This window comes from Trichoplusia ni, chromosome 15, assembly GCF_003590095.1.
Source record: "Trichoplusia ni isolate ovarian cell line Hi5 chromosome 15, tn1, whole genome shotgun sequence".
NCBI classification, from domain to species: Eukaryota; Metazoa; Arthropoda; class Insecta; order Lepidoptera; family Noctuidae; genus Trichoplusia; species Trichoplusia ni.
This window is the reverse complement of record NC_039492.1, coordinates 3,894,607-3,966,695: the sequence shown is the minus strand read 5'-3', so window position 1 is coordinate 3,966,695 and position 72,089 is coordinate 3,894,607. Positions and strand designations below refer to the sequence as shown.

General features: G+C 34.8%; 2 protein-coding genes and 1 long non-coding RNA gene across 4 annotated transcripts; 2 read left to right on the top strand and 1 right to left on the bottom strand.

The window, feature by feature from the left end:
• The first annotated feature begins 18,969 nt into the window (after nt 1-18,969).
• LOC113501032 (sodium-driven chloride bicarbonate exchanger) lies at nt 18,970-55,594 on the top strand. Of its 2 annotated transcripts, XM_026882007.1 has the most exons (11): nt 18,970-19,234; nt 31,080-31,180; nt 50,074-50,184; nt 50,702-50,758; nt 51,052-51,534; nt 52,479-53,554; nt 53,627-53,779; nt 53,874-54,023; nt 54,099-54,764; nt 54,831-55,073; nt 55,399-55,594. In XM_026882007.1, exons 1-11 carry the CDS (start codon nt 19,200-19,202, stop codon nt 55,591-55,593), a joined length of 3,270 nt encoding a protein of 1,089 aa, XP_026737808.1. In that variant the 5' UTR covers nt 18,970-19,199; the 3' UTR covers nt 55,594. The 2 variants fall into 2 exon arrangements, with proteins under 2 accessions (XP_026737808.1, XP_026737809.1); XM_026882008.1 differs by lacking the exons at nt 18,970-19,234; nt 31,080-31,180; nt 50,074-50,184; nt 50,702-50,758; nt 51,052-51,534 and adding exons at nt 51,554-51,757; nt 51,974-52,048.
• Nucleotides 55,595-56,208: 614 nt separating this feature from the next.
• Nucleotides 56,209-59,741, top strand: LOC113501034. Its single transcript, XR_003401253.1, has 2 exons — nt 56,209-56,390; nt 57,650-59,741. It is a non-coding gene; the product is annotated as an uncharacterized LOC113501034 (long non-coding RNA).
• Nucleotides 59,742-60,044: 303 nt separating this feature from the next.
• Nucleotides 60,045-68,327, bottom strand: LOC113501033 (elongation factor G, mitochondrial). Its single transcript, XM_026882009.1, has 11 exons — nt 68,135-68,327; nt 67,852-67,998; nt 67,229-67,548; nt 64,252-64,490; nt 63,561-63,940; nt 63,067-63,305; nt 62,484-62,645; nt 61,981-62,099; nt 61,424-61,636; nt 60,769-60,970; nt 60,045-60,275 (listed from the first exon to the last, which is right to left on the bottom strand). The coding sequence occupies exons 1-11, from the start codon at nt 68,207-68,209 to the stop codon at nt 60,131-60,133; spliced, it is 2,241 nt and encodes a 746-aa protein (XP_026737810.1). The 5' UTR covers nt 68,210-68,327; the 3' UTR covers nt 60,045-60,130.
• Nucleotides 68,328-72,089: the final 3,762 nt, after the last annotated feature.

The following is a 72,089-nucleotide window of genomic DNA, read 5'->3' as shown; positions in this document are numbered from 1 at the left end:
AACATCTTTCATACCCCTAAGTGATAAGGGTTGCTCACACTAAAAAAAAGTATTTTATTTTTAGGACGATTTTTTTTATAATTTGGCACTAAAAATACATACAACTAGAAATAATTTATTAGGCAAAACAACGTTTGCTGGGTCAGCTAGTAATTAATAGATTTAAAACATTTACTCTATTAAAATTTTATCCAAATCGGTTCAACCGTCTTTTTAGTTCTAAATTGTATTAACGTCGGTTTTGAAGCTACCTTGAAAATTTCAGCCTACTAACTTATCGGGTAGTGCCTCAAAATTGAGTTGCAAAAATCCAAGCGGAACGACAAACAAACAAACGAGCAAGAAAAGTGAGAGTATCAAAATGTGGGAAAAACAAACATCAAATTTATGACTGTACCGGCCCTGCTGTCTGTCCATCTATCTGTCTGTCCATCTGTCAACAGGCTGTATTTCACGAACCGTGATAACTGGGCAGTTGAAGTTCTCACTGATCTTGTTGTTTATTTTTGTTACTGCAATATCAAGGTATTATTTGATAAACCAAAAACAATATGATTCTATCAAAAATTGTTGATACAATCATATATTTTAGGGTTACCTATCAAATGGGCAAAATTGAACGTTTTAATATGGTTGAGAGAATCTCGCACGTCTTTCTCCAGATTGTACCTCAAATAACATAACAGCTAGACAATTAAAATTTACACAAATGGTTTATTTCCTTAATTTTTTTCTGTAACTTATTTGTACTGATCCCTCAGGGATCGCGATTTCTCCTACCAATATTTCTAATCCAGGTTCCCTTATACTTTGCCTGGGCTAAGATCGAACCTGCATCTCATAGATTAAAAATTCATGTATGTTACAAGAAAACCACGACATTCATAATGCATTGTACAGCATAAATACGTTTCCATTCGTTTGTATGAACTTGGTAACGGTTATTTTATTACCTATTTCAGATTCCAGCCTATTGCCCTTTTACCGTAAAAGCGTAACGATGTTTTGCCACTTAAAAATGACTTTTATTACAACTGTGTTGAGTTACTTTTTGAAGAGACCCTCGCTGTTAACTAGGCTTTCAGTTCGTTTAGTATTATTACTGAAAGTTATTTTTAACTAATTACAAATTTATATCGGGAACTCTGTTCAACTCGAAATTGAGAAATATCCAATGGAAATCGCTACACTGAAAAGTGCCCACTACTTAAAAGATGATAATACAAAAACAAGATCTGCTAACAAAATCAAAAGTTTTTATTTGAAGTAGGCCGTTTTCCAGGCACTTTTAGAATGTTTCAGAAGTGACTCTAGGTACTCTAAATCCTACTAGGTTTTTCACGGAATTTTAAACGTTTTAGAAGCTAAGAACTGTTATATAAACATAGCTCAGCTCACTAGTAGTGAAAACAAATATTATAAGGTTTTTGAGGTTTAAAGACAAATTCGTTAAATACTTTTCCTTTATTGTCTATGGATTTTGCTATAATGTCCTTATTATCTTGGCCGGTCCATGTCATTTCTAAACGCTTTTAATGCTTCACATTAAAAGAAAAACACACTAGACACTAAGACATTCAAATCATATTTCAAAAACACACTCATGCCCTTAAATACACTCATACACAAAACACAAACTAATTAATTCGATTCGATTTGAAACATAAGCAGATTGTCACACTTACCCAAGGAACACACATGCACAATTCTATTCCATAATTCAAAATACATTTCATTTAAAAAGAGAACATGTACAATTAAACACACTCAAATATCTGTGTGTAATTGAGCGAGCAGCGCTCGTGGACGCTGTTTAATCGCGAACGATCATTTTAAAATTAATGTAAATATAAATTTAAAATTTGATTCTCCGATACCGTTGCGAATTCAATCGTTCGTATCTTTTTCGTTATTATTCAGAGCATTTATGAACAAGGGTTTATCGAATTGCATTTGTTTTTATTGCTTTTATTTTGACGTTTAACTTCAATTTAAAAAATGGAGTAATTATTTATCATTGTTTAGGATTGAACACGAATGTATGTTTTTATTTTCTCTAGGTTGTATTAAATATTTTTTGTTGTATGTTTTAACTGAGTAAAAATTAATGTCACCTAGATTATAAACTTAACTTCAAAAATAAAGCGAAAAAATCCTTGCTACGCCAGCACGCCTAAGCTAATTACAATTAACCTTGCAGCTAAAACGAAGCTCAAATATTAAACCATCACATCTGCACTGCAAGAAACAAGAAGTAATTACAAAAATAGACTCAAAATTGATGGAGGTAAGGTTCCAAATGCCTTGACCATACCTTATTTACGCAACCGCTTTTCCAGGCGACAAAACCAAGCACTTTAAATGTTCACGCATTAACACCCTTATAAGGCTAAACTAATTAAAATCTCAACGTGGAGATTATGAGCTTCAATTTGATATCATTTACTTTCAAGGTAAAGGGAGTAAAAAGGTTTTAATGAGGTGCGGAATAACAAAGACTAACATTATGAAAGAGCAGATTGTGAATAGGTATGTTTGTTAGCTGTTTATGTCTAAACGGCTTGGTCAATTTTGATGAGATTTGGTATGGAGTTAGGTGATACTCTGTATAAAAAATAAGGATACTTCTTCAAGACAGCAGTTGGAAATAATGTGTTTGTGTTTGTGTGTGTGTACTAAAAGGTACAGTACCGAGGATACCGCGCTGTCCTACCGTCCGGACTTGTCGCCTCTATCTGGCATTCGATATTCTTCTGGAACTTATGAACCGTAATAGCTAGACTGCTGTAGCTGCTGCTTTACATTTCTACTGTCTATTTATCTCGCATTATGAGACATAACCTGTTAACAGACGGACGGATAGAGAGCATAGTATAAGAAATATTGTTCTGGTTTTACACTTTGGACGCAAAACCCCCAAAAAAAATGTGTTTTCCCATTCTTTTTTCTCCATCTTCTAAGGTATCTTTTCGAAAAATTGTACGGTCGAAGTCACTTAAAAAACATAAAAAAATACATAACATTTTCTAGACATTTCTTCGTATCTTTCTAAATTCTTACTCTACTGTCGGCCAACTATTGAATCTCTGGACACACCTCATTAGCTGATTGCTACTTACATTTAGCACGTTAAAGAAATCGAATGGGTTTTTCTCTTAATGAATGAACGATTTTTCACTCAACGTTAATTCATTTGTTCAATTACCTTAATTAGGTGTCAAAAGCATTAGAAAGGTTATTACAAATTGTTATTTGACTTGTATATTACTTGTACTTGATATGACAATAATAGAGGCCCACCCGCTCACTACAAATCAAAAATAATTCCACGGGATCATAAAATCTATCCTTTATGTTAATCCTGGTTATAGACTCTGTCTACCAAGTTTCGTCTAAATCCGTTCAGTGGTTTCTTCTATGCAATTTAAGAAATCAATGAATTATAATCATAACATTTTGGTAGCAGAAACATCTGCAAATACTTAGGAAAACTACTTTTTAATATTATCTTATAAAGTCACGAGAAAAACCGGAACAGTTGAAGTGGGACCGTTGTCCTATCTGGTCGGAACTCGTTAACGGTTAAAAGGGAAGCTCTGTGAGTGCTCGTTGGGACAAGTTAATGTAGTTTTGTAAATGTCCTTCAGGCACGATACTGTAGTCTAAATGTTTTGTGTTATAAAGTAATATTTGGTTTTATCTTATAACGTATTACAATCCTTGTAAAGCACTGGTACTTAGCTGAATCCGGTTAGACTGGAAGCCGACCCCAACATAGTTGGGAAAAGGCTAGGCCGATGATGTATTTCAGCTGTTTCGGTGGTCTGATATGAGCGGGCTCAAGTGGTTCCAATAACAGTCTATAGGAGTCCAGAATGTACTATATGTGTTGTATAATATTGAAAATGTTTATTTACGACTACCGGTTATCGTAGTCTTTACATAGTGTTTCTGGGGTCTCTAAAGTAAACAGTTTGTAATACCTCCTGGCTTTTCGACAACTAGAGAAATTCCATAAATATTTTCCAGGAAAAATACGTACATTACAAACTTAATAACTTCGCCAAAAAAGACTATGTGCCAAATAATAAAACGAGATTTCATGAAAAATAACGTATTTTTAAATAATCAAAACTGTTAGCATAGACAAAACAAACATGGCGAAATAATCCACGTCAACGCTGTCGAAATGTCGTTTCGATGTTTTTTGTCGAGTTAACCGCAGTTTCATCGAGGAATTCATTTTGCTAGTCTCATTCACATTGCTTTAATTTTCGAACTTTCAAACGTTGCACTAACTAAGAAAAATGCCATTTTTGTTCTGTTTCATACACATTCATATGTTTGGACTGAATGAAGCGATTTTGTAGTTTCCTTATTTATCGGCAAATGGCTGTCACTTCCATCCCATAAAAATCCCATTCATCAAGTTTTAACCCGGTAGTTCTTATTTGAAGTCGGTGGCACGTTTTTGTTAAAAAAGGACCAAGTAACGTTACTATCACAGAAACTGTGAAACAAAAATTGCACTCCAAAATTTACGCAAAATGGAACAAAAATATCTGTATACATGACTACATCCGCGTCCCAGGGCACTTGACAACAACACCGAACCCACGAATAACAAGTTTTCCACAAACAGATTGTGTACACGCAATAACTCCGGTTAATTTGTTCAAGCCACACCGCCCAAGTTAGATCAAACTCCAGTCTAAAAACAAAAGAAATACCGTTTTCCATTTCATTTCAATAAATTGTTTTCCAGAATAAACTTCGACGGAACGTTTTAAAAAACGAAATCGTTTTATAAAAAGGTTTCTATTTTTATTTAACCTTTTTGGTTGCTGTTAAAATTCGATTTTCTGTAATCTAAATTTAAAAATGTTGTATATAAATACGGCGGCGTTCTTGTATGTTTTTATTTGTTATTTTGGTATGAGAACATGGCTATCAATTTGGAAGCTTTTCACACTTTTTTTAAAAAGAAACGACTTTTTTAAACGTTCCATATTTAATTTATCTTTCTTTCATAGTTGGACAGTTGAAACCTCAAACAACATTAGATTTTCCTGCCATTTTTTTGCTCTGAATTAATGTATGAAAGAAAATCCGTCCTAAAACACAGGTACGTTTTCATTGAAACAAATCCGGCTTTCGGCGTTTTCATTACGAATTTTGGTAAATCTTTTTGTACCTATTACGCTGAGTGAAATATATGTTTGTGTTTTTATTACATTTTGTTGGCTCAGCAAAAACTGTACGTAATAATTTTGAGTTGGAAAAGAGTGGAAGTGATTTGAGCACGGTAGTGCCCCCGCCAAGACGAGCCCAGCGAAGCGCACGGGCACTACCTACCTTTTCAGGAGATCGTTGTGATGTAGATAAATACACATTCATAGATTTTAAAGTAATTTCATTTTGTATATTTCGGTTGCGAAATGTGATTGCCACTTTCTAAAAAATTTAATTCGCATGAAAGCTTATTTCATCTTGCGAATTTCACAATGGGAGTCGACTCTATTATTAAGAGCCACTGAACTAAAATCGAAACTACTAAAACGTCCTTGTGATAATCATTAAGTGTAACACGGGCTTAAGTACGATCTTAATAGGACATTAAGCTCGCTAATAGCACACAAGCAGGTATCCGAACTCATTACATCGATACTATAAACAATTTAGCTTTATTTCTCTCCAGCTAGTTACTGTTCGTTCAATAACGTCAGGCGTTCCCATTTCAAAGACACTCGGATTTAATAAAAGAAACAAAAAATATATTGGCATTCCAATTCTAAATGTAGATTAAAATCATGAAAGTAAAAGGGGTATTTTAGTAGGTATACTGAATCTGAGTCGACTGCACGTATAGCCAGGTTGATTTCACCAGGCCAAACCTATTGTGCGCGACGTGTCGTGGGGCCTGAGTCTGTGTAGGACAAACATTTGTGTGATCATGAATGCTTGCTTTATGAGGAGCTCGTGGCTAAGCTATAACCACATAAGTGATTCAATCACAGGTTAACCTATGCTTGACGCGGTTGGTCCGTGGATGGGTGACCATCCTTGTCATAACGAATTCCTCCGTGTTTCGGAAGGCACGTTAAATTGTGGGTCGCGGCTGTTATTCCTACATCTTTGACAGTCGTTACAGATAGTCAGAAGCTGAAAAAAGTTTGACAGCCACTCTAACCAAGGGGTATCGTGTTGCCCAGGTAACTGGGTTGAGGAGGTCAGATAGGCAGTCGCTCCTTGTAAAACACTGGTACTTAGCTGAAACCGGTTGGACTGGTAGCCAACCCCAACATAGTTGGGAAAAGGCTAGGCCGATGCTGATGAATGCTTGCTTTATGCTTTAAACGAGAAAACACATTAAAACGTACATCGTCTCTTTCACAACAGCGTTAGTTCGACTCCATTAGTTCACCTAATGAACTTTTATATGCGATTCTACTTTTGCACGTGTACACCCTATATCCGTATTAACGGTTAAAATGGCGGGAATAAAGCTATGCTTGTTAGTCGGCTTCCAATCGGTTTCCAATAATACCGGTTTTTACAAACACGGTTCGTTAAAACTGCTTGTGTAGGTTTAGGGGAATAGGTAAATGGACTTTTATGAATAGTATTTTGAGAGATGTGAGAGAGATTAGATTGTCGTTCCTCATTTTTGGGATGATTAAAAGATATTTAAAAATTGTTAATTATTGTATTTTTCTCTGCTAGTGGTTTGTGTTTAGCTTTTGAGAAGGAAAAAATTCTTTAACCGTATCTTTATCATTGGGTTCTATATGTCAAGTTGATCAGTACTTATAAAAAAAAAATCAGGCGTATTCTATGTGAAGGCAATTTTATCAAGATACTCACGAGTTTTTCGTACAGATTACTCGACTAGTTTCGGATTGGCCTTAATTCGAACAGAAAACTAACCACAACAATAACACCAGCCAATAATTATCTACGCTACTTTTCGGAATTCCTAATCCATAAAGAGAAGGAATTATAATATTGTTGATCTCCATGATACTTATTTACGAATCGACTGTTTCAAATGTAATTATATCTATAATATGTATCAACCTGAGAATTTTTTTCCAAGTGCCTGTATGTGAAACTCGCAGTTCAGCTCTTTATCTCTTTACCAAGTAAAATAATCCCTTGTCTAAAATAATATTCAAAATGTGCACACTTAAAATACTAAATGTGAATTCTAATAATCAAAATACATGTTTAAAACCAAGTGAATTTTATCATTCGAACCAAACCGCAAAGTTAACAAACATCTATTAGATTTAACCACAACTGTAACTCCACTGAAATTTAAATCTTACAACTCCAAATTTAAAGCTCAAAATTGTGAACCCAAACTAATTTAACGGGCAGCTTATTGCTAAAATACGTTATCAAAATTTTGACTTTACTGCCCAAAAATAAAGTCACTTTTCTATTGGTATTTGAATGAATATTGGAAAATGAAAATTACAAGCTTGGCAACGAATCTATCTCATTTCGGTAATACCATTGCTTTAATTTTAAAGTGGATTATAATTTAAATTAGGGTTTCGTAACTCAATTACGACCGTGAAAATCCACGCATGCGTACTGAGCATTATGTTATGGGGCTGCCCCGTTTCTGCAGTGCATCAAGTATGTTTGCAGAAGCACACGTCGATGGCTTCCAAGCCATCGTCAGGCAGAAGTCTGCTTCTTTGCTCTGCAGAGTGCGGAATAGCTCCAACTCCATCCTGAAGATCATAGCGGAGAGATATGATTGTCCCTTGTTAGGTGTTGTTGTTCAAAGATGCTTTTTGAACAACCACTTGGTTTCCAAATAGATAGCTTTGTAAGTGTACTAATATAGGTATAAGTTTTTTTCTATTGTTTACTAACCCATATGGATGCTGCTTATCCGAAATAAAGATTATTATTATTATTTTTTTTTTTCGGGTGATCGGGAAACTACTTCAAAAAAGCTAATTAATCCAAAACGTTAAACAAACCAGAAAAGTGTTTTTAAACAACACAATTCGAAATTTTACTATATCCTACTTAGTGCCCCACATAACATACTGCAGAAAATCTCAACATTCTCCAAACCATATATCACTGCAGTGCACTTACATTTGTCACCCACAAATCATTTATCTAAAGTGTTTGGCGGAATTCCAATCTATTACCTACGCGCACATAAACTAGTCTTGGACATAAAATATCTTGTTTTGAACAACTGATCATTTAGATATGGATCTTGATCAAATGTTGACCGTTCGTTTATGAATGAGTCAGCTTACGACTGTCTTTTGTTTTACGATTGTAGGCGCCCATAACATTTTTTTTATTTATTTACTGGCTGTCGTGGCACACGTTTTTAAATAGAGAAGAGCTCTAGGGGACCAGGAGTTCTAGTGTAGAAAAAACATAGCATACGAAGAAAAATTTAAAAAATAGGGTAAGAATAATCTCAGACCTACTCAAAGTACACAAAATTTCAGGACAATCGGTCGAGCCGTTTCGGAGGAGTTCAATTTCGTGCACTGTGATACAATTTTTTTATATATTAGAAGGCTATGCTCGTCTGATACAAAAAAGGCGCAAAAAGTGTCCGAAATAAAATTTTCCCAAACTCAATTAGTCTAGTTCCCTATGCCTTTAATCTTCACTTTCCATCTTTCTAACTGATACAAGTCTTAATAAAATTAATAAAAGATTTCTTTTTTCAGGTGAAACGGACCGCCTGCCAGCAAAAGGTTGGTTAACTTTGATTAAACTGGTGAAACGAACTTTTACCGGTTTTTTTATGGTAAAATGGACTTTATTCCATTATTTTAGAGGTGTTAATGGCTTTATTACCAAACAATGGTGAGATAATGTAAAGTGCGCTAAAATTATAACAGTTTTCGTTACCAAAATATTTTATTAAGAAAATCAGTTGAAAAATCTTTCAAATCTGCTTAAACGATCACACGATCTTTTAGAACATAAAATATCCTGAATTAGAAAGTCGCGCAAGTGGTTTTCATTTTTCAAAACTCTTAACACAGCGCTAGTAATTTTGCGCGGACGTAACATGCATGTCATTGTCAAATAATTAACGCTTATTCTTTTTTGCATTGAATACACTAGCGAGAATTTGCTCTTAACATAAATTCGCCCTTAGCAAATCCATGAGTGCAAAAACAATTGCACCCCAATTCGGCTACAGCGACGCACAATAAATAAAACCGTTTAGGTTCGAGACTATGATGGTTCTGTACAAATAGGTTAAAGAGTAATAAATCTATTGGCTGACCAATTTATGATCGTTCCAACTTTTGCTTAACATTATTAGTACTTCTTGTTATAGCGTCAAATATTTCAAGTCTCAGATACACACGGTGATTTTTAGTTGTCTTACAAAAGCAGCCCAGTTCATGTATCCGACGTAAAATACCCCTAGGCGCGATTATTATTTTTTTAACATCAACTAAGATAATAAGTACGAAGAAAATTAAACAAGAGAAATCTGTAATATACTCTTAAAAATGATAAAATTGCCGCCGCCCGCGCCCCACACCATTGTTACAAGGCTCGGACCGCGCTCGCAATAGAGCTGTGTTTCTAAAAAACTACGAATTTCATCATAATATTGAATAAAATTGCATTTAATTTTTATTCAAATCTCATAAATACCTATTTTTTATCATGAACGTGTTCTAGTCATTGGATACATGAACTGGGCGGCTTTTATAAGACGACTAAAAAATCACGGGCGGGAGCGGTCCGAGCCTAGTAACAATGGTGAGGGGCGCGGGCGGAGGCGTTTTTATCATTTTTAAGAGTATATTTCAGATTTCTCTTGTTTAATTTCCTTCGTACTTATTATCTTAGTTGATGATAAAAAAATAATAATCGCGCCTAGGGGTATTTTACGTCGGATACATGAACTGGGCTACTTTTGTAAGAGGACTAAAAAATCACCGTGCATAAACGAGTAACACCATCTCTTTCTAACACGAATCTATTTACCTGCATAATACTGGCCTTAATTATCATCAATTTTTAAGAGCACTTTAGCGCACTTTTTCATTCATAATATAATTAACGATAAAATGCCATAGTTATGGCCGTATGCCGTAACTACATTACCGCCTCGTAAAATGAGTAAAGAGGAAAAACACAATAGCTATGATGGAAAAATTTATGGCTTTATGAGATAACATAGATGAGGTTAAAGTTAGTTAAAAGCAGAATATATTTAGGTTTCAGCAACTGAACTGATTAACCAACTAACCAATTGTGGGGATCCCCACAAATTTTGTGACCGTAACAACCCCTGCTTAGCTTTGATCTTTATGTTTAGTATCTCTTCTTATAGTGCAGTAGAACTATATATTTGTGACGATTTCAACTGTCTTGTTAACACGGTTCATGAGATACAGAAATTACTTAGAAATTCTAAAAACAGTCGGATGCACTAAATACTCTCTCACAAACGTTGACGTCTCTCTTTCAACCTTACTACTTCTACAACATTTGAAGTCCAACCTTTTTTAATCTCATTTCTTTTTTCTGAAACTTTCGATCAGATATATTTATTATTCAAATATAGTTGCCATTTCGCCTCCGTGCCTCGATTCTCTACAAGATGTTTTGGGCCTATCGACCAATCGTTTTCATGTAGATTAGGCAATCAAATTCTATTGTTATTTGAAAGGCAAATTGACATTTTGCATAAATGCTTTAAATATATAATTAATCAATACGCTTATTGAGCATTGAAAGCTTTTAAGTTTGTCTTTAGTTAATTGTTATAATTCTAGTTTAGACAGGTATACAATTTGACAATGCTCTGAAAAATTGTTGATTTAAATTAATAAAATTTAAATTGATTAAAGATGAGCATGGATTTCCGCGCTTGTTATTTTGCGGGATCAGGTGGCGAGTTTTACTCATACGGTAAAAACAAAATAAGACAAAATTTTCATCGTCTTCCGCTGATGATACCGATTGTTAATTATTACGCAAATACGCTGAAAGCTCCGTAAATTTGATAATAATTTCAATAAAATAAAAATACTTTAAAATTCTGACAGGACCCGAACCGACCGAGTTATCGACGGTCGCCGAGCAATGATAGAAATTACGCTTGACTAAAGAGACATACTAATCACTCGGTTACAACAATTATATCAATATCAACGCTTAATTAAAACCACATATTTATCTTTCACCACTTAACACAGTAAACAAACACGCTAATGACTCCAACACTTGTGTTGTAACAGTACCGTATGATAGTAACAACTGTCTGGGGAATATTAACGTTTGCCTATTGTACAGTCACCAGCAGAAATCCATTCACACAATACTATTTAAAAAAAGGATTTTTTTGGCGATATATAGAAATTCGTGTTTAGTAAGGTTAAGCAGTACGTGCTGGGTGTGATGAATTGCTATGCATCGACCAAAAGCAGAGAATATTGTACGGCGGTTCAGGTTCAATCAGGAAAAAACACAATTTCGCAAAAACAAAAAAACCTTCAGGAAAAATTTCAACTGTCAAGCCATTACGGTTCCTGAGAAACAGCCTGGTGACATACGGCTATAATAAAAGGGTTCCGTTTATACCCCTTCGGGTACGGAATCCTAAACAGGTATCAAGTCTATTTAATTTAGTCCACCTAATAACCTACTGGCAGCTCATAAAAATTATCTTGTTTTCAGAATCTAAATATTGTAATCAACTTTTGCCGCTAACTGTACGTTATAACTAGTAATATGAACGACAGAATGATATATCGTATTCCCTAGTGTACTGTGGGCCCAGATATGGGATTATCGTGTTCCGTACCTGATTAATGTGCTAGGTCACATGGATAGATTATGTTTGAACACTATCTCGTCATTAAGGGAAGTTTACCTAGTTCTTAATGCAGTGTTGGAAGTGAGATGGGGATACAAGGTCTCTTTTGCTCAACTAGAACATTGTTACTGTGAGTGCTGGTAGTCTATGAGTTCTCGCCATCTGGTGCCGTGTTTCATTTTCAAAGTTTGACAATTTGCGTCAGATAGACGAACGCGGTAGATGCGTTTGCACTATTAGATCGCGGTCGATTTGTGACCTTAAGTGCTTGAGGGGTAATAAATGATGATGACCTTGTGTTGTTTTACTTTAAAAATTAATCATATATTTAGGTACCATATTCTTGTTACACATCAAGCTAGGATTAAGTAGAGAATGTCTTAGCTTTAGAACAATATTTTCATGTAGATATAAAAAGTTGCTATGAGTATATGAATAAATATGAAGGCCATTAAAATCTTAACTTACAATAAACCAACAGGGAGCTACTTCAAAAAAGAAGCAACCGGAGGCCTATTGTAGAGTCAGTGTACTTTTTACCACTGCGCGCCGCTACTTTTCAATGTCACAGTCTTGCTTTTAGGGTCAATCGACCCTAAGAGCAGCTTTGAAAAAGAGACGCCGCTATTCGCCGGGTAGTGCCCCGTCCCAATTTTACAACCACTAAAATCTTACTTAACAAATACGATAGGCCCAATGTTTTAAAATTTACAGGTCATGTGAGTTATAAAATAGCATAGGGTTTCGCAGCAACTAAAAATAAATTTGTTTTGACCAGCCCTCTTAAAATGAGTTCAGTATTCAACATGTTAACAGGATTCGTGTCTAAGTTACCTAAAACAGATCTTAACGTATGAATGCTAATGAAACACTCATTCACAAAACTCCTTTCCTTGTCAACACTAAGAATTCTATTCAAATAAGATTTTCTAGAAAATATAAGAACTAATTTTAACTCATCTAAAATCTCATGAATTTGTTAGACAAGTTTATAAATCTTGTTAACTTTATCTGAAAGTTTAAAAGCATTTTCCAGCAAACGTCTTGTCCTGGAGACCGCTGTCAAAATATCATATTTAAAAAAACCCGAGTTTTTCTTTTGTTCCCTCTCTCTGCGAAATTGAAGAATGTTGTTGACAATACAAACATTTATATCAATTTTGTTTGTTTGTTTCAGTAGGGTTCGCCATCTTAACTAGATAAGTGTTATCTGGTATCCCCTTTCCCGTATCTTATTATACGGAGAAACAGAATTGTGTGTAAACCGACCATAAATTAATTCGTTTGGAGAGTTATTTTTTTAACAAGCAACCAAGCCGTTTTCCCTTAAACCAGGTTTTATCATTTAATCAAATGATTTTTATGCCCTTTTGGTTATCATTCAGTGGAATATTTTAAGAATAGTGTACGTACAGTTAAATTTTCTGCAACGTATCCAAATCTGCTAAATAACGCAACAAATTTTCATGCGGTATTCATCAATAAATAAAATGACTTAGGAGAAAGTTTCTAATTTTGGGAGAAAGCTTAAATATATTGAAAAAAAACGGATTTAACGTAGGTGAAACCTAAAGGCCCAACTGGAATACAATAAAGAAAACCAACTTAATATTGAGATAACAATCTTACAAAAGAATATTGAGACTGAAAACAATCCAATAAGTTTATCAGTTTATGACCTAACTAAGATTAGGACTATTAGTTTAAGAAACTATTCCAACTTTTCAAATAAAACTTTGTTATTAGTTAGCGTGTCTGTAAGTGTGGCTCTTTCAACCTTTTTTCTATTACGTAAACTATGACTATTCCCTTCACCAAGTGATACTTTTACAATAATTAAAGTTAATAGTAAACGTCATTTATTAGGTACGATTCCAAAAATGTTGCTTGTCTAATGGACTGTCTGCCGTCGCTTGTCTAACTGGAAATGTTGAATGTGTTAAAATATATCTAAAACCTTTGCAAACAACCTACAAATTTATTTTTCCACGAAACTTATTCATGGCCGTAACAACCTCGATATTTTGGTTGAGCATTTTTTAGCATATGTTGTTGTAAAGGGATTAAAAATACAGTATCTGCAAAAAATAAACAAAAAATCTAACTCTCACGGTTTAAAAGATACAACCGCTGACGGAGTCAGAAAGCGGTGCCTCAGTAATTCCAGGTTCCGCCTTTACCTTTTTAGTTTTAAAAAGACACAAAAGGAAAATGAGAACGAACTGCTTTTACCAGGTACTACATAATACCTATACTGCAGTCATCTTTGTATTGACTTTCCTCCGGGCACCGATTGTAAAGCCGAGCAAACAATTGACTATTCAGAGGCGTCACAATGAGCAACGGCTGTTTCGCTGCCTTACTATTAAAATAGTCATAGCTTGGAATAAGACGTTATATTATTAGTTGTCGATGAGAAACGAAGGTCTAAGGCTGCATTTCCACCAGAGATGTAAGAGGACGCGTAGCGAGGGATGAGTGCACGGATAGCCGAGTGATTTAAGTCACCACACCAAAACCCACAGACCGCGACGTGTCGCGGACTCAATCCCCGTAGGACAAGCAATTGTGTGATTACCTAAATCTGGGTGTCTTTGTGCATGTGAATATAATAATGGATACTTATTTTTAATTTTGTCGTTCAAACATAAAGTCCGATTAGATTACAAAGAATGAAACTTACGCGTGATTGTGTCAAAATTTTACGAAATCGTTACTTCACAAGGTCTCTTCAGCAACTCTACTAAACCTTAAAGCAGTTTATCTTTGCCAATTTTAGTTTTTCAGAAGACGAAAAAATACGTGCCTAATATTTTTATATTGACTCTCTTTAACTGCGGAGGACTAAATATATTTTTTCTTTTTATACCCCGTCGTCGTCCCAATTACAACAAATTGTTCAATTTCGCTAGACGGTGTAAATCACGGTCCTTTTTAAAGATGATATTTTGACAGCGGTCTCTAGGACATGACGTTTGCTGGAAAATGCTTTTAAACTTTCAGAGTAAAGTTAACAAGATTTATAAACGTGTCTAACAAATTCATGAGATTTTGGATGAGTTTAAATTAGCCCTTATATTTTCTAGAAAATCCTCTTTGAATAAAATTAGTATTGTAAAAGGCTAGAAGTTTTGTAAATTATAATTTTTGATTAATATTCAAATGTTAATATCTGTTTATGGTAATATATGTATTAGGCTTAATACCTAACTCTGTTCCTATCCTGTTATGAACTATCTGACTACCAAGTTTCGTCTAAATTCGTTCTATGGATTTTGCGTCAAAGAGGAACAAAAACAAAACTTTCGCGTTTATAATATTATAATAAAATGTAACTATAATATTTTACGAACTTGACAATGCAAAACTCGACTCGCACTTGACCAGTTTTGATACCTACTAGCTATCCAGATTGTTGACAACAGTATCATAAAATCCAATCTATAAAAGCTTTCGAGTTGCCTTGCAGTACCTAAGCTAATTATAGTTGGTGAATATAATAAAACTCCTTGTTGCTATACAAAGTAAGAGGTAAATTGAATTGTTCCCGATATGGGGCACACGTGTAGACTCACATATATTGTTTGTATGTGTATGTGTGGGTGTTTACCTCGCATTCATTGATACAACGGTTTCATAGCACTCGTTCGTGATTCATGGAGTAATTAGATTCTGGACTGCATAGAAATTTGATGATTTTAATTATGTTGACAACATTGGACTTAAATTAAAGAGGTGTTAACGTGATTTAGGGGTGTTATCAACCCAAGTCTTCCATACTTGACGAATTAAAGATCTAAACTTATAGAATTTCGGCTTTACAATAACACCTATAACTTTCACAATATTGAGCACGAGCCTTTTCCCATATGGGAAAGTTTTGAGCATTATCACTACGCTAGGTCACTGTGGGTTAGTGATTTCCAATTCCAATATTTGGGATCAATGTTTCTTTACAATGCTTTTCTTCACCGTTTTTCCAGTGTCTATACACGGTGATTTTTTTGTCGTCTTACAAAAGCAGTCCAGTTCTTGTATCCAATGACTAGAACACGTCATGATAAAATTATAGGTATTTATGAGATTTAAATAAATTTAAAATGCAATTTTTATTCAATATTATGATGCAATTCGTAGTTTTTTAGAAACACAGCTCTGTTGCCAGCGCGGTCCGAGCCTTGTAACAATAGTGAGGGGCGCGGGCGCTGGCGTTTTTATCATTTTTAAGAGTATTTTCAGATTTCTCTTGTTTAATTTTTCTTCGTACCTGTTTGTCTTAGTTGATGATAAAAAAATAATAATCGCTCCTAGAGGTATTTTACGTCGGGTACATGAACTGGGCTCCTTTTGTAAGACAATCGTAAGAATGTTATCAATCATATCTCTTGAAAAGTCAAACGGGTACCTTCCTGTGCTGGGGATCGAACCCGCACCTTTGTGCATAAAAATCCGTACATAGAACCTCAAGACCACTATGACATAGTTTGAGTTCAGAGTTATAGGTACAAGTAACATTCACATGTCGTTATGTCATACATTCGTGGCTTTAAAGGTTAAAATTGCCACGACAAAGTAGAATCCTGTTAGCCATTTTAAGAGTTGTCAATAGAAAAGTCTTTGCATGTTTAGGTCCTCCACAAATAAATTTTAATCCTTGTGTCGCGTGGGCTTTCACAAACATTCAAGTCACATGCACAAAGACACCCAGACTCAGAACAAGCTTTTTGGATCGAACCACCGCATATTCTACGCCGGGTTATATGGTGACCTTTACCAGTAGGTTATTCAAACAGTTTTCCCCTTACCGTAGCCAATACGGTCGCGGTCTAATACCCGTTTAATCTCAATCACATGACTTTAAAGTCAAGTGATTGTAGAGTCATGTGATCGAATTAGCGAATTAATGAATGCAAATCAAACTTGTTTTCTGTTTGTAGCCAAACATAGTAATGGTTTACAACATTGTGTTCATTTTTAATGCTGTACTTTCGCTTTTTGCGTTTATTTACCTCTTTGAGAGAAGAGGAGTGTCATAACTTTGAGGAGTATGTCAGTCTGTGACATCATAGCTCCTGAATTTAAAATCATTTTTAATTATAGGTGAATTATGGGCGAGTGTTACAAAAACATGTTTATAATAAACAATACCTCCATAATAAAAACACTAGGGTTTATCATAAAGCTGGGATTGGATGAAATTGGATGTAATTTCTTAATTTCTCGAAGTATCCAATAAACTTCGAGGTACACTAGACACTAATGATTAAAACATTATTGCACAATTAGTTCACTAAAAGCCTCACTAATGGGCTATCAAGGTGAAAGCCTTCGGGAAATACAGATTCGTAAATGTTCGGCCATTTTTTGATAGAATTATTTCTTCATCCAACCTTTCAACAAGAACATCGCCGCGATTTTCATTAATTGATGTAAATGTAAATTAATTTTAAACCTGTATAAACTGTAAAATACCTTGTTTTATAGGCAAACCTTTTTATTATATAACTTATTTTAAATAATTCAATAAAAAGCGGTGTGAGAGACGGACGGAAAGAAAGACGGAAAGAATAGCTAAAGAAAAATAAATCTGTTGGTTACAAATTTATGACCGTTGCTTAACGCGATCTTGATTTTTAGTCTAAGGTTCTACAGTAGCAACAGAAATACATAAACTGTAAACAATTCAATAGACTAACTATTACAGTTTATGAGCTAAAGCCGGACAGACAGCCAAACACAGACTTTAGTAATATAGTTCAGTTTTCAGTTTCGTCAGTAAGACTGATATCAGGATATTCCACCTTCTTGGAATACCTCGTATTCCACGGTCTGGATCTGCCTCGCCTGTTAGCAAAATCATCAGAATAATGACTAATAATGACACTTAACTCCTATAAGGCATTCATTCCAACTGTTTACAGTTTACGGTAGCATCCTGAATAGATCCAATTCGATCCAAATCTGAATGGCAAAACGGAGTTCGCCGGAACAGCTAGTTTTATAAAAAAAAACAACATTACTAAACGCCAATTCTGAATAGCATACCAACACATACAAAGTAGTTGATTCTATTCATTATTTCCCACGGCCCCAACCAATCATTGTTTTTTTTATACATTTTCCGTTCTAGCACTCAAACTGCTAACCTAAAGAAAATAATGCAAGATTATGGTATTTTTAGTAACAAAACCATCGGGTCAATAAACTACTGCATTTTGTGGTACTGTATGGTCTATTAGATAGCCAAATATACACTAGATATAGATTCATTCTTTGAATCATTTTTGACATTTAAGTTGCAAAAGTAACTAGGTCTATATCGGTTACGCTACGACAGACAAAGTTAAGTTTGAGAAAATTTGGTCTAGAGAAAATTTCAATTCTTATTTTGATTTCGGACAATTGAAATTTAATTAAAGACGTGAGACTTTTTATTGTGAAAAGTCATCGACGAGGGCAGAACTACAGGCAAGATTCGAAACATATGTTTCAAGGAAATATGAACGCAATGTCCGAGATAATAAAGTCGTAAATCGATAACCTGAACACACAGGATTAATATCATGTCTGGCCGTCTTGATTAATGTTTAGCCGACAATGAAACTGTGTACGTGGGGACAAAGGACAACTAAGATTAAGGCCCTACCATCGCTTCAAGTTAATCTGTTGCCGTTGTGGAAGGGAGAGGCTGCTCTACGCTGGTATCGCGCTATCTCGCTCCCACAACGACATCAGCATTACTTTAATAAGTGGTGGCAGGGAACCAACGCATGGCTCATTACTTATCATTATGTGACGTCACTATATCAGAGACTTCTTTGTGGAGATAAAATATTATTATTTAAGGTTTTCTATCAATTCGGCCAGTTCTGTTTAATTATGAAATTTAAGGCTTAAATTTAAAATGCTTTTTTTTGCAAAGCCATAAAAGTTATGAAGCTTCTCTACTTACTGACTTATGATAGTTTATTTCAATAGAAAAAATATTTGCTTTCCAGAATTCGAAAATTTTATTATTTAAATTGTATGTAATTACTGCTGTTTCGTCTTTAATAACTAAACTGTCAAAATATTATTTGTTTCATATATGCAACAGTATTAAAAAAAAACACTATAGCGTACATACTAATTTAAAAGCCTACAAAAATAATTCAAATCCTTCTTTAATTAACCGGCTCTCAACGACAAGTCTTAGGTTTAGCTGGTTAGGCAATAATTGAATAAGTCACGCGGTTTACTGCCTAATAGGTAGAGGCACAGGTTTATACCTTAACTAGCTGACAGTAGGCCATAGACACCGACGCGTCCTAGTGGAAACTCGCGAGCTCTACATTCAAATTCAAATTACGAACAGTGAATTATGACGACGGTTAAAAAACTTAGATTCGATATTCGGTAAGTTTATTTTCTTTTTTTCTTTAATAACGGTTCTTTTTTATCGATGTTTGGAAATTGAAAATAGAACACGAAAATAGGATAGGTTTTTTGTAGCGGCAGTTATTTTTACGCGTGGCCGGGAACTGTCTAAAAGAAAATTGGATCTAGCTACCTCATGTCAACCCGGTTGTGTCAACCAATGCGATTTTATCTTTCCTCAAAAAAGGAATATAGAGTGTTCTGTAATGTACATAGTTAAAAATAATACTGTCATTGAATCTTATCAAACTTGATGTGTTTTTTATTATTATTTAAAACGTGTGATTCGGCTAAGGAATTTGCCTCAAGAAAATAATATTTACTTTTAGAAATTCCTTTCAAGGAGATGAGATTTTTTATATGTTTATGATTTTCTTAAATGCTTCAGTCTCCTTCCCTTACCAAAGTCGGGATCGTGAAACGTATACTCAATTATTAATAACGTATTTAACTCGAAAATTGGCTTATACAGCGCAAATAAAATACACAGTATCCAGTATGCAGAACAACATTTAACTATAAAAGTTAGAAACTTACTCAAACACAGTTTGTACATTGTAGCAGACGAATTGACAAACTTTGAACAACGCAACTCTCTCGTATTTTGGTTTTATTTCTCGTTAGTAAGGGTCCAAATAGACCAAAATGTTTCGAAACTCCACTTTCATATCACATTGTTGTAATGGCTTTACGAAAATTAAATTTATTGAGGTTGTATATAAAGAGGTATTTTTCAGCTGATAAGGATTGTGACAGTTATTTTTGGCCGATTGCAAAGGAAGGGTTATGTTTTTCGCACGTATCTTGTATGTAATATTCTTTATTACCTCATATTTCCTAAACTGCTAAACGGATTTATGAGGTAGTGGTCTTTTTTTAATTCTATTTTCAATATTGAGAGTTTGACAAATCATTTGTCAAACTCTCATTGTTATATTTCTTAAGAGGTACACACTAATTGGCATTGTGATATTGCTCTTTTCAAAACCCTCAGTTACCATGAGATTGCGGGCAGGTTACTAGTTATATTATTATATTATGTAACTGTTAATTTTAAAAAAATATTTGTATCAATCATCGGGATGACATCTTCTATTCAGAAAAAAACACGTAAATAAAAATAAAAAAAAACCCTCAGTCAATCCTCTATACATGATACTAAATTTTATAACACTTTTCCTATTACATAAACATTAATTTAATCAATTAACGTGAAGGTCTTCATTTAACAGTCTGGGCATAAAATAAAGGAGCCGTATCCTCACGATATTGGCCTACTATCACAGTTTATACCTTATAGCATTGACTATATCAGTATATTGAACAACGAAAAACTTGACTATCGACAGAAACAAGTTATCAAAACAAGAAAGATATTTTGTTCTTGGTTACCTATGATTCTCATATAGTCCTGAAATAATTCACTACTGGGTATAGATACCGGCACGGATCTTGAGCGCTGACCTTCACCTGCGCAGAAGTGATTTTTTAGGTCTCTTTTGAGGTGTGAAGTGAGGCGCGGGGCGGATAAAGTGCAGTGATTGGCCCGCAGCGCATCGTGTCATAGCCGTCACTTGGTTGAAATTGGTTCTTTGCTGCAGCTGCATGCATTACAAGACGAAGAGTACGGACAGTTGATTGGTGTTTTATCTTACGATGCGCAAAGCGATCCTCACTCTTCCGCCGAGCGCTCAAGATTCGTGCCGGTAACTTTACACGTATGTATAACCTCATAATATATTCCCAAAGAAGACAACTTACGCGCGCCAATCATATACGCATTTGCACTGATATACAACGACACCCCGATCGAACTCAGGTGTATACCTCTTGTATACATATCGAAGTGATCCATAACCAACCAATCAAACTATACTTAACTTTGCTATAGTTCCTCAAAACTTGGTAAACTAGAACGCAAACAAAGTTCCAGACGCGGATACTACTAAACCTATTCCTTCCACTTTTTAATATCTATCGTCTTACGCCTCTTGTTCTGGTAATAAATGAAGTAAACTTAGCATCCTTTCTTGAAGATGGTGTTATTAAAAGTAAAGTATCAAATAGCAACCAATCTAAGCCTTCTAAATTCCATCTTGGTAGAAGGAGACAAAGATGTGGACTGATTATTCCCATCTTTCTCTGTCACTAATACAATCATGGCTCTTAGACGTAATTCTGTAATTATCAAACTGAAAGATTCCGACAAATGTTTCCATAGACCTAAAATTCAGGATGAAAAGGAAAAATAATGTTAGAATTTATCCATTTTATTATCAAAATCAAGGCTGAAATCCGGAATTTATCCCATTAGTGGTAAGCTAAATAAATGAGGCGGATTCAAAGGCTCATTAATGTTCATTCAAACTGCAATTCCTAGTTTTAGTAGGTACTGTACGAAATAACAGAAATGTTTTAACTGAACTATAATTTAGAACTTTTTGAATTTAAATTGCACAGTTAGTTAGTTACTATCCGTTTTAGCAAATCCAGAAGATTTGAAGATAGAATAAGGTTTCTTACAAACTTCGTTTCTGGTCAAAACTTTTGATGCAGAGAATATTAATAGCTCTTCTATCGTTTCATCTCAGGAATATTAAAAAAAAACAGCTCTGTGGTTAAATTGACGGGATTAAAGCTATACCAAACAGATTTAAAATGTCATATGTGAAGAATTTCAATACACAGTTACTTTAATTTGACTTCAGTTAATGCTTAATTGTAAAATACGATAGACTTAATGTTATGAATCCGTAAAATGTTTATAACTTATTTTCAAGTGGCTATTAAAGTAAAAAAAAAATGATTTGAACCCATAAACCCCAAAATTTGTTCGAATTATGACACAAGCCTTGAAATAGCCCCATAAAAGTTTATGGTCCACAACACACCACATAATGTCCATAATTTTCATGCGTTTAATAAAACTTTTATATTTTTGTTTACCTTTTGTCTGTGACAGAAACAATTGACTGTCGAATAATTTATCAACGTGATGAGTTTCGGTAATTAGCTGTGATGAGAAGTGAAACAAATTTATTCATGAATTGACTGATTGCAATTTTAAGAGAACTGGTCACTTCAGCGTACGGGCCTATAACAGTCTTTCGTGACGATGGGTATGAATTTATTGGTTTCTGAACCAAGCCCAATATTGGGATGAAAGTTTTAGACCACCTGAAGTTGTTGTGGAATTTGACAAATTCTTCTCATCTTCCGTCTTGATGAGACCAAGGTTTTTACTTAGGTACGAGGGCTGAATTTTATCTGAGACAGTACAAAATATACTCACGCCGTGTTCTCTGCGTGAAGTAGCGATTTTTACCCTGGGAATAAAAAAACAGGACTGATTTTCCACTAAATAAAATTCCATTGTTCAGTAGCCACTAAGTGTCAAATTATTCAGAAGCATGCTTGTAAGTACTTTCAGGCCTTATCAGTGCCAAAATGGCCGAAACATAGCCCAATTACAGACTTTATTGTCACCGTAGGGCATCAACGGCTTTTAATATTCAACCAAGTTAACTGGAGCAGAGATAACGTGCCGTGAACGTAAGCGAGTACCTTTTAGTATGATAACGTACGTGAGAATATTTTAAGGGTTGGTCAAAAGAATTAAAATTTAAGAAAAAATATTTAGAAGTGGTTTTTGTCAGTAAGGGCAGATTTTTCATTTACTTTTGATTTCTTCTGGCTGGATACAGGTAGAAATATAACCTGAGCTTGTATCGACGTTCTTCTTTAAGTTTGGTTTCATATCTAACCTGTTGTCAGAGTTAAAACCGCCCGTGGATCGAAAGATCATCCGAAAAATTTACTGAGCACTAACGCTCAAAATGTAATCAACGTTTAACGCAAAATCGCGTCAATTTCAAGTTTGCTTGACTTATTTAAAAATATTGCTTTTATAATCATCAAACAATCTTAAAAATATAACATGATATTGTTATATTCAAATACAACAAACAGTAGTGTCTCAATTGTGAACTATCATTTAATCATGGAATTCAATTAATTGAACTCTGTGTTTGGCACGCACACCATTGACCACACTAATTGATCGTACCTGACCTGTTCTCATTACATATTCATTAGTTGAACCGAAGTTCCACTTCGTTGTTTCCAAAATGTTTGTTTTGCACACCCTTTAGAGGAACTGAGAAGACTTTGGATAAACTTTCTACCTACTGAAGTTGATGAAGATGTTGCTTTTCAAGTATCCTACACCATCCCAGTTGCTTTTGTATGGATATTTTGTTCGCTTTTTATTGTAAAAGGATGTACAAAGAAACTAGCACTCAAAAACAAAGTGACAGTCTTCTAACTAAAAATAAAGTAGTTTATAATATTGCATAGTGTCTTGGGAAACATTAAAGTCGTCTTGCGACAAAACACTTGTCTTTTTCAACCGACTTTAAAACGTCTATGTCTTGGTTTTGGTTCCCCTGGAACTTTCGACATAAACCGGTTTTATTGATTAACGTGAAGTAGCTGTCGTTTGGTCACATAAAATTTCATCTAGTTAGTCAGATTGCATGCTTTTGATGTTAAACCAATATTATTAGAAAAGTTTCATTTTCCATGTTATTCTCATTTTTTTTTAATGACGAGAGACCATTTTGAAAACGATATCTTCTGGAATCCTCTTAATTTTCGTCCTTACTTGGGTCGTCGAATAACATACTTATATATTCAGCCCCTAATTTCTATACTCTGCAAAACATTACCATGTCACAGTAAGTTACTTTCGCTACATAATCGCCGGCCAGTTATTTTAACTGGATGAGATCCTTCTGCTTGGCCGCGCGACTTAAATACAGGCTTCTTCTCGGAAAATTACGACGTTCAAGTCTGGATAGGGATATTGTTGTCACGTATTTTGTTACAAAGTTCTAGCTGAAGAGAGTTTGAAAGCGAGCTGTGTTATTTTCATAACTTTGATACCAGTTTTCTTTGTAATTATTATTTGAGAGATCGTTATTAATTGTCTTGGAAATTACTTGGATTAAAATAGACTTTAATTAATTATATTGTAGTTTGTTTGAGAAATTAACAAGAGTAGTTAGAAGCTAGAAATTCTGACAACATGTTTAAAGGGGTATCATGATGCCCAGGTAACTGGGTTGAGAAAACACTGGTATTAAGCTGCCTCCGGTTAGACTGGAAGCTGACCCCAACCTAATTGGGAAAAGGCTAAACTGATGATTTTGGAGAAAATAACATATTTGGACACCAAATCACCCATTGATGTGGGGTGTGATATAAAAAATAATAATTGCCAACTTGTATAATAAACTTTTACTAAAAAGAGCGTATACAAAACTTCTCTCGTTTAAGATTGATTAAAAAACCATGCTTTTATTACCGATAGTACATATCGCATCATATATGCCTTCATATTCAAAAGGGCTATAGATTCTCGTTCTAATTCCCTTCCAGAACAGTAAGTAACAAGTGGCAATCAACATATCGCTGTCCTCTTACCATGATAGCTAAAAACAAAACTGTCATCTTTATGAAAGCGAAACACCGCTCTGAACGTGAAAGGAAAAAATATTAAAAAAAATTAACTTTTTAAACCCACTTATCTTTCCTATTATCATTTATTCTTCTTACTGCATAATAAAAGAACGCTATTTGACAATTAAAGACGTTTAACACAATAGATACAAACGTCTAATCGTGTCATTAATAAAGTTAGTTCGTAAATCTGAAAACTTTTGCTCCGACATTTTGTTCTGCCAAGCCAAGTACTGTGAACAAAAGACTCGCTATATTGAAACGTCATACAGACAGACAGACAATAGGCAAGGCTGGCGCGTTTAATTGAATAACGTAACACTGGTTTTTGCTTTTGCTGTGTTTTTCTAACAATCGTTTTTAAAGCTATTTGCTCTGTATGTACGTAGAATATCAAACTATATACACGGTGATTTTTTAGTCGTCTTACAAAAGCAGCCCAGTTCATGTATCCGACGTAAAATACCCCTAGGCGCGATTATTATTTTTTTATCAACAACTAAGATAATAAGTACGAAGAAAAATTAAATTAGAGAAATCTGAAATATACTCTTAAAAATGATAACAACTACCCTCACCATTGTTACAAGGCTCGGACCGCGCTCGCAACAGAGCTGTGTTTCTAAAAAACTACGAATTACATCATAATATTGAATAAAAATTGCATTTTAAATTTATTCAAATCTCATAAATACCTATTTTTTTTGTCATGATCGTGTTCTAGTGATTGGATACATGAACTGGGCTGCTTTTGTAAGACGACTAAAAAATCACCGTGTATATGTTCGAGTAACTTTTATGAAGCGGATTCATTAGTATTTATTTAATAAAGCGACGGGGTCAGGATTCGATAAGTTTCACGCGTGACCCCGCCGTCGCCTCAGCTCTTGAATAAGAACTCCGGTTGGGTCTGAAACTGGACGGGCGATACCGATAATTAAGCGTCAGTTAATAAAAAAATAATTTATTGCATGAGCTCCGAATTATTACAATTAGAAATCATAATTTAATGTTTGTGTCTATTGACTTTTTAATGTGATGTTATAGTAAAATCGAAAACACTAAATTAAGACTGTCTTATTTGGGAGATCTCGAGGTGAAATTTTATGACGTGTGGTATGCTGCTCCTCTTTCATAACTGCAATATTATTTTGAGCCAATGAGTCAATTGGCCTTTACAACATTTGAACTTTAATTTAATGACTCTTATATAACATTAAATTATAGATAGAATGAATATGTTACCCACTATAGGCAAACACAGAGACAGATTGAAAATTCTTACATAAAAACTTATTTTCGTATTGAATACATAAGTAAGAAACGTTCGAGAAAATGTTCGGCATAGAAACAGCCTGATAATCATTAAGTAAATAAAGACGATAGTAATAAACGTTATTGTTTGTACTAATTGCCTTTGATGTAATTTCGGTAGAATAATAATTGATTTTGTAATGAGTTTTGTATTTATCATTGAATTTGACGCTAGGTACTCAATTGTCATGTGGATGTTATAAAATCGGTGAAGTGCGAGTCGGAATTGCGACAACGAGGGTTCCGTATAAATAAGCCGATTACTCATAAATTGAAGTCGATGGGCTAATCAAGTGGTCATGGCGGTTCGATTCCCATCCAAGCATACTTTTTGTATGTTGTGTTCCGTGTCTGAGTGTATTTTATCTACATAATTATTAAGTACTAGCTGTGCCCGCGACTTCGTTCGCGTGGTTGTTGAGAACAAAACAACGTCGTTTGCGTCTCGATGCTCTCTTGAGACCACCAAGTTGCGGTCCGTGTTCTTTGTGAACTTAAACGTGACTCCCTTTCGGTGAACGTTTCAGATTCACGTGAAAGAGCGATGTGCTCTCGGTTAGCAGATAACCGTGCTTCACGATCTTCTTCCGATTCCTGAGACCTACTAAGTCTCATCCTTTTCGCATTTCGGCTATGCAGCGAAAGGTTAGTTTTTTTCTTTGAGGCATTTTCAAGGAAAATTTAAGCAATAAAAAAACCAACAACACTTATGACCGAATAGCCTACAAACGTAAAAGAACGGTGCGTCGAACAGTCTAAAGCCGCGTATGCACGTACGAACAAATTTGTTGAGTTACATGATACGCAACAACTTGGTTCGCACGTGCGTACCACTATCGAACATCGAACACTCTGTTCGTCAAACATGTTCGCGGCGATCCTTGTAGTGTGTTCTGTATGGACGGTGTTCGAAGAGCTTTAATAAATGTTACGCAACAAAACTGTTCGTATACCTAGATCTGGGCGGGGTGCGGGCCCGTTATCGCAGTGCGGATCCATCTAGGATCCGCTTTAGGAAACAACATTTCGTGAATCACTGCGAACATCAAAAAATTCTCCGCTACTTCACAATCGACCACTTCCAGCGGCGCCGTCATGGCTACTAAGATAGAGTTCACGACTGTTGTTCGCGAACTCGACTCGAACTATGTTTGCGTTCGTGTTCGAATATGCCGTCCATTCGTACGAACCAAATGTTCGAGTCTGGTGTTAGTGTTCGCTATGTTCGTGTTCGTACGTGCGTACGCGCCTTAAGTATGACAACGAATCGTCTGTTCGTGGTCGTGACTCAACGAATTGGCTAAGTTACTGTAAAACGATTGGCACTATTAGATACAAACTACGAAGTAAATAAAATACTACTTTCCTACTTCAAACCAATGACCAAACGAAACCAAACAGCCAATACTTATATTTCGACCAATTTAGAACAACGATTATCTTCCAAGCAACCTAAGACCTTTTACGACACACTCCAGAACTTTTAAGACACCAAACGAAACCCAATTTTTCAAGTAAACACGGTCGACGTGATTCTCGCGCGGAATCTCTTAACACCGCGATTCAGAAAATGACGTCATTTGCACAACGCCATCTATCGGATTTGGATTTCAATTATCAACATTAGTTCTATTTTTAGTCTTAAGATGTCGTTGCAAGTACTATACTGAATTGCGTAACGTCATATTTTACTTCTTGAACTCACTAAATTAATCATATCTTTTGATAGAGTAAACCGATTTCGATGAAATAAAAACTAAGTTATACCTCAAGTTGCGTATAATTTTTGTATATAAACATTGTCTGCATTGAATTCGTAGATTTTACGTGATGCGCGCACAAACAAACAGATAAACAGACAAACAGACAAAAATTTCAAAAATGATGGAAATGGGTTCTGTTACTTATCTTTTCACACGCTGGCTATTTTTTTTTTCAATTTCTTCAATGTACAAAAATTACTTTTCTACAGATTTATTATATGTATAGATTAAATATTCTAGTTTATATACCATTTGTCTAGTAATTTGCTTTGCTTAGCTTAGACTAGGTGGTGTGGCATAAAGTTTAAAGAATATTGTTATATATAAGCTTACCATTTAACACTAGCATTCACCTCCACAAAATCGTTTTGGAAACCCAATTTAGTTAACAATTTAGGATCTAAAAATAGTGTACAAACAACAAATATTTTGCTAATTTCTTTAAGAGACCACTTTTAGCAGACTTGCAAAAGAATAAATTGTAAATTTAGACATAATAATAGTTTTTGATATAATAATACACAGAGCTACTGAAACCTGTTAAATCAACCAAACACAGGTACAATTTAATTATGTAAATACAATCAGCAATCAACAGATAGCTTGTATCTAGGTACCGTCCTCTTTATTGTCACAGTGTGACTGTACACTTGATCGCAGTATTCGGGTAATAATTTGGATACCGAAAAATGTCGAACAATTTCACTCTAAATACTTCCTTGTTTAATTATTATTTAATGCATAGAAAGAGCTGATAACTCTCACTCTGACAAAGTTTGGTAAAAGCACAGTTGCCTGTCCGTCCGTCATTAGACTGTATCTCACGAACCGTGTTGGATAAACAGTTGAAATTTTCAGTTTATATACATCTGTAAACTACAAAAAAAACTAAGATAAAGATCGTTAAGTAAGGGATCGTTAAAGAAGGTTAAGTTAGGGCTTTTACGTTCGTAAAATTACTCATTATCGGCCAAGCCTTTTCCCAACTATGTTGGAGTCGGCTACCAGTCCAACTGGTTTCAGCTAAGTACCAGTGTTTTACAAGGAGCGACTGTCTATCTGACCTCCTCAACCCAGTTACCTGGGCAACACGACACCCCTTGGTTAGACTGGCTGTCAGACTTTCAACCTTCTGACTAACTGTAACGACTGTCAAAGATGTAGGAATAACAGCCGGGACACAAGGAGGAACTCGCTATGACAAAGCTGGTCACCCATCTACGGACCAACCGCGTCAAGCATAGCTTACCTGTGATCTAATCACTTATGCGGTTATAGCTTAGCCACGAGCTCCTCGGTACGGTCATAAAATTACTGTATGAAAAATTGCTTGTCGCCTAACTGTTATGTTTTCCTTTAGCCTATTGGTACGAAACCTTCGGCTTGCACTTGGCCAGTTACTCCATCAAAAGCGTTAAAGCTTAGTTTCGTTACTAATTTGATTACATTTTCGTGTGTTGGACGTTACTACGTTCGGATCGCGTGCAAAGTACCGTTACATACAAATTGGATGGCTGAAGCAATTTGATCAGATTCTTATCACGAACTTGCGCTTTGATAATACTTTCGACGAGTATTGCATACATGTAATTACTATGTTTGGATTGTTTTTCACATGTAGTGTTTGCTTGAGGTTATAAAACTTACATTACAAAAATTAAAATGAATATTTCTTATTTTTATGTAAGCTAATTTACCTAGTCAGTATTAAAATGGTGGACGAAATTCATTGTAAAAAATGTCAACATACGTTTTGAATAAATCAATGTCAATCTTTCAATTGTTTAAAAAAAACCTTGAAGTATAATAAACATTCTCTTTTTTATTCTTTCTTGGTAAATTGTAAATAGTTTACAAACCAGCGATTCATTATTTAATGGACTAACACAACTTAGGTGATTAGCTTCCATCCTTCGTTGGACGGAAATTACAAGTCTTTGATATTTTTTGATACAGTTTTAAACTATCTCCCTTTAATAGAATATCGATACTAGAGGCCATTTCAAACGATGCTGGAGATAAGATATTTGTAACTTAATTTTCTACAAGAAAATAAAATTTAACACTTTAGTTGCTGACACATCTTTACTAATATTATGAATGTGAATGTTAGTTTGTTGGTTACACTTTCACGCATAAACTACTTAACCGATGACCATAAATTGTTTCATGCATGTTTTTATTTTGGTAGGTGTACTTTGCATTCGCCGATCAATTTATGGTGTTAATTTATCTAGTTAAGAGGTAATTTAACTTGTTTTGGCAAAACCCTAGTTTCCTAGTTATATTACGATGTATGAGTTTTAATCAATGAACCATCTGAATCCTTTAATCAAATCAAAATCTTTTAAAATAAAACATATTATCTTATGCTGCAATTCCGGCTAATATACATTCCCAAATACAAATACCCATCAAAAACATTTCACAAACTGCTCTAATCAATAAGAGAGAACAAAGAGGGACTTTGAAAAGCGCATCTATATTTCCTGAGCGGGCTAATGGCACACTTTTAGCGTTCTCCGAGCGAGGTGACTACTCGCTGCTAGTAATAACACAGGGGTTTTAAAATAGCCTTCTAATGGAGCTGCGAATGCTGTGAATGGACAAATGAATGACTATGTTAGGACGTTTTAGACTGAAGCTCCTCTAGCTAAGAGTCATTTCTAAGATTTTTTACGTTAATAGAAACCTAAACTAGGGAACTAAAAACTAAAATTAAACCGCGATAAAATCCGTAAAAGTACATAGTTTCATTTCAATGTTTATAGAAACCGTTTGAATGTATGCTTGCTTCGGGGTGTCGAAACTAAATGGCATTTCCATACTGAGCGTGATATATAGATGTGAACAATTAAAAAAATATCACGTGGTTAGAAGGACTATTATTTGCTAAAAGTTTCTGTTATCTATTAACTTTAAGTTTAAGTTATTCTTTAAGACGATAAAAAACGAGTTTTGTATTTAAGCCAACAAAATACTGTTTTTTTAATTGTAGACATTCATTTAATAGACTTTATTTTGTAGGACAACAAAAAGCATAAGCAGTAACGTCTTAAATTTACAGTGGTCGCTTAAAATGAAAATAAAAATCGATACTGACGATAATAAGTCAACTACATATGTACTACCTACCTCGATCCTGAAAAACCGCGACCCTTAAATATTTAAGTGAACCCGCAAAAATAGTTTAAAATGAAACCTCTAAATATGTTACCTGTCCTCAGGCCGTGGAACATGGAGACGAGAGCTGATGATGACGAGGCGCCGACAGACCCCGCGGCGAGGAAGCACACGCACCATGACTACACAGAACAGGACTTTGAAGGTAATATAGTAATAATATGGTTTTAAAAACATTTTCAATTTATATATAGGTATCATATAAGTTTTTTTTAACTTTTCTTTCATTATATCACATCATAATCGTATTAGTCTTATCCCAAATATATTAAAGACCGGCTTCCAGTCAGACTGGAAGCAGCTCAGTGTTTTACAAGAAGCGACTGCATATCTACCTTCTAAACACAGTTACCTGGGCAAAACGATACCCCTTAGTAGGACCTGGTTGTCACACTTTATAGCTTCATCCGTAAAGACTGTCAAGATGACTGATCTGATGATCTGTTTAATTACAAATATCTTGCTAACACGGTTCATGAGGTCGAGTCTGGCGATAACCAAATGGACACATCGAAGCCAATAAAACCATAGAATAATTATCGTATAATTACGACTGATAAAATAGATATCTAAGTATTTACGTTACCTACGAATAACAGAAAAAATATTCCAAATAACATACGTAAGTTACTCGCAAAAATAAATAACAAATTTTATTAGAAGCAAGAACAAATATTAATCTTACATTATCATGATACAAGCGATATATGTATGTATGTGTTTATCTTATATATTGGTACAGAATTCTCGTAAGAATTCTTATGTCAAGGCATAAAAATGTACCTAACCTTATAACGAAGAAGCTAAAGAAAACACATATGGTATTTCATAAATAAACAAAAGCTGATCAAGTCTAATTCGAACTCACTAGTCTGAAAAAAACTATTTGGGAAAATCATTTAACAATCATCACACTTGGCAATGTACCGGTCGCGCTGGAGAACATATGGGGAGGCCTATGTCTAGCAGTGGACGGCTATAGGCAGAGATGACGCTGCTGATGAATCATCACATTTTATGACCGTACCAACCACTGCTTAACCTCGAATTTCCTTTCTTGTTAGTTAGTTTATAGCGGCAACTGATAAACTTAATTTGTTAAAATTTCAACTATCTTTTTTTTCACGGTTTTTTTTTTTATTATTATCCAAAAGCATAAAATAACTGTAAAAAAAATTGTTGGCTCATAAGATACGTACAGACACGTCCCGGTGACAGACGGACGTATGGACCGAAATCGGAGTCATAGTTATTCGTTAAGTTGCGTTTTTACCCTACGGCAACGGACCCCAAAATTCAATGTTCTAACGTTCTCATCGTAATAATATATGATATTACAGACTAATAAAGTCAACATGAAGGTAATAATGCCCGAGGTGTTAATATTGAAGTTTATCGTGACATAAACGTAAATTAACTTAAGAAGTTATCAAGAGACACACGATACGATACTTACTCAAAATCTAAAAATACAATTTCAAAATACCAGAATCTTATTTCAAACATAATGCGAAAAGAAATCTTTTGTATGAATCATAAATAAAATTGCTGCTTGCATTCGAAATTTCAAGTGTATACAATTTTGATATCGCAATAAGAATAAAATAAGCCCGACCAAGGTGTTGGCTACCTCCATACTAAATTTCGTCAAAATCGCAAAATTAATATACACACCTACAAACACTCCCTTTCACATTTATTACATTAGTGTACACCTAAGAATGTGCAAAGCATTTGAATTAGAGCTCGCATATGGAAGAATGTACGTATTCCATTAGCGTCTCTTTAAAAATACTTTACAATATAAACTCGCACAAATACACAATAAAAAGTAAGGAGAATCGCATTACAGATACGTGCTCTACTTAGGTTCAACTGTTTATTTCTATCTGCTAGAATTTCTTTGCAAAAATAGTACTGAGACCTTGTATGAATATAATATTAGAAAATAATCGAGACAGTGATATAGCTGTCGAAAAACGTATTCGTATAAAGAAAACTTATTACATTTCACAGCTATATCTATTTAATTTAGGTAAAATAGAACTCGGTACTAAGGAATTTAATTAATATGTCGCGGGATGTTTTACTAACATTCAAGTCACATGTACACAGACACAAAGATTCAAAATTAGCATTTGATCATGCGTGTGTACACAATAGCTTGTCCTACCCGGGTATCGAACGCAGCACGTCAGGGAAATTGGATTTAGTGTGATGACCTGTCCACTCGGCTATCCGGGTATTCAAGTTATAGTTTTACAACTTTCATATATCCCTGTACGACTCTCAAACATCAACACAAAATATGTTTTGTCGTGAGTTAATGATTAAATTGATTTCTGTGATCGGTTGAGGTCTACCCATTACAGTTATCATGAGTTCATTTTGAAACATATTTCGACCATCCAGAAACAAAGGGAATATTTTCACTATTTAATGCGTTACGAATGCATTGGTGTTGTACTACGTATGTTCAACGAACTTAGAATATTCCTGGCGTAATGCACATTCAGCTATATCGAAGCCAGGAGCAGTTTACTGTACCGAATAGATTACAAGAAAAAGCTTTTGCCGTTCGGTAAAGGCACCCTTTTTGGGAATAAAAGCCGACACGTTCCATAGCACGTAAATATCGATGGTTTTGGAGAAAAAAAAGGCTTCTGTTTGTGTTCTTCAGTATTCTTATCGGTGATAAGGCAAATCAAAGTATTGTCAGAAGTTGTTTCTTTTCCCCATAAGAGGATCAGTGGGAAATTCACACGCTGGTCTAAGCCCATATATTAAACACATCCTTCATCATCATTATCATGTCACAAGACATCCAGTGCTGAACATAAGCCTACGCCAAGGACTACCACAATATCGGGCCCTGAGTCCCTGAAAAAGACAAACACAACGCTAACAGTTCATGTCAAGTGTTGTGATAATACTAAAAACAGAAAAACGTATAAGGTAAAATATTTTCCAGTCAAGGAAATATAATATCAATGAGTCAAAAGCTGTTTGCTCCTGAGTAAACACCCAAGGGCGAAAGAATACAATTTCTTTACAATCGGAATTAAAGGGAAAAGCAGTTGACAACTCAATTTGCTGTTTTTTTTTGTTTACACACGTTACAAAGAACAAGGTACTTACGTACTAAGTTTCGATTTATAGCAGACTCCTATCTTTTATAAAAAAATAAAGAAATATTCTCAATGTTAACAGGTAGGTCCTGTTCAATAATAAGATTTTTACTTTGTTTTTCTATCGTAACATATCAATAAGAATATCCAATTCTGACTACATGGAACACTGAATTAATATCTTTATAAGTTCTAAATAATGTATGAACCTACAGAAACTAGAAATACAATAAGAACACAAGCCTTCATAATATGTAATTAATCAAAGTAATATTTCATTCCAAAACATTTATTTGACACTGTGACAGTTGAAACTTTTAATTTTCCTCACAACCCTTTCTGAAATCTCAAAGCACGAATTTCCCCGATGTGTGAGCGAAATGGCGCGATACACAGCGCGTAGCGGCATCTCACCTTAACAACGACAACAGTACTTTGTTAATGTCTCATCTCTCATCGTAGTAATAAGGGGAAGAGATGGCTTCCGAAGTTCATTAATAAATGAAAGTTATGAGTTCTCGAAGTTTGGGAATGTTATGATAGTTTCTAAAAAGGTAATAATAATAGACTTTAGTGAGTCATAATCTTCTGTGAAATATTTTTTTCGGTAATTTGCCGAAGTGTATTTTAAAGTTATGTTATTTAGCAATAGAGAAAAGTATTTTGTCATAATTAAATGAAAATCTTTTATAATTTTGGAAAGAATTAACATTTTATGTTGTCTGCGCACTACTTAAAACCTTTTCTTCAATTTTGTGTTTTTTTTTTTATAAAAAATGTTTGCCTGTCAGCTCAAGACATCGTACCACATATACGTAAGATCCAACAGTTTTGCAAAGGCCTCCCCTTGTTCCATTAAGAGTTCTCTGTTTTTTATGATTTCATACCACCCCGCATATCTTCAAGATCATCACACCACCTTCTCTAGGGATGACCTCTTGGTCGTTGTATTGTCGGCTTCTTACCGAACAGCAAAACTGAAGATTCACCAACGTGCAATAAGGTGCTAAACATTTCCTATAAAACTTATTTTAAGATGTAAAACACCTCCTCATGTTACATCAAGTCAGCACAGAATAACCAAAAATCTCTTTTGGCCCATGCTTAAATACTTATTGGCTCAAAAAAGGTAAATTATTTTGAACATTTGGGACATCCAATACTTAACATGAAAACGAGTAGAAGAAAGGGCAGGATATCTTGTAAATTCCCCTGGTGGTAACTAGGTCAGGAGGGTAGAAGGACAGGGGAGTACTGCCCCGATGCCGCCATATTTGTTTTATGTCTGTGTGTATGAACATAACACGGGAACAAACTTACGATTGATCGGAGGAGGAAACTGTCCTTAATATTTGTGAGTTTGTTTTTTGAACGGGTTAGGGTGTTGTAGGATATGAGATGTCTGTTGTAATGTACAGCATGTTTGAGGGTGGGGCTGTTTTGAATGTGTTATTGTTGTTGATTTTGTCATGTCTCGGCTAGGACATTTATGAGTGGTTCTATTATATTTGGGTTGTTAGTGAAATTAGAATAAAATGTTAAAAGTTAACAAACCTACCAGGTTGAAATATACTACTTTCAAGGTTGGTTCGATCACCTTTTTCTCAGCCATTTATCATTTTTATTACATACATAACAATTGACATTTTCAAGTCATTAGTAGTTAGTAAATTTCACTTAGAGCTTAATCTATAAAGACATTTAATAAAAGAATAAAAAGCGGACCAACGAGGATTAAAAAAGGTAACTAAAATAAAGTTTTAACTTACATAAGCTTTTAAAATCCGTTCAATGAAGGGAATTAAAAACTGGACGGTCGTTTTAAAATGAAGTCGAGGAGAAATTGACACGCACGTCGCTCTCACGAAACTCAATTTGAATACTTTGTAATTTAGTTATGCAGTTATGGATGCATGTCGTATTTCAAGCGTTGGCTTCGTCCCATGCACTGTAATTCGATCTTGGTGGAAAACCGATTTCGAAAGTTTTCCTATCGGTGGAAAATCGATGGAAACACTTAGGAAACTGGCCACTTGGAATAACATAGACATATTAAGTTAGCGGAGTTGGAAATTGAAAATTAGCTTACAAAGCGGAAGGTAGTAGGGCTGTTTTCTTGAACAATAATAGGGTTAGCCATATGCAGGAGGTAATAGGCTGGAATGGGTGCTCACTGTGAGTTAGCTTGCATTATACTTACTCGCTTCAAAAGACAAGTAATAGCCTATGTAGATCCTAAAGCACGCACAGACATGTTGAATTTCGTGTGCTTTTTAAAATAATTATCACAGCATTTGAAAGGCATGTAGTGTGTCGGATTGCCATCTTGTCAGGTGAGCAGAGTTAAAAACTATTCGACTCACTTTAACATATTGTTACACTGACTAGTTAAAGTCAATCAAGCGCCAGTAGTAACATTTCTTAGGTACGGTGCTCAAATATTACCTAAGTACGAACGAGATGTGGGCGAGGTAAATCATCTGTCTCTTGAGGTTGTTAGATATCCATGTCATTGACTTTTTTAACAGTACCCAAGTTTTACTTTAAATATTCATTCATGTTTATTTTTCCAAGCTCTATTTATAACGTAAAAAAACACCAAGTCCATTATTTGAGTTGCAAAGGGAAAAACTTGAAGGAAGCAAAGCTCGGCGTAATATTTATTGTAAAACTTTCCTCATTTAGCTCAACACTTTACTGCACTCTTTTGAAATGCTTCCACAAACGCAAGTACGGCTGTTAGAGGGTGATTTATATCTAGTTGTGTATTAAACCTTTTTGTAATGTCAACTGTAGGTATAATATACAAGCTGACCCAGCAAACGTTGTTTTGCCGAATAAATTATTTCTAGTTTTATGTATTTTTAATGCCACATTATAAAAACAAAAGACTTCGTCTACAAAATAAAAAAATAAATTTTATTGTGAGTAACATTTAGGGGTATGAAAAATAGATGTTAGCCAATTCTCAGACCTACTGTTACATACATGTAAAATTTGGTAGAAATCGGTTGAGCCGTTTCGGAGGAGTACGGCAACTAACATCGTGACACGTTAATTTTATATATTAGATTATTATTTTTAAAACAGAACGTATTGAGTTACTTGCCGGTTCTTCTCCATGAGAATGACATTTCGAGCCGTGCACCTAGAGTCAATATTGTTGAGTTTTGACAGTGCCTAGAAAACGGTATACTTGAAATAAGAACTTTTGTTTTTATTTTGATTGTATTATATTTTTTTGTAGTAGTGAAAGTTGCTATACACATGTGTTATGTAGATTATTGCTCTCATATAACATTGATGAGGGTCTGATGGATAGGTCCGGGAAGAAAAGGAAGAACGGTTATTATAGAAATAGTAGAGAAGAGTATTTATTCATGTAGTCGAATAAAATTAGCCTACAATAATCTGGTTTATTAAGGGTTAAAGAAAATTGATTGACAAGTTGCTGTAATTGTTTAACAAACTCTACAATATTTATGTTATACAAGTTTACAGTAGATTCCTATTTAAAGTCACACTAATCATACTACTTAATTAAATGCAAAAGTATGTGAGTGTGTTTGTATGTTGTTATAATGTTTAAAACAATTTCAATAAAATTCGTTATCGGTTGTACCTAATACTTTAGATTAAAACATTTGCTGTAGTTCAGACTAAGCTTCCGTTAAAGCAGTTTTATATTTTTGCAGCTATACCTAATTTATTTTTGTGACTTTGTACCTGACCGTTAGACCTGAGAGTGTATAAAGAATTTGGGTTGCCGTCTGCATTCAAATGTTTTTTAACAGGATAAAATAATTTTATAGCGTAATTCAACAACGTCCTTACTCATAAAACACAACAAAGTACGCACTTAAAACACACACATGTGGAAATAATTTCCACAATCATCGTTGACAAACATCTGGCGCTACATTAACGACGTAACTCGCATATTACCAGCATATGCATGCATGCATAGCATATCATGCATAGCACCAACACCACACCAATTAGCCTTGTGTGCTTACAGCCCAGCACCGTTTGATCGCCTATAACATAATTGTCTGGACGAACCGCAGCATCTATTATATGGACCGTGGTTTCATTGGTTGGCAATTTCACACAGTGGTCTGTATTAGTTTATTTTACACTGTACGGTGGTTCTAAACTAGTTTTCTCTGCTATTTATGTACCGACTATTTTGTGTATTTGGGTAATTTGGAATATTAATTCATGTCGATTGTAGCAACATATGATTTTTTCAATTAGGTAAGACATTTTTTGAAAGATAGATTTTCGTTTTTCTCAAATATTTCAGTAAAATTAATCGATTTGAGAGAAATTGATCAAGCCTTACTTAACATTTAAACTTATTACATTTGTACATAATTTTACATCTTATTTGCATTCTCTATCAGTTATTTTATTTTGGAAAAGCGAAAAAGGTAACAAGAAGCCTGAATACAAATAAAGTACGAAAAGCTTAAATTGCTTATTTTCCTAACATCAACAAATCTGAATCTATAATAAACAATTCAACTGTCAGTTTCAAAAGCACTCAATGAGAATATCGTCTGCCCAAATTCTATAAACGGCTTTGTATCTTAGAAGCTAAGATTGCTTTTTCTTTTCAATAAACCTTTATGACAGTTAGACATGTGTTTGTATTTATTTTTGTAAAATATTGTATCGAAATGTACAAAAATAAAAAAAAAACGCAATCTACCTAACCTTCCCTACATAAAAGCCCAACAATGGGGCATTTATAGGCATGGTATTATATTCGCAAATAAAGATTTAGGCATCTGAATTAACTACAGTATCAAACACCACACCCAGGTTTGAAATCATTCAAATTGACATAATATTAGGTCTAAGATCAATCCATCTCAGACGGTGATCGGGACGGAATCACCCAACTAGGTTCGGATTTTACCAGAGTCCTAAATTATGAGCTAAAGCATTAGAAGGGTCGCGAGTCGAAACTATTCGGACGATCCTTATAATTACGTATGAGTAATCCGCTACATAATAATTGTTAATACGCTTCACGAGATATCTTAATCGTTCTTTCATTTTGAACATAAAAACCTAGATTATCACAACAACCACGAAAAATATCGTCTTCGACTATACGCAGTTTCGCATCTCACAAGATAGCCCTGCCTTTTAGAAAGCAGCACATTCAAAGGTCAAGCCTACTTTCTTTAGTTTTAAACGACCTTTCGTATGTCAAACAAGTGAAGAGCGTCGTGAATGGGCCGCCTTAACGAGCTCTACGTATGATAACTAAGGGGCTTGTGCTAATTATAAAGTTTTGCCACGTTAGCATTAAGTGGAAAATTTTAATGCGGATTTTAGTCACGCTCTGGCTTAAAAGTTTAGTCGTAAAAATGGTTTTTTTTTTGTGTAATTTAAGTCACGTATTTGATGAAGATAGTTTAGTAAATGAGCTTATTTTTAAATGGTGCGCCTAAAAATGAATAAACTGTTCATGAAATTAACAGATAACTTTAGATTAGCACTAACGTGTACGATGATGATGATCAGGGTAATTATGTCTGAAGCTGGTCATACTTGTAACGGTACTTGCGCCCTACAGATTTGAGACAATAGAGGGCAAAACCAAATCTTGCTTAAAAAAAATTGCTGATAGCCAGGAAACCTGATTTGATCAAAGTAACAACTTCCATTAAAAGCACCTAAGCTGTTGCAAAATTTTAATAAAAATCATCCTTATGAAGGTTTATAAAGCTTAAAATACTTAAATTAAAATTATAATACTCTCTACCGTCTCATAAACCCAGAATGTAAACATAATTGTATAATTAAATCAATACCAATTTAATTCAATATTATTGTGAAGTTGGCCAAATTGTTTTGAAGTTACGTAGGTATGTCGGGTCCCTTTTCAATATCAATCAATGTTTGATTTGGTTCTGAAATCAATAAGAGGAGGAAGCTAACTACCTTAAATTGAATTGGCTTTGATTTTCATTCAGCATTTTCATTTTAACATTTTGTATTTTACAGACATACACAAAAATTTTGCCCGTATTTGTCAAAGAAAAGTGGGAAAGCTTAACTAAATTTCTACCGAAAGGATTGTCCTATCGAATCATAGGAAAATAATGAACGAGGAAAAATAACGTTAGCGCTGTGTCACAACAAATTGTATAAAGTTAAACTGGATTTTGAAAATATCGTATAATTCGGTATTCGTAGACGTTTGAAGACTACTTCAGGATCTCACATTTTCATCCTCTCAACTCAAATTACTCTTCCATATTTCTATAATAAAGAGTTTTTTCACATTACTTATAACGAGACTCACTGCTTGTTAAATGTCAGACTGTTCTATCCACTGCCGCACTAGTTAGAAAAATAATTGGATTTTAACCACGATCAATCTCGTCATTCCATATTTTTCCACGCCAATATCATATTAAATTATACAAAACCCGTTCAACAGAAAATCTGTTCGGCATACACAGCTCATCAGCTCGCTGTCATACCGTATTAATTAATCTTTACGCACTCAATTAATAGGCTGTCAAAAACATTTCGTCATATCCAAATTCCTATATAAAAGCTTTGATAAAGTTGGGTAGGACTTTTTTCCGGGTGGAAAATCATCTGTCTTACTGACTTTTACCTACTACAGATTTTTGACTAAAACTCACGTTCTTTTGCCCTTTGTTTCTCGGGAGTAATTTTTTTGGGACAGTCCTGCATTCCCTCAGAGCGTGTTGACAACTGACAACCGATTTTGTTGCACGTGAAACGCGAACGCGCCGTCCGGCATGGGCCTAACACCACTTAAAGCAACATTATTACAGCTGTAACAGTAGAAACGTTATTTTTCACTCCATTAAAGAGAAATGAATAGGTATATTTTTATTTCCAATAGGAATAAATGGTACTTTAGAAACGTTAAATAACAGACCTAGCGTTTTAATTTCACAACTACCTACGTTTTTGCTATAAGATGTGGTGGACAATTACGTCCTTACGAACCATTTACGAAATAGTATATAATCTAACCTAGTTCTCTATCCTGTAATACTGGCCAAAGATCTTCCCCTTGTGTCTCCAGATTTTTCTGTATGAGCCACTTCACACAAATGCCCTTAAATTTATTGCGCCTTAAAAGACTGGACCTTTTTACCACTTGGCATTTATTACCGAGTTTTGTTTCCTTCGTCCATTAAACTAATTTATTTTTGCGCCGGTGAGAAACATGGACTTTCTGAAACGTCTGTCCGATTATTATTTTGTGTGTCAACTACAGAATATAGTCCAAATATTTTTTTATTTTTTTAACCTGCAAGCTAACATTGCATACAACCTTGAATTTCCTTTTGACAATAGTTGTATGTCTTCACCTCAATAGCTTTTGTGTAAATGTCGATTGTTCGTGGTCTCGCGATATAATTGCTATTCCCGACATGGCGACAACCGTGTTACCATAGCAACCAAGTAACCCGCCATAATTAAATTAAATTACATTGTTACTACGTTACCTTGACTAAACTTGTGGCTGAAGCGAAATCTATCATAAAATTGCAAATTTCAAGCTTCGGCGTCGCACTTGACCCGATTTCGGATCAGATAAGATTTCGTAAAACCTCTTCCCGCTACTGGGGATTCAGCGCAATTTTACAGGGATTCGAATGCAAAATATGGTATGAATAGAAGGGATATGGAGTTATTATGTGCCTTTTGGTAAACAATTTTACCCCAATCTCAAAATACGCTTGATGTAATCAAAATTACATGTAAATATTTCTAAATTTTAATGATAGTATTAACGATTTAGAGGACAAAGCTGAACATTCGGTAGGTACATCATATCCTAAAGAAAAACAGATTGTTTAACCCCGATTTTGATTTTCACTATTTAAAGTTATAGCGGCAATGGGAATATAGCACCTGTGAAATTTCAACTGGCTAGATATAACGGGCCATGGGACAGACAGCGGAGCCTCCCCAATAGAGTTCAGTTTTAACCCTAAAATTAATTGTCTATCTCTCTATCTCTTCTTAGCTAAAACAATCATTTATCACAAGCAATATTAAACGAAAAGCAATCTCCACGAAAGCAATCAAACTGCAATAAAGACTAGAACGATTAAATCTGTCTCAACGACTTTCCCTCTCACAATATCGCGTTATTAAAAGTTGCCAAGCGAAAGGAAAAACAACCTAAGCTAAATAAACAAAGCTGACATGTTTGTTTGCTGTGTCGAAACACAAGTCACGTTAGCATAATACCCTCGAATTGTTACCTAAATACCGCGAAACATTGTGACAAAGCAAGAAAACAAAATAAAAGGGGACTTGAAACGAGGTAATGTGGAAACTTTGATTCTTTGAATCTTTGCCAAGATTGTGTTAAGTATGATATGGATGTAAATGTGGGTAATAGTTCTGAGGACAGGTATATTAATGATATAATTTATTATTAGACATGTATTTTGCAAGAAAGAAGATAAATAGTAAGATGTAAATGAAGCAGATAAAAGTTAAGAGGGCTTTGATAATGTAACACCGCATAAAAACAACACGTCTAGAGATTTTAAATAGGCTTGTGGGAAGCATATTAATTCCTTTTTGGGATTTTTTGGGCTTGACATCGACTTTAGCTAATACCCAACGGATAAACTAAATTAATTTGTCATTCAGTTAATTTTGCGCTTACAATCGTTAATGCCTGAATTTAAATTATACTTTTCATACCAAGTCAACATTTCTATCATAAGATGTGCGGCTTTACTTTTGTTATTGGTCCAACGATCAGAATTTATATGGAGAATGGAAAGGTTGGGGTATTTCAAAGACGCCAGCATCCATTTTCTTAAATGTATGAAAAAATGTTTTTGTTGAATTCCTTTGCCGAGAAAGGGCAAATATTGATTACCACGTATGCTCAATTGTGGCTTGACGATTTGAAATCCATTTCTGAATACATATTACCTCTGTTTTAATATAGTCTGGTCTACGGAAAAGTGTATGAAATGAAAATAATGCCTCAGCAATTGTAAAATAAATTTACTCTTTATTGTAGACAACAGGAGACACAATTTATTATGTCTAACATGACAAGACAATGTAGCCATTTGTCTTTTTGAAGTCATGTTCAGTGTGTAGGTAATTGAACATTTAGAATGTAACAAGCAAGTTTGCAACTGAAATTATAATGTTTTAATAACTGAATGGATAGAAAAGTAGTTAAGGTCACCACGCAAAACAAAGCGTCGTGGGTTCGATCCCGTTCGTTCAAATGTCTTTGTGTATGTGACTTGAATATTTGTGAAACCCCCGGCGTCACAAGGAGTAAGTAATCTATACTTAGTGTGGGAGTCGTTTTGTTTTTAAAAAGATAGAGAAGTAAGAAAGGAAAGAAAGAGGGCAGAGAAAGAAAAGCATAGTTAAGATAAATAAAGGTATACATCTGCCTTACCTTTTTACAGACTATATTGAGGTCGGCTTCCATTCTAACACGGATTAGTTAAATATTTTGTGACTATTTATTTAACGACTGTCAGAGATCGAGAAACGACTCAATGTTTATTTAATTAGGTACTGACAAATTGAATCGTACTTCACAAGTGAATTGTATAAAACGACTATATATGCCTATTGAGGCACAATAGGGCCTCAATATTATACAATTTGTCTCTTATCATTCCAGCACAACAGCTTCAGAATTCTAGGCTTATTCTTTATTATCTCTACAAACTCCGGAAATTGCTTTAAAATAATTCGATTTTTATCGAACAGGCAACAATAAAGGCTCTATCCGCTTTATCTAAAATGTAGTCTTAAAAACATAAAGGGAAGACCTCCAATGCCCATTAAGCTAAATATATTTCATCGCTAACGAGAGCAGTGAATGTATGCATTAGATGTCTTTTGTATTATTCATGAAGCTTACAGCAGTGTTATTGCAAATAACACGTCTAGAACAAATCAAGAGCTTTTGTTTGCTTAGTCAAATGCGTGTATGACGTCATACAACAAGCTTTTGATGTGAGTTGCGATTCGTATTCAAGCGTTTATGGTGTTTTAGTGAAGGACTTTCATAGTGGAGACATGGATACATAGATTACAAATATAAATGTATTTATTACCGCAATTTTTACACTTAATGATAGAATCCCATGAACTGAACTAGTATAAACTGGATTTCAGGTTGTACCTTTAAAATATAAGAGGTAGCATTGAAGAACTTACCTTTTAAATAAAAATTAAGACTTCTAAATGATTAAAGGGCACAAGGCCAGGTTAATTTCTTATTGATATTTTTCAATTAAACATTGCTGGTTCTGAGTCTTCGTGTTTGTAAAACCCCAGTGACATAATTATTTGATTTCTAAGCGAGGAACTTTAAAATAGTCGTTTGTTTTGGTATGATCTAATTTCAAATCTCAAGAAAATAATCCAAAATTTATCTTTTGACTTGCATTTAATTAACCCTTTTCTACCTTTGAAGCAAGAAACTAGTGGTTACTTTTCACAGTCCATAATCAACTTAAAAAGCATTAATCTAACCTCCGGGTCTTTTTGCCATTGTGACATTATATTCAACCCAACACTCGTACCCTTAATATAAAGAGAGAAATTCCGCTTACCTTCATAATTCTATGTACATCACCTACTTGTATAAGTAAATCCTCCTTCCTTTCGGTCTTACAAAAGATTTGCTGGTCATATTGACCGCGGATCTGAATTCTTAAGATCCTTTTTCAGTACCCGTACTATGCACTCTTAAGGCCCTTTTTGCCGTTGTTGAAGCGAGACGGCATGTTGCCGTTGCGTGTAGTTGTGTCTCTTTCCCACAATGGTTATGTTTTTTCTCGAGATCGTAGTATCTAGTCGGTAAGTAGATAAACACAATAAGATTAACTTAACACAATTTAATGCTACTAGTTGGCTTTTATAGGTATCATTGTGTTAACGTTTTGTTAAATAGCCTCTATTGTTCGTAATGGGAAGAAACATTTTTTTTAGGACTGGTGTATTTACCCTTCTACTCAAACAACTTGCTCAAAGTAATATTAAATAAAATAAATACAACAAAAAAAAAACCAAAATAAAGACAGGACTTGAACCTGTGACTCCTGCCTAGAAGCACTAAGCTAGTTAGTCAACCACTAAGAATTCTAATCTGTTAATTTTTTGCAGTTGCGAGTGTCACAGCTCACGCGGTCGTCTCTCTTATACCACTACAATAACAATATGGACATATTATTTTTAAATACCTCGACAGTAAAACATTCACTCCCTACAACTTTTAAACGCCTTGACCGATTTTTATCAAACATATCTAATAACACTCACCCTGATTCACCTTTAACATAAAACACTCTAAATTAAAATACCTCGATCCGTTATGGAGCTATGATGTCATATACTATAACATATACTTATATATTATATATAAACTTATATATTATAACATCCTCCTTTTTTCGAAAGGACTTAATGGTATTACTTATTAAAAGCTGGAAATAGTACCTCTGATTGTGTTCATAGTCTTTTGTCACTGACCCTACAAGCACAGAAAAGAGATCTTTGGAATTCAGACACGTTGTTACAATGCCCATCTGGAACGCCTATATTACTATATTTAAGTATTGAATTATTCATAGTTTAACACATTATATAATTAATATTTATACCCAGTTAATGTTTTTCCGATCGATTAGATATTAAATGGTCTGTGACGGATAGACGTGAACAGAATGAAGGTTATTCTACGGTTTTGAAGTATATTTTCAGGGTTAAGTACACAAAAGGTAAAAACGGAACTCTATTGATGAGGCTCCGCCTACCTGTACATCCGTCTATCACCAGCCAGTATCTCGAGAACAGTTGTTGGACAGTTGAATTTTTCACAGATAAATTTTACTTTGTAGTTTTGTGTTTTTTAATCTACTAACTTATGCTCAGATCTATTTTTTATTACACTTAGTAAGTACTTTAAAAGGCCCTAAAAACCACTTTATACTTATAATAGCTTTTTTCTTCGCAATAGTTCGCAAATAGTTAATATGCATGTAGACTTTTCACAGTATTTTAAAAGCTTTTAAAACAAGAACTTTTAGCCAAACATATGTTAGTAACTTCTTAGTTCTTATACAGAAAAAAACTTACCTTTGATTTTTCATTTACCTAAATAGAGCCCAGTGATTAAGTCACGTACCACCTCAATTCCCCGAAGAGTATTTAATACAGATAAAGAAACATAACAGGGGAAAAGTCCGATAAAACTAATATTCTATAGTTTCCTTAGCAACTCCGTAAATAAATGAGGTGGCAGCCTAATAAGGAAAAGCGCGGTGATCAGTACACTTGGAGAAGTATGTTCTGTTGTTGTTAGGTGATATTAATAATGTAGTTTGTTAATTTTAGTGCGGATAGTAGCGATAGCCTTGTGGTAGTATAATTGGATTGGCAAGTCTAAAGTTGTGGGTTCAAATCCCGTTGGACACAACGTTTTTTGATGTAATGTGCGTGAAACAAAATAGACAATTATCACGTCTTGTTAAAAATGGTGAAAACATCTCAAATGAAGATTTTTCACTACCTACGAGTATGTGTGAAAAACCCGTCACGTGTGAGATTATTCCAATGGTTTTAAACCTTGACACCAGTTTGTACATAAACCATATCATAAGAAGAAATTTTCGGTGTTTTGAGTCTCTAAAAATCTCGCGTCTATTTACAATCATTCAATTTATTTCATTACAATAATTATTTGCAAATCACGATTAGTTTATTAAAGGAAAAAAAATGACAGATCGTTCAAAAAATTACATATACGAATGAAATCACGCTAGATAAAGTTTATTCACTAAGCCCGTTCATAAGTTTATTGTGTATATGTTATAAACAAGGTTCTGAAGATACTTAACGGCACGGAACGATAAACACATCTTGAAGGTTCTACCTTGGGTTATTTTTGCCTAACCTAACACCCAAGGTGAGATAAATGCCTATTCGCAGCTCGATAAACAATTTAAATTGACAGGGCAATGATCAAATGTCTGAAAATGGCTGGCTGACTTCATAATTCTTGAGAACGTAAACAATGGGGGAGAAATTGAAATATAAATAGAATCTTTTTGCAACATTCAATATTGGTATCTTAAAATAGATACCTAGCAACTGCCTGATAAAATAATCATCATTTAAGTGCTGGCCAGTATAGGAAAAATCGCGGAAAAACCTCTATTCCAAATACTGAGCAGAGAGCTAGCGCGGTGATCAATGCTCAAACCTTCCCTTTATGGGAAGAGGCCTGAGCCCAGGAGTCAGTTATTATTAATGGCAAATAAGATGACCAATCATGTTCCCCTTGCCTGTTAGCTATTTTATTCAGTGTACTGGCTTCGTTAACTAATTTAAGGCGTTATTATGTAGGGCGTCGTTAACTAATGGGATTTTCTACAAGATTTTGATACATTTACATGTCAGTGTTTTCAATAGTTTTCCCAGTTTTGCCCATTTATCTTTCTAACCTTACGCCCCGATTTCTCAGGAACTCTTTCAGTTTATGATATTTTATTCCGATCGACCTAAGAAAGCCTTACAAAGGTTTAAACAGAATCCTATCAATTTAAAAACCGCCTACAAAAACCCAGTACAAGACTTTCCGCGTCAGATAATCGCAGCACCTATAGAAGGACCGCTTGAAAGCACACACACACACACACACCTGCCTAGTTACTCCATTCATTACTTATTCTGTGCACGTACGAACAGAATAGCTCTTCAGCGTGTACTACGTGGTCCTTTTGTCCGGACTACGAGTATGCTGATTGGTGATTAAGTTTCAAGTTGGTTTTTTCCACGTTAGGTGTCGTAATAACACGATTTAAAGTATAAAAAGTCTGATTTGTAATAATTTTAAGTCTGGTCGTAATTTTTGTTCAAAGTAACCCGTATTTTGAAATTGATGTAGAAGTATTTGTAGTCATTTAAGTTTTTTGTATTTTAAACATGTAAAGTTTAAAAAAAAATCTCAAGGTAACGTGGCGTTTCCCAATTGGACCATGTTCATAACTTTGAGAAGGTTTATGTTTAAACAATGCTGTTTTTATTGATTACGCAAAATATATTAGCTGTTACTTCCGGGCCCGACCGCTACAAAAAAAATGATACCACGGGAACACAAAATCGAGACAAAACTAACCTATTTGTTAATCCTGGCTATAAGCTATATGTGTAAAAAGCTTCGTTTAAATCCGTTCTGTGGTTTTTGCGTGAAAGAGGAACAAACATCCATATGTGCAAACGTGTTTAATATTAGTAGGATAGCGTTGAAACGAATTGAATTGAACGAATTGAAGATTCTGTATTTTGATAACCTTACCCTCATAAACATTGTAACTTACATGTCGAAAATTAGCTAAAGCAGGTTTCGCTTTACACGCTGTGCAAACAACAACACAATTTCATACTTAACTCATCTCACAATGATGCCACCCACACACGAAACACGGTACAGGCCGGCGATAAAATTCCAATAAATCGTTAAATAATAAAATTAATTAACGAGACAACATCGATGAGTTTCTGCGCTCAATTTACCATAGTTAAATGTTTGAGCTGGCGCCGAAACCGTCCAAAATAAATTGCGACGGAAACGAAGTAAATGAGATAAATTGCGCTGATTTTTGCGAGCATTCGGATGCTTTATTTTATACGAAGAACAAATTTGCGGTGTCAAGAAATGAGATTTTGAAGAAATTTTATTGTTTCGTGGCAGGTTTCATTGAGATAATTTTCCTGTTGTCGCTGTGTCAAATTTTGGCTTTTGAAAGCTTTTTTGCTAGTCATTTGTTTTATTACGCGTGGAAAACAGAAACAAGAGTATTGTAGGAAGCATAGGGCTCGACTTGCTCCGAGATACCTTCGGCGTTTTGTCGGATAGTACATTAATTACAAGAACCACAAAATACGTCATACTCGGATTCCAGCTTGAAAACCGTCCTTATTATCTCGGTCGATATTCAGTCACATCGACATCCACTTCACTGTAGCGTGAAATGAATATGTGAATAAACTTTATTCAAAGCGACAGTTTATCACTTCCTAGAAATAACATCTCGTAATTGTATAAGGTAGGTCCAGACTGTGACAAAATTAGTCCAATTTTGGTTCCACCCAGTAATTGTAACGCAAAACTCCGTAAAGACTTCACGGAGCTCTTTATATTATTTTGCCCTTTATACTGTATTCAAATTTTCCGAAACTCAGCGACCCGTTTCATCCACGTTTCAGTCACATGGGACGATTTATTTATACTTTCGCATAATCTTCGAAGTTCAGAAAAGTTCACAAATTGAAATCAATGTTTGTACACAAGGGTGTTTTCGGGGAAAATTAGACGAAAATGTGGAGAGTTCAAAAATGTATACTTAACTTCTTAGACGTGCATTTTGAGTATGTGGCATAAAATATGTCGAGTAAGCAAAATATTAAATATAGCATATAAGACAGTTTATTGAGTAAACTAATGTATCCTGACCAAACAAAAAAAGTCGTATTCTCTGCTCAGTTTTTTTTGTTTGTTACCTCAAAACTTCGTGAACTGGGTGAAATGATTTTGTTTTCATTTTGCGCAAAATAGCCACTAACTAACTAACACTAACTGCCATTTGGACCCATAAAATTTTTCAGTCTCAGTGATTATTATTAGAAGTTGATTTAACGTTTTTGTTCTTACAAAAATAATACTAGTTTTATTCCAAAACAAAGGCAACAGGCACTAATAATAAAGACATCGCACACTTGAATAAAACATCATTCTCAGCATCCATATAGTATATCTAAAACTCAATTACCAGTAAACCTGTCACTCGAATCCCAAGTACCTCTCGTATATATTTTAAGGCTGACATTTTGGTTCCAGGTCACCGCGCTCACACTGTGTTCGTGGGAGTACACGTGCCGGCTCGGAGACATTCGCATAGGAAGCACAAACACCATCACCGCAACGGGGAAAAGGATGTTGAAAGACCTGGTGAGTTAGAAATCAGAAGAAAGACGTTTTAGGAAACCGTTAGACAAAAAAAAACGATTTTTTTTCTGACAAAGAACAAAATAATGATAAAAGCAAAAAAATCTGTTCTTAGGTTAATGCAATCCAGTCTGTTGTTTAATATTGGAATATCGAGATAAATCACTTAAAGGGCGATACGAGTTACGATCATTCATGATTAGTATTCGGAAGACTTAATGGAACAAACAATTAACAGAGTAATTATTACCATATACCTACATACAGCCTATATACTTGTATAATTCTCGCTACACAAACCCATCACATTAATATTATGAGATGAAATTACATGACGTAATTCTTGCCCTTGGGTAAAATAACTAAGCTGATAACATTAACTCCTTTGATACGCACAATAAGGCTTGTTACTCAACAGTATTATACATTAGCTTTATACACATGTCTTCAAGTTTATTTTTTGAAATTACTAAAAATATTCTTACATTTATTTAGATTTTTTTATTATAATATCTCCTAGGGCCGGGGTTAATGTCACGGGTCAGAAGACTAAGTGTTACCGATGACGGCGAAACATGTAAGACATTGTAGTGGACCTAAACTCTATAGTTTTTTACGTTCAACCCAATTTCCTTTTCGATTTCGAAATCCATTACTACTATAGCCTCATTATGTCATTGTCACCTGAACAAGCATGGCGAATTGAATCGGGAACTTTCCTCGAAACCATTATCTACTAGAAATCTATACTTTGACTTAAGCATGAACTAGCGCTTACGTTTTTGTTCTTAGATTGACTCCGTGTATTTAAAGTTTTCTATAATTTAACTAGTGCTAGCAAAAACTAAAGAAGTTAATACACATTTTCAGTAACACCACCAGCCCAAAGAGTGCAATTCATACTTGGTGAAGATCTCGATGATTCCACACTTGAATCCCATCCGTTGTTCTCCGAAATGGAGGAACTAGTTAAAGATGGGGATGAGCTCGAATGGAAAGAGACAGCTCGCTGGATTAAGTTCGAAGAGGATGTAGAGGAAGGTGGCAATCGATGGTCAAAACCCCATGTAGCGACATTATCACTGCACTCACTGTTTGAACTTCGAAGTCTCATATTAAACGGATCAGTCATCCTGGATATGGATGCAAATTCTTTAGAACAGGTCGCAGATAATGTTCTAGATAGCATGGTAGCCGATGGCTCCTTAGGATATGATAGCAGAGAAAAAGTCAAAGACGCTTTATTGAGGAGACACAGGCACCAACATGAGAGACGAAATCATAATAACATGTCAAGACTCCCTCTGATCCGTTCTCTAGCTGACATCGGACGAAACCACTCATCATGTAAAAGTGAGTTTTAGCTTTAGTAATAGTACATTTGAATCATGTCTTAAATTATTTAATTGATATTAGATTTCTAGCCTCAAATACATGGGTCTTCCGATCCCATCAGATTTCCAGGAAGGTGGCTCTCGACGCTCCAGTTCGAGGAGTTGTCGGGGGTCCACCTCGTCTCCTCACACCGCTCTTCTTCAAGCCACCGATGCCAGAGGTTCTTACCTGGCTGTACCAGGTTAGCCATGCGTGTGAAATGGTATCTAACACATTAATACTCACTGAACTCACAACCTTTTACTGACATTCACACTAGCACGGCACTGAGGCTAATTTTATTACTGTATATATCGGTGTAGTGTTGGAGAAGGTTTAACTAATCTGTACCTATTTTTAACTGTACCCCTTTTTTCTTATATCCCTTTGAAATGTTTTCCATTATATTATATTCCAGTTGAAGAAGGCGGTTCAACCAGCGGGCACTCTTACAAAGGCGAATTCAGTCGTTTCCTAGGCATCCCTAGTGCGGGTAACCGCTTATCCTGATCAATGTTGTTTCTACTATTTCTTACTTTTGTTTTCCTTCCTGCATTACTGTCAATATACATCTCCATGTTTCTATGCTGAAAGCTGGTGTTCTTGATTTCCGTACAGTCTGCTAAAACGCTTATTGTTTTGTCGTACTTACTGTATAAGTGCTTTGGAATACCTCCAAATATAAAAGTTGGATTTGACCAATTATGTTAATTGTTTACATGTCCCATTAACAAAATCCATTAAAGAATCCTGGGCAAGTCACAAAGCACACAATGTTTTATAATTTGAGTTTTGTACGTTGTTTGCTTTAACACAAAAGGCGCACAATTTTCTCACTAATATTTGGTGTTTTGAAGGCTTGCAATTTATTTACTTTTATACAAATTGTACCGTTAATTAACGTTATGTCTAAAATGTTTCAGGTGCAGCCCACGATGAAGGAATGGTCAAAAGTCCCAGCAGTATATCAATGCAACGGAATCACAGTACCGGTGATCTTCCTATGAACGGAGACATAAATCACAAATGCAACACAAATTTCATGCGAAAGATACCTCCAGGTGCAGAAGCATCTAATATTCTAGTTGGAGAGGTAGATTTCCTCGAAAAAACCTTGTCTGCCTTTGTTCGGCTTAAAACTGGAACAATAATGGGAGATTTAACCGAAGTGCCTGTCCCAACAAGATTTATGTTCGTTCTCCTCGGACCACCCAACAGTAACTCCAGTTTCCATGAGATTGGCCGAGCTATGGCCACTTTGATGTCCGATGAAATATTTCATGAAGTTGCATATCGGGCCAAAAAGAGAGATCATCTTCTTGCCGGTATCGATGAATTCCTTGATGCCGTGACGGTTCTACCTCCTGGCGAATGGGACCCGGCAATTCGTATTGAACCTCCTGCAGCTATACCATCACAAGATCCACGAAAACGGCCAAATGATAACAATCCGAAAGAAGAACTAGATGAAGAAGAGGAAGAGGCAAGACAGAGGGAGGAATCAGGGTTAGCAAGAAGTGGGAAATTGTTTGGGGGATTGATAAATGATCTCAAAAGGAAGATGCCTTGGTACTGGTCAGATTTCAAAGACGCATTAGCCCTCCAATGTATTGCTTCTTGGATATTTTTATACTTTGCCTGTTTATCACCTATTATAACCTTCGGTGGATTATTGGGTGAAGCTACTGGAAAAAACATGGCTGCTATGGAATCTTTGATATCAGGATTTGTCTGTGGAATGGGATACGGCTTCTTTTCGGGACAACCTCTGACAATTTTAGGATCAACTGGTCCTGTACTGGTGTTTGAAACAATAGTATTCGAATTCTGCAGACAAATTGGTTGGAATTACATGTCCTTCAGGTTTTGTATAGGGACATGGATTACTATCATTTTAGTAATATTAGTAGCTATTGATGCAAGTGCACTAGTCTGCTACATAACAAGATTTACCGAAGAAAACTTCGCTACTCTAATAGCGTTTATTTTCATTTACAAGGTAAATATCGCATCTAAACACGCTGCAATTAAAACTGTTACTTGGCTTTAATTTTCTTGTTTTACATTACAGGCGGTGGAAAATGTTATATCAATCGGTAAAAAGTACCCTCTTAAGACACGCCCCGACGAAGTTCTCAATTATGAGTGCTATTGTTTGCCAAGCAATTACTCTAAAGTGCCGGAGCAGTTTAATTGGACTTCTGTAGACAAAGAGTCGTGTCAGGTAGCCGCCCAACTAATTAAATTACCACAAGACGTGACAACTTTTTCACATGTGCGATTTTGTATTGGAAAATAATCCTGTACTATATTTTCAGCTCTATAATGGAACGCTAGCCGGCGGCGGATGTGATACGAAGGTTTATGTACCCGACGTATATTTGATGTCGATTATATTATTCTTGGGCACTTTTACTATATCTATTATATTGAAAGACTTCAAGAACTCATTATTCTTCCCCTCGAAGGCAAGTAGCTTGAAATAACTTTATCCTTAACTTATATTCAAGGCCTTAAAAGGTAACACCTTTTTCTATTTTTAGGTACGACAGATCATTAGCGACTTTTCTGTCATTATTGCTATCTTATCAATGTCCTTTTTGGATTACAAAGTTGGTGTGAAGACACCAAAACTGGAAGTTCCATCGGAATTTAAGCCAACATTACCAAGCAGAAACTGGGTCATCACGCCATTTAGTGGCAACCCTGTATGGTCAGCATTGGTTGCTGTGCTACCAGCCTTACTGGGAACTATATTAATATTTATGGATCAGCAGATAACAGCAGTCATAGTTAACCGTAAAGAGAATAAGCTAAAGAAAGGCTGTGGTTACCACTTGGATTTGTTTGTTCTGGCAATTTTGATACAAATATGCTCTGTGATGGGACTTCCATGGTTCGTAGCTGCTACAGTACTGAGCATTAACCACGTGAACTCTCTGAAAGTTGAGTCGGAATGCGCTGCTCCTGGTGAAAAACCAAGGTTCCTTGGAGTTCGAGAGCAAAGAGTAACTCATATACTAATATTTTTGATGATCGGATGTTCAGTAGTTCTGACGCCTGTGTTAAGCCATATACCGATGCCAGTTTTGTTTGGAGTATTCCTTTATATGGGAGTGGCTTCGCTGAAGGGACTTCAATTCTTTGACAGAATCTTAATTATGTTCATGCCCCAAAAGTATCAGCCAGATCACATGTTCTTGAGACAGGTAAGTTTCTTACAAAAAATATAAATACCGCCTTGGGGATATTTTTTGATGTATATTTTTTTCCAGGTCCCCATTCGGCGAGTTCACGTTTTCACTGCTATTCAATTGACTTGTCTCGTTTGCCTGTGGGTGATAAAGTCATTTTCCATGACTTCAATACTCTTCCCTCTGATGCTAGTGGTAATGATTGGTATTAGGAAGGCTCTCGACTTGTTCTTCACAAGAAGGGAGATGAAAATATTAGACGATGTGATGCCAGAAATGACAAAAAGGAATCAAGATGAACTTCGGGAGCTCGGCGACGCTGAGGTGGGATGGCATGCAAAACTATTAAAATTTTGCGGTCGAAACTAAAATGTTACACTCCTTACTCATTTTAGTTTCTTTTGTCATCCTATTTGTTATATTTTTTGTTATTCATGTAAACCTGTGTACGAAGAAATAAAATCAGTGTAAAGATCACACACACGCATTTTGATTTTGCTATTTCTACATTATCCTTATGATTTTTTTTTCGTCTTCGTACCTTATTACTTGAATCATGGTGAGTAACATACACGTAATTTAAGTAGACTTTTTGCTACATTTGTTGTGTGATTTCTTTGAAGAAGTTTCTTAGGTTATCCCCTTATAGGAACCAACGAAGTCGAACCCGCCAGCGTACCAGGAGAATCTGCAGATACCTCTTATCAATGGCAATATAATGAATATCCCTCTGACGTCAATAAACATTTCTGAGGAAGTTAACAAGACGGGAATTTGGAAGCAGGTGAACAATAGCAACAAGATGAAAAAAGATAACAAAGCTAAGACTGGAAAGAAAAAGTGAGTTTTTCATGTCGTAACTTTCGATCTCAAATTTGTTAAAAACTTTAAACTAAACAATGCACCAAATATAACTGACTATAGTCCGATTTTTGATTAGAGGCAGTAAAAAGACATTTCCAGTGTGGCAGGTTTTTAATTCCAAATAAATAGTGATGTGTTAGAATCGACTTATTACAATCAAAAGTTAGTCGAGCTTACATTTTTTTATTCAGATATCAAATTAGCTCTGTATAAAAAAAATATATTTACGACAATTAATCAAAGGACATGCACGGTGACTGTTTTTAAATGAAAAAAAATAATAATATTAATTTAAATTTATAAAATTAAAGCCAAATGCGGTGCTGGTATAAGATGAAGCACCTTACCATGCAAGAAAAGTCGAGCGCATCCAACTCCAAACTGGATGAATTCTGACATTATGCAGTGGTTGGATGAAAAACAAATTTATTATCAACTTACAATTATAAAAGCTCAATTAATAGAAATAGTAAATTTTTGATGCATAATAAAATAAAGCATGACTAAATGTCATCGTCGTAGTAAGATTTCCAAACATCACTATTGTAGCGGGTCACCCTTTTTTGTATAAATGACAGTTGCAATTGTCATTTTACTGCCTCGAATTAAAAATCGGACTATACATTCAATTTTGTAGACTCAAAATAAAATATAAATAAATAAAATCCTTTTCTTTTCAGCAACAAACACAAGAAAATGTCAAAAACCGCACAAACGGAAATAGAAAGGCGACTATCAACCATGGATGAGGTGGAAGAAGACGACTCCTCAGTCAAGGTGTGCATCAACGACACCAAATTCTAAATAGAGCATGATTACACAATATTCTCGAAGATTCTGCATGTGCGACCTATGTAACACAACGTGCATGTGCTAAATATGTATAGAATAGCACCCTTGAGGATCTACCACCAACTCCTAAAGTAAGATGGCGACCTACGCAACGTAGAGCGCACTTTATGAGGTGGTAGTAGGCACCCCTGATTATTTTGTTGTTATCCTAATAGACCCCCGATGTCTGGATGATATAACTATATAGCACCAGCTAACACAAATGTATATACATCGTGTTTTAACTCAAACGATAGTAAGCTAACGGTAACTTAACGATTATCTATAACAGTTCAATTTAAATATATAAGAATTATTTTATTATAATAATATGTGAGAAAAAAGCCTATGGTTTTTGTTTTTTAATAACCAGTGTTTACTTGACGTAAATTGAATTGGTATAAATATAATAGACGCTATCCACACAACACTTATCAATTGTTTATGTATTTTAATATTTTAAATTCCCTGTTATTGTTAATGTGTGATTGCCAGTACAAATTATGTGTTTAAAAAATACCTTTAATAGTGTAGATGTTTTGCAATATATTATTGTAAATCTTTTAATATATTTTAGTGAATAAATAGGAGCTGTAAACCTTATGAAGTAAGTAGATTTTTAAATAGTACTTATATCTAGTTTTTGATCATGTAAATGTTTAACTATAACGGTTTTAGTCTAGCTATTTATTACAAATATTCTGTGTTTTTATTAAAGAACTATTTGTGACAATAGAGGCCCAGCCAAAAACTAATTGTTAAGTTCTACTTTGATGTAAGGTAAAATTACCCAGTTCAAGGGAAATCAGTGTGTGGTATCCCTATTTTTTCAAATGGCAATTCTAGTGTGACCTATAGTTCTACAGTAGGTGTATCAGCTTTTTACATATAATATGTATGTGTGTATAGCACTTGTCTGCACCCTTTTAAAATATCCTAATTTATTCAAATTTAAATAAATTATTGTTAATTGTCTAACATATATTTTTATAATTGTGTATTTTGCATGATTATTTTAATAATGCCTAAGTAGTATTTAAGCTATGTTTCTTTTACTACTGTGCTAAAAGAGGTTATTTTTGACTTGTGATTCTTCGATGAAAGAACAGCATACAGAAAAAGAATATTGAAATTAAGTGAGGCTTTTATTGGAATTTCTACAACAGAAATATATATATTATTTGGGATGTCTAAATGCTTTTCAGAACGACCACGCAAGGCGCAAAGATTCATGGAGCGGTCTCAAAAAATGCGACTCTAGGAAAGGCAGCAGTTCCGCTGAAACTTCGGTCTAAATTATATGCCAATTATAGATAACCTGTCCTGTGTTTAGTTGATAAGGAAATAGGCACAAAGTGACTTAGATGTATTTCTTATTTGATTTTACTGTTGCTGCGTATTAATGGACTTTTTGTTAATGATAGCTTTATAAAAAATTGATTTAATTTTCTGTGTGTTTGGCAACAACTTAGGAACGGGTTAGAGATAAAGGACGATGCCTTTGTAAGCACGATGCTTTGAATTCGTACGGCGGTAATCGCCTGGTGACATCGTAGGTTATTGGTTGTAAACGACCTTGCCTTTGAAATAAAACACTGTCTTTAACAAAAATATTCAAAACTACATTATAAATGTTGCAAAGAAAAAAATACCATATTCCTTTTTTATATTGGGTCAATTTCGAGTTCTATATTGAATTGTTTTCAGAGTTTGCTTAGCGTATTTGACATAACTGTAGTTTTTAGATACAGCCAGCCATTAATGTGTAATTCCAGCAAGTAGAATAATTAGTAGTACCTAACTTGAGTAGAAATCTGTAACATAAGGACTAAGTGGAATTAGACTATTAAATGTACTTAGATTTCTGTTTATAATCCTGTTATTATTGAACCTTACAATATAATTAAACTTTTTGTTGTCTGTAACTGGTTATAACTCTTAACACTATTATAGATCGTGTCATGGAAATTTTTGATGATATATTATAGAAAACACTGATTCTGCCCATAGAAATGGTTACTATAGTTTTCATGAACAGTGCAATTACCAATGTTTTTGAACAGAATTTGTTTTTTAATCGTCGCATTTTCTTTACTCTCCTAACGTGTACGGTAGCAAAATTCCAGCTCTCAAAAGCAACTTCTCTAAAACAAAAATGTAAGTGACTTTCTCTACTTATGTTTTTAAAACACTTAAATATGTAGGCCAAAAGCTGAACAAATTAAAACGAAGTGCCAATAGAGTAACACCATTAGATTTTAGATTTATATAAATTTTTCGTAGAGATTTTTGATGTTACCTTATTTTTAAGTAAGTCTAAGGTTCGCCCGTCGCATGTTAAAGCAGGATTGTAGGTGTTGAATGAGAAACACTTATGCGCAACATAGTAAGCTATTTAGCTTCCACAGCTACAAAACTGCTATTAGATGCAACGGCAGGAACCCTGGAATAGGCGTACAGCAATTCGTCAGTAACGTGAATGACTAAAATAAACCTTGTTTCAAATGTAAAGCAGTCAATATTTGCAGTAGATATTGTTTTTTAAAGCAAGAATAGACGTAGTTTGTAAACATTTTGATGTAATATTTACTAGGTGTGTATAAATAATCAATTATATATTTAATAGAATGCAAGAGAGTGAAAGTAGGTATGGAATAAAATGTTTAAATAAGTAGGTAGGTAGGGGGTTGTATATTTTAAATTTCAGCTTTGTTAAACCCTAGAATCATTGCTTTAATGTTTATTATGTATATTTTATTAGTCTCGGTAATTGTTTTAATATTTTACTATTATATAGTAATATTTATATATTTAATTAGGTATATAATGAAGGTTTTTCTGTATTGCCATAGCTTGTTTTTGATGTATTTTTAATAGAGTAACCCTGGTCAGGATTGCCAATAACTTATTTCTTAGTTTTGTCTCTCTCTTCAAGCAGGATTTTAGCCATTGTGGAAGCGAGATAGCACTCTTTTCGTAGCTGCGTCTCTCTTCCACAACAGCATTCTTACTTAAGAGGTGATAAGTCGACAAGTATGTAATCTAGTACTATAGTTTAAACTCTAGAGTTAATGCCTATTAAATACCAATTTTATTGAAATTAAATTAATCTCATGTATGTAATTTCCCTGGAAGCCTAATTTATTACGGCTATATAGAATATTCGTTAGTAAATATAAGTGTTAATGTAAGCAAAACAATTATTATTTGTACCTGGAGCGTTTGATACGATTTGTATCGGTTTTGGAATATATTTGTGGAGTGTTATGAATAAATGGGTTTTTTTATAAATGTAAACGCTAGTTTTATTACAGGTCTACATCTTTTTATATAGCCTCAGTGAGATTCAACTGGTAGGTAAAGGCCAAGACCTAACATAACCTTCCTCTGGCGTCGTCGTGGGTAGCGGATCTTTGCCAATCTAGACTGCAATAGCGATACAAGTCTACCCAGGTCCTACTTAATACCCCTTACACACTGAAATAATAATCTACAAAAACGTGTTCTACTTTTTTACCTGTAACCGTGACGTTCGTCGTTTGGTTTTGCTTAAAGCACTACATAATCGATATGCTAGTATACCAAATAAAAGCCACTAAGTGTTAAAAATTACGATATAATATATTACACTAAATTCGCCTTAAAATAAAAATACAATAAATTACTCTAAACATTTATCTAGGCGGTTAATTCTTCTTCTTTTTCTTCTGGTCGGGGGCAATGCCCATCTCTTCTTGGTACTTCCTGATCAGCTGTTCCTGAACGTCGGGGAGGCAGGGGGAGTATCTGCTGTACTCCATGCTGAATTCACCCTTACCTTGTGTCATTGATCTGTGGAGTTATGTAGGTATTAATACCTGTATATAAGCTGTATACTTAATAAAAGGAATTGTAGTTAAGAGGCAGTACAATGGTGCGCTTTTGTAAAAAAAAATCGGAAGTAGAAAGTAGAATTCGATTCACGAAAATTAGATGCCGCAACAGGTTAAATCATTAATAAATAACAATCCAACATAAATTGCTACTACGACCTTATTTTGTTCCCTATGAGGCTGGCATAGTCGCCTCGAGTGACTGAAGCTTTGACAATTTTTAGATTAAAAAAAAAACATTATTTTATTGTGTCCTTGACAGTCCCACGACAGGGCAAAGATTTTCTCCTACATTTTTCTGGTTAAGGGTTATATTACAAACATATTTTTTTTTGCTAAATCTTTCAATTCAAATCTGGATCAAAGCTACGCTTAAAGTCTACCACTATTTAATATTGCATAAGCAAGTTATACTTTACAACAACTACAAAGAAATGGTCTACAACACTCACCTAAGTTCACCGGCATATCCAAACATGTTATTAAGAGGCACTTCAGCGTACACAGTAGTCCAGCCTTCTGATCCTTCCGTGCCAGTGATGATCCCGCCTCTCTTGTTGAGCTGGCCTATCACAGTGCCGTGGAACTCCTCAGGCATCACCACTTCCACAAACATGATTGGCTCGAGAATCTGCCAGGCGCCGTCGTCGAATACTGGGGGGGAGTGGGGATGAGATTATGATGAAGTAAGTAAGCATTAAGAGGTAAGAGAGGCAGTGACACCATTGACATAAAGCACATGACGTCGTTTGTTCCTTCCTAACATCCCGCTTTTGTGGCACACATGCCTCACTAATCAATTCAATTTTTTCTAGAAAACCCACTATTTCGGTTTGTTACTCCAATAGTTGCAAGTACTAGGTCACGGGTTAAAACCCCGGGGTCGGACTAAAAAGGATTTTCTGTTACGAATCAGCTCAGTTAAGAGTGGAGTACAGAAAAAAAACGAACATTTATCTGTTGGTTCTCAATTTTGACCTTTACCATTTAATCTTCAGATAGAGACCAGACATACGCCAGATATTAAGGACAGAATTTAAAAAGGTCAAGTATGGCTGAAACCGACTCGAACATAACCTAGGAAAAAGCTACAAAAGAATTACTAACCTTCTTTCACCGCGCCCTTAGCAGCCAAGAAGAAGGCCAGCTCACTGGAGTCCACCACGTGATGAGCACCGTCCTGCAGACGGAACTTGACGCCGGAGACTTTGTGTCCGGACAGGTAACCCTTAAGGCACGTGTCCAGGAACCCTCGCTCTACGCCAGGTACAAACTGCTTGGGTACGTTCGTTCCTATCGTCTCATCAATGAATTCTAGAGCTGAAATGAAATAATAGGTTGTTTATTCAACTGTAAATTGAGTTACATTTGTTTGATTCATTGATAAAGTATGATGTTGGTTATTTTTTAAAGTTTAGTTGACACTGAAAATATGTCATATAAAGTTTCGAACACGACACGCCTGTGATTATGACAATTAAGAAATATTATATTTTACTGGTGAAGTACCGGAACAATTTCGATTTTTGTAATTTATTAGCATATAACAGTTGCATTTCAATGATATTTGTCACCTTATATGCTTTATTACCTGAAATGTAAAACACCCACCATATGGTAACATACATCGAGATCGAGAATCATGCAGGCCCTTGGTAACTTACATGTATTTTGATGAGGCGGCAGAGGTTCCATGATGCCACTGACTCTGGCGAACTGACCAGCACCTCCGGACTGCTTCTTGTGAAGATAGTCGAATGTGCAAGGCGACATCATTGTTTCTCTGAAATAAAAGGAATATGTTGGTTTAAAATCTATATAGCAAAGTACATGTGATATTTATAAGCTGTAATTTTTTTTACGTAGCCGTGTCGGCCTTTTATAGTTTAGTTCTGTAATTTATCTTTGAAAACTATTCAATACTAAAGGCCTGTTTCATAAGTCTTAATAACATTATTTGATTACATTACATGTCTTTTTTTTTTCTATCCATCTGCCAGATTGCGGCTAGTCAGTGATTGTGAAACACGTGCTAAAAGTATTATTAATGGAACTTTACCAACTACATGCAACTTTGATTTAACAACGACCTACAACTACACATAACAAATGAATATTGAACTCTATTCATCATAGAAATAAAATTCAAATTTATATGTTTCCTTACCTAAACGCCACCTTAGGTTTGCCGAGCTCCACAACACAGTTGTACTCTCTCTCCATCCTCTGCGCGTATATCTCTAAGTGCAACTCTCCCATACCGGAGACAATCGTCTCTTTGTTGTCCGGGTCGTAGCGGAACTGGAATGTAGGGTCTTCTTTTGTAAATCTGGAATTTAATTTGAACGAAGAACTTTATTTCATGTAGTGTTGTAGTATTTTAGCCTAATAATTTAGTATTGTCACGCTGATCACTGTCAGTTGCAGGTGAATGTTTGTCGATCATTGGTGTTTTTTTATTATATAGTAAACAAGTTAACAAATTATTATTTTTAAACTGTACCCTGTGAACAACCTGCACAAATGTTGCTTCAAAATCTAATCCATCCAAAGGTTGTCTACAAAAGAATTCTTTTAGCGCTAAGACCAATCATTGTGGCACCATGCAATGTAACTATTTATTTGAGTCCAATCCTGTATTTACTTGGCGTACAATAAATAATATTCTATCCATTTAGCTAAAGATTCTTGTTACTACAAATGACAAGCCTATTCATAAAGTCTACTTAAATTATATTTAACGGACTCACCTAGCAACGGCCTTGGAGAAATTATCTCTATCCTTATTATTCTTTGGCTTGATAGACATGGACACAACTGGATCAGGTACGTGTATCGATTCCATTGATAGTTGTAGCTTGCCATCGTTGACAAAAGTGTCACCGGACGCGCAATCTACACCGAACAACGCGAAGATATCGCCGGCCATTACCTCGTTGACTTCTTCCATGTTATTTGAGTGCATGCGGACTAGACGAGAGATTTTTACCTGAAATTATAGACAGACCTTTTAAATACTCAATGAAACAGAAAATGGTGGTTGGACTTAGAAGCAAAAGTGCGTGGCTGTACTTAGGATGAGGTGAATTCTGTTCTCGTTTGAGGCGACTTTGACAGCGACTTTGCGAAATGACTATATAGAAAAAATTTAAGAAGGTTTAGTATGTCACAAAAAGCCTTCTCAAGCAATACTTGGGCTCAACAAGTTATGATAAATAAAGAATGAGATGTTAAACGAAATTACCTTCTTCCCTGTCCTCGCATTAAAGATATTCTCTCCTCTCTTAAGCATACCCTGATAACACCTCAAATACGTCAGCTGACCAAATTTACTGACTTCCAACTTGAAAGCCAAGCCCACAAATGGTTTGCTATCACTCCTTGCTGGGTCCAAAACTATAGTTTGACCCTCGCCATCCTTATTCTCGTTTAGAATCGCAGTGTTTTCCACTTCACCTGGATGCGGTAAGTACTCTAAAACTGCGTCCAATAATGGTTGGACTCCCTTGTTCTTCAAAGCTGTACCAACGAGGACCGGTGTGAAGGTCTTTTGGAGAGTGGTCCGGCGTACAGCCTGCTTTATATCTTGTATGGTTGGTACTTTTTCTTCAAGGAATATTTCACCTAGAAATTATAAAATTATATTTGAGTAATTATTTCACTGTTAATTTTTACTTTGGTTATAGACATTTTGATGGGATATCTCTCAGACCAGAAATAATGGTTGGTCTGATGGATGTATAGTGATAGATTATAAAGAGAGACTCTTCTTTTAACTTCCTTGCTAAGCAATTTTACTAATTTTCATCCTTGCCACCTCATTCCTTTTTTTATGATCAACAAAACATTCACGATTCAATTTGATAACATGGTAAGTATTCGATAATTCTCTACTACATAATCTAGTTATAAATATATCTAATATTCTAGCTTACCCAAAGCTTCATCAACATTAGACAGATGTTCAATCAACTCGTGCCTCCTCTCCTTAACCTCTGCTCTTCGGTCCTGCGGTACTTCATCATAACGGATCTTGTCTCCATAATCCCCTTCAAAGTAAATAGCTTTCTCTTCTATCAAATCTAAGATACCATGGCATTCTTTCTCTAAGCCCATTGGGAGTTGTAGGAATGCGGCATTGTGGTTCATTTTGGAACGCATTTGCTTGATTACTCTGGAAAATGTAAGTATAACGAAAATTAAGGCTTAGGTTTCAGTAAAAATCCTTGGGGAACTACATGGAACTATTATTATTTAAGGATTAACATTTGTTGTTCATAAAACTAATGGGTGTAAGTGTATGTATTATCTTTTCTGGATCAACACATAGGGTACATCATTTAGGGAAATTACACAAATTTAGATATATTATGCTACTTTTGATAACATCTAGGGACATACTAGAAGTTATATGCAGCAATAAAAATATGCAGATAAAAATTTAATGAGAATAATTTTTTTTTTTATTTTTATTTATTTATTGACACACCAACGACTTATTCACTAACTCATTACATTAAATATTAGAATTAAACAGCGATGCGGTGAATTTGTCACTTATAGGTGTGCACAGCACTTGCATAAACATTGATAGAAACAAAATAAAATGATTAAAAGAAATTAAATTGCAAATATGAAAACCATTGATTGAATTGCAATAGGAAAATAATTATAAATATGATTATAAAGTAACAAAAAACAATTAGGACATAGTACATAATTCCCAAAAAGATTAAAGTAGATTTAAGTTTGAGTTAAAAATTTAAATAAAATTAACATAACCACTAGTTCAATTAAATTAAAATACATACATTTATAATTTAGTTAGAATAGAATTTTTTTTTCTTTAATTTATTTATAATTTATAAATCGGATATTGATTTAAGCTACAAAAATTACAGATTACAATTAAAATAAAAATTAAAATTAAATTTTTAAAAATTAAAAATTAAAGTGGAAAGCAATAAATGGGTTGAGTTAAAATACAAATTAGTATGTTCAATGTAAAAGACTTATCAAATCAAATCAACAAAGAAATCGATCAAGCACCGAGGACGTTACGGATGAATTCATTTAGACTGTTTGAAAATATGTCCAAGCTGTTAGAGCGCGTGCTCAGTTTGTTGTAGCTAGACAAAAACCGGTATAAAGGAGCTGAACGACCAAGATTAGTTCTGTTTTTGTGATTAGGCATTTTGAATGTTTCCAATTTTAAATTGGATCGGTATGAGGTACGGCGAGGCACAATTAGACCGACTTCCGAAACCAACTCCGGTACGATCGCCAAATGGTTTAGGGTCTTATAAAGGAAAATCAAGTCTGAGCAGTTTCTTCGTTGCTCCAAAGAGCTCATCTTAAAATGGCAGAGCCTTTGAGGATAATCAGCTTCGCGATCACAAGTTTGTGATCTGAACCGGAGGTATCTCGTAAACTTTTTTTGTATTTTTTCTATTCTGTCAATGTGAACACGATACGCGGGATTCCATACAGGAGATGCATATTCCAGTATACTCCTCACCAGACAGTTATAGAGGACCTTTAGTGTACCACATGACCGGAATTCCTTGCAAGTTCTCTTAACAAATCCCAACATTTTATTTGCTTTGGCGACAATAGTGTCATAGTGATTTATAAAGGATAGTTTGCTATCAAGTTGGACTCCCAAATCACGAATGGTATCGACTTTTTTAAGAGTAATGCCATTTAAGTGATATGCATAATAAGGATGAATCAACTTCTTTCGTGTAAATGTTATATGATAACACTTCACGGCATTAAGAGTCATCATGTTACTTTGACACCACTCGTGAATGGCGTCCAAGTCCTTCTGAAGCAAAGCAACGTCAGTACTTGACTTAATTTCCTTGTATAGTTTTAGATCATCTGCAAACATAGAGCATTTTGAGTATTTAATAGAGTGCATGATGTCGTTCACAAATACCAGGAAAAGGATAGGACCAAGATGCGATCCTTGTGGCACCCCAGATGTAGAGTAATAAAGAGGCGACTGATAACCCCTTATAATAACCCTCTGTTGTCTTTCTGAAAGATATGAGTCAAACCAGCGTAGCAATTGACCATGTATACCATAGTTCTCAAGTTTTTGATGTAGAAGAATGTGATTTACCTTATCGAACGCACTACTGAAGTCAGTGTACACTGAGTCCACTTGGACACCGGAGTCCACAGATCTGCTGATTTCATTAATGTAGTGAACTAAGTTGGTGGTAGTGGACCTATTGTTTCGGAAACCATGCTGTTGTGGAGCCAATTGAGTTTTAATGAGCGAAGTTAGTATGGGACAAACTAATGATTCGAACAGTTTCGAGAAAATTGAAAGAAGAGATATAGGCCGGTAGTTCTTAACATCATTAGGCTCCCCCTTTTTAAATATCGGAACAACGTGTGCGACTTTCCACTGCTTGGGAAACCTGGAAGACATAAGGGACTTATTGAAAATAAGTTTGAGCGGTTGTGATAAATATTTGGCACATTGCTTTATGAAGATCGGCGGCAAGCCATCAGGCCCTGGACCCTTGCAGGTATTTAGTTTTTTTAAACCTTTGAGTACATCTCGCTCCGTAAAATAATGGCTTCCAAGCCCTAGCTGAGGGTACTCTTTTGACTTTGTTTGTGCCGCAACTGTACCGACCGGAGTTGCAAAGGTGGCAGAAAAATGTGAAGCAAACAATTTACCCACTTCTTCCCCAGAAGTTGCCACCTTCCCGTTCCAATACATCTCAGATGGGATGTCATTAGATTTGACTTTTTTGGCCTTAACGAACGACCAAAATGCCTTCGGATTCAGTCTGATGTTATTTTCAGTGTTATTGACGTACGTGCTGTAGCAATTTTTGATCATATTTTTAGAACGCTCGTCCAGTATACGATAATGCAATAGTTCAAACTCACCTGACTGGATTAGCACCCAATCTATCCAGTTTGTTTATAAATGCTAAACATGGTACATTATACCTCTTCATTTGCCTATTAACTGTTAGTGTCTGACTCTGTACTCCACCAACGGCACATAACACTAGAACTGCTCCGTCCAACACTCTCAAAGCTCTCTCAACTTCTACAGTAAAGTCCACATGGCCCGGTGTGTCGATGATGTTGATGTTGTGTTCCTTCCAGATAGTATAAGTGGCGGCAGACTGAATGGTGATTCCTCGTTGACGCTCCAGTTCCATGGAGTCCATGACTGCACCCACATTGTCTTTGCCCTTGACCTAAACATATTGGAGACAAAAAAAAGCTTGAAGTCAAAATTGTCATAAGATGGCTACAATAATTTTATTACTTTTAGAAGTTTAAAAATATATGAGGATTTGATATCTAAAATGGTTAGACGAGCTTGTAATATTTATTGGGTATTTATTTACATACACATCAAACGATTATTAAAAGAAAAATATAAATATTCATCTTTAACAGGTTTAATAATTTATGTAACCATATTTAGGCGTTTTTTTAACAATACTAACAAAAAAGGGCCTATATATATTTGTTTAATATGCCAGATTTGTACAAACCTCGTGCATTTGGTCTATTCTTCCGGTGTAAAATAATATTCTTTCGGTAAGGGTGGTTTTTCCGGAGTCTATGTGAGCAGATATACCGATGTTTCTAATCTTTTCCAATGCCTTGTGGTCTGCACCCTTAATTTGGGACGAGAATTTCTGAAAAAGTACCCGTAGGATTTCAATTAAATCCTTTTAATGCAACAATTCTAACTAGAAATTGTAAGACATCAAATTACGTAAATTTAACCGGATTATTTTTTTGATAATATGACAAAATAGTGAACAATATTACCTCGATTTGTGACACATTTCCATTTTTTAACCCTCTTAAAACGCTGGCTAAACGGAATATGTTGGATATAGTCATTTTCACTTCATAAATTAAATTATCACAGAATTTCTAGAATTTTTAGGTTACAGTTTCATGTCAATGTCATGTGGGTAAAAAGGGACGGGACTAGGGAGGAGAGTGAGAAAGTCAAGTCAAGTTAATGAAGTGAGGAACAGACCATTTGTTCCGAACTTGGGTGTCCAGCATAAAAAACTAATTGACATAATATTCTGTGCAACCAAACTTATTAAATTAAATACTGCAAAAATGAAGAAAGAGGATACTCGTAATTTGGTTTATTTAACTAAAAAACTGAACGTCTGTTCAAACAATGTATTTCAGATTTGAAAAAGACCGATGGATTTAAACACAAACTGGCACTGCCTAACCATAAGCTATACGGACCACTCTGAAGATAGCAATATTTTGTTAGGTTGGCAGCGTGGACTAGCAATAGACAAAAAAAACTGTTTCATTTCAGTCAGTTTAAAAAGAATATGGCCGTGTTAGGGCCGTGTGTTAGTGTAAATATGAATGGGCACAATAATATTCATAGTCAGTTAACAAAATCGTTAGAAAGAATTTTGGAAGATGCTTACTTAAGTGGTGAATTAAAACTAAGTGGACGTAAATTGAGAGAGTTTCCTAAACCAGTGAAGTATGACCTGAGCGATACAGTTGTTGCTGGTAAGTCGAAGTTTTATAAATAAATCGTGCTGCATTTCTATGCGTTTTATGTATAACATATTATTTTGGTTTTGTTTTAAGTATCGCAAGTGTAGCGGCATGTTTTAGATACGTAACTGTGTTATTTTTATCTGCCGGCTATGATAGCGTCGCGGCTACCTTTATTTGTCATCAAATCGATCGGAATGAATAAGAATGTCTTATGCTGTTGAAAACAGGAATTCTTAAACGATACTTATTTCTATTTCTGAGAACCCATTGGGGAAAACCGTTTAAATAGATCTTTTATTGTTTGTTTATTAGTATGAATAAAAATAAATATTATGACCATGTGTTCATGCAAAAAGCTTTTTGATATTGTATTGATGGGAACTTGAATTTAAAAGTATTATCGAAAGCCTTACTACTACAGCAGTACATGGTTCTTGAAGTTAAATTAATAAAAGTTACTTCACCCCAGATCATATTTTTTAAACCTGTCTGTTAATTTACCATAGTTCATTTATGTAGATATTAAATCCTTACACAGTACTTTCAGAATACTGCTTTAAAGTCTCTTCTTTTGTAATTGAGGAAGTTCTTATCATTACATTTATTAATATAACAAAATCCCTGTAGGTTTAATTAAATTGAATGTCTCTTTATATGACTGAGGCATGTAAATTACTTTAGCATTACTTCCTTTATAAGTACATTAGATATCTGTGCAGCTGTTCATTTTGATAGAAACATACATTTATAAACTAATCTATATTGCAATGTGTCTCATTCATCACAGGAATGTAATTTGAATACTTAGTACATAACTTATTCTAGTATTGACATTATGGTGAAGAGAATATTCCCTGTATCTGGCTAATCATTGGACACCTAAGTTATTCATTGTTTAAGTATAAACTCAGTTCATTAATGTGAAACTGCATATCTCTCTGTTATCAAATCCAGCAACGTACTTTTATCTGAGTTTGGGTTCATTTTTGTATGATAATCAATGATAAGATAGCTAAAAAGTTTACATGCTATCTCAAAACACTTTTCCAGGTCTCTTATTGATGCATGTCATTCAGTTAGATAAAGTCTATAAACATTTTGATATGCCCTTTTCTGTAATATTGACCTTAATTATCTTATCTTTTACAACAAAGACATTTAAAAAACTTGAATGTTGATAATGACAATATTCATACCATTTTTGTACACAACTAGTTAAAATATGGGCATAGTTTTTTTTTTCTTAAATATTCTAATGGCTGTATGTCAGTGGCTTCTGCGCATAACTGGTTTCTTTTATTGCTATTATGGCGCCACATCCACAAGTTACGAATGGCGTACGATGCGGGTTATTCTTATGAGTTTTACTTTTTATTTATTTCGGTATTTCGCCGTCGCTTGTATAGGCGTGGGCGGGATGAAAGTTTTAGTTCATATTTTACTGATACTATCACAATATTTTCGTTTAATTTTATCTGCGTTATGTTAAGTAAATTTTGCTTAAAACGTTATTTTTTTTCCTTTTAGTCTTCGTATGCGTAAGCTATTGAAAAAAAATTGTAACATAACAACGCTTTGAGTGTTATTTCTAAATTAAGTTATATTATTTTCTATTTTTAGCTAGATGTGATCGTAACTTTTCCATCACGCTAATGGTGGCGTTGAATAGTTACGCCCGTCGTCTAAGTAGCTAAGTGAAACTTGGTCTCTAGTGTCGTAAATATCGGTTAAAAGATAAATATTGCATAATAACTAGACTACCCACATAAAGTGACCAGTTTTCCTCGGTTACTTAAGTCCGCGTGGGATTTCAAGATTTTCTTTGTCTTGGTACCTTAGGTATAAGATTCCAACACTTCCTACCTCAGCCAGGACTTAAAAAAAATACCTTGGGGCTACCATCGCTCAAATTAGGCTGCTCAGGCACATTACTTGCCGTATAACAGCGTTACATTTCCGCTATTAGTATTACTTAAATGTCGGTGATATTCTCCTAGGAACTACACAAATAAACAAATCTTCAATTCAATGTCGATCCGTGAGCTAATTTACTCTTTTTAATCACACTTAGTTCAACGCATCTTCATCAATTTAAATTTGTTTAACAAGTCATTGATCTGTTTCGCGTGTGATTACTACAGAATATTCCTATTTACGCAATAGTTCATTGCAATCAAGTCAAGTATAGCAAAATACTCGCAATCTTGGTTAATAAAAAAGAAATGTATCAAGGTTCGAAATTAATTCAGGTTTTTACCACTGGTTTATTCTAAGCCTGAATTAAAAAAGCTAAGTAAACAAATGAAAAGCGGTCTTCTGTGTAATGTTACCGGCAAGTTAATGTTTAGGCAAAGAGCGCTGTGTTCGTTGCGGTGATAATCACATACGAAAAGAGAGAGCGCTGTTTAATTTGTATGCTAAATACTGGAACATGTTCCTTCTAAATGATAGTGGATTTGATGAAAGTTGCTAAGTAGGAACCTAGGTATTATCTCAGGCATATGCCAGCTGTAAGAAGTGCTCTATAATTATGGTACTATGCAAATTAATGTATGCATATTTTAAATAGCACGGTTTCTACTCACGTAAAGAGTTTTTAATGATTTTTGAACGAGTTTGTAACTCTCACAGGAATTCTAAGCTCAAGACGCTATTACAGACTTTACTATTTTCCGACGTCCCCTTATTAATATTTGAGTAAAGCCAAACGCTGAAGAGAAATCTCTTATTCAGATTTTAACCTGATTAGTTCTATAACAAATTCATCCTTGCCACTAAATTTAAATGGCTCCAATTGATTATTCGCCGAAAAAAACATAAATAAAAACGTTTTACGATGGTGCAAATCTGCTAAAACACATAACGAAACTTAGGTGCTACCATTTTTCCCAGCGTTTAAAAACTCATTATGCGAATCGTTCACACAGTCAAGTAGTAAATAATGTTTTGCAAATATGTACGACGTTTCCATCCATCTTTTTACGTTAATCTGCTAACAAAAGCCATAATATTAAGACCAATAACAGCAAAAAGGCTAGACTTAATCTTATGACAATACTAAACTCTCTCTTACAAGCTTACTTTACGTATTATTACTTAAACGCATGAACATTATGCTGGCTGACTACATAAAAAAAAAAAACTGGGCCACTCCAGTATGCATTTTGCAAAACTAAACGCATAAGCACCACCATAAAGGAATTAGTTTAAACAAAAGACGTTAAGATCTCTTTCGTCT

Coding starts and splice junctions, on each gene's coding strand:
- LOC113501033 (XM_026882009.1), bottom strand. CDS start 68,209: ATGACTATATCCAACATATTCCGTTTAGCCAGCGTTTTAAGAGGGTTA. Junction 63,306..63,560: donor ATGCGAGGACAGGGAAGAAG/GTAATTTCGTTT, acceptor CTATAATTTCAG/GTAAAAATCTCTCGTCTAGT. Junction 61,637..61,980: donor GCCGCCTCATCAAAATACAT/GTAAGTTACCAA, acceptor ATTTCATTTCAG/CTCTAGAATTCATTGATGAG.
- LOC113501032 (XM_026882007.1), top strand. CDS start 19,200: ATGACGACGGTTAAAAAACTTAGATTCGATATTCG. Junction 19,235..31,079: donor AAACTTAGATTCGATATTCG/GTAAGTTTATTT, acceptor ACCTGTCCTCAG/GCCGTGGAACATGGAGACGA. Junction 53,555..53,626: donor CGTTTATTTTCATTTACAAG/GTAAATATCGCA, acceptor TTTACATTACAG/GCGGTGGAAAATGTTATATC.